At 42.0% G+C, this 72,089-nt stretch overlaps 1 protein-coding gene across 1 annotated transcript; it reads right to left on the bottom strand.

Moving 5' to 3' along the window:
* Nucleotides 1-12,583: 12,583 nt before the first annotated feature.
* LOC138666299 (uncharacterized) lies at nt 12,584-63,987 on the bottom strand. Its single transcript, XM_069754526.1, is given in 78 exon segments — nt 12,584-12,707; nt 12,825-12,959; nt 13,092-13,187; nt 13,269-13,373; nt 13,454-13,624; nt 13,708-13,833; nt 13,921-14,124; nt 14,288-14,596; nt 14,683-14,807; nt 14,929-15,094; nt 15,199-15,382; nt 15,466-15,662; nt 15,847-15,965; nt 16,142-16,268; nt 16,355-16,744; nt 16,829-16,919; nt 17,008-17,153; nt 17,231-17,407; nt 17,494-17,736; nt 17,833-18,088; nt 18,178-18,314; nt 18,404-18,527; nt 18,932-19,049; nt 19,140-19,227; nt 19,311-19,772; nt 19,858-20,028; nt 20,107-20,256; nt 20,345-20,463; nt 20,543-20,681; nt 20,795-20,898; nt 20,980-21,078; nt 21,163-21,226; nt 21,316-21,408; nt 21,516-21,630; nt 22,099-22,126; nt 22,252-22,408; nt 24,485-24,628; nt 24,831-25,046; nt 50,072-50,206; nt 50,681-50,776; nt 50,861-50,965; nt 51,229-51,399; nt 51,482-51,607; nt 51,694-51,897; nt 52,347-52,655; nt 52,737-52,861; nt 52,952-53,117; nt 53,217-53,400; nt 53,483-53,679; nt 53,762-53,880; nt 54,299-54,425; nt 54,517-54,906; nt 54,990-55,080; nt 55,163-55,308; nt 55,401-55,577; nt 56,714-56,956; nt 57,048-57,303; nt 57,391-57,527; nt 57,611-57,734; nt 57,817-57,934; nt 58,017-58,104; nt 58,201-58,274; nt 58,474-58,780; nt 58,868-59,038; nt 59,115-59,264; nt 59,353-59,471; nt 59,551-59,689; nt 59,803-59,906; nt 59,988-60,086; nt 60,171-60,234; nt 60,324-60,416; nt 60,524-60,638; nt 60,712-60,739; nt 60,830-60,986; nt 61,127-61,270; nt 61,355-61,567; nt 63,217-63,255; nt 63,966-63,987. Coding segments are annotated over 76 exon segments (11,712 nt in total). The 5' UTR covers nt 61,556-61,567; nt 63,217-63,255; nt 63,966-63,987; the 3' UTR covers nt 12,584-12,689.
* Between the last annotated feature and the right edge of the window lie 8,102 nt (nt 63,988-72,089).

Genomic DNA, 72,089 nt, shown 5'->3' with positions numbered 1-72,089 from the left:
GTAAAAATAAAAAATCATATTTTTTCACAAAAATTATCTTTTTGCCCCCAATTTTTTATTTTCCCAAGGGTAAGAGAAGAAATTGGACCCCAAAAGTTGTTGTACAATTTGTCCTGAGTACGCTGATAGCCCATATGTGGGGGTAAACCACTGTTTGGGCGGATGGGAGAGCTCGGAAGGGAAGGAGCGCCGTTTGACTTTTCAATGCAAAATTGACAGGAATTGAGATGGGACGTCATGTTGCGTTTGAAGAACCACTGATGTGCCTAAACATTGAAACCCCCCACAAGTGACACCATTTTGGAAAGTAGACCCCCTAAGGAACTTATCTAGAGGTGTGGTGAGCACTTTGACCCACCAAGTGCTTCACAGAAGTTTATAATGTAGAACCGTAAAAATAAAAAATCATATTTTTTCACAAAAATTATCTTTTTGCCCCCAATTTTTTATTTTCCCAAGGGTAAGAGAAGAAATTGGACCCCAAAAGTTGTTGTACAATTTGTCCTGAGTACGCGGATACCCCATATGTGGGGGTAAACCACTGTTTGGGTGGATGGGAGAGCTCGGAAGGGAAGGAGCGCCGTTTGACTTTTCAAAGCAAAATTGACAGGAATTGAGATGGGACGCCATGTTGCGTTTGAAGAGCCACTGATGTGCCTAAACATTGAAACCCCCCACAAATGACACCATTTTGGAAAGTAGACCCCCTAAGGAACTTATCTAGAGGTGTGGTGAGCACTTTGACCCACCAAGTGCTTCACAGAAGTTTATAATGCAGAGCCGTAAAAATAAAACAAAATTTTTTTCCCACAAAAATTATTTTTTTAGCCCCCAGTTTTGTATTTTCCTGAGGGTAACAGGAGAAATTGGACCCCAAAATTTGTTGCCCAATTTGTCCTGAGTGCGATGATACACCATATGTGGGGGGAACCACTGTTTGGGCACATGGGAGGGCTCAGAAGGGAAGGAGTGCCATTTGAATGCAGACTTAGATGGAATGGTCTGCAGGTGTCACATTGCGTTTGCAGAGCCCCTAATGTACCTAAACAGTAGAAACCCCCCACAAGTGACACCATTTTGGAAAGTAGACCCCCTTAGGAACTTATCTAGATGTGTGCTGAGCGCTTTGACCCACCAAGGGCTTCACAGAAGTTTATAATGGAGAGCCGTAAAAATAAAACAAAAATTTTTTCCCACAAAAATTATTTTTTAGCCCCCAGTTTTGTATTTTCCCGAGGGTAAAAGGAGAAATTCGACCCCACAATTTGTTGTCCAATTTGTCCTGAGTGCGCTGATACCCCATATGTGGGGGGGAACCACTGTTTGGGCGCATGGGAGGGCTCGGAAGGGAAGGAGCTCCATTTGGAATGAGGACTTAGATGGAATGGTCTGCAGGTGTCACATTGCATTTGCAGAGCCCCTAATGTACCTAAACAGTAGAAACCTCCCACAAGTGACACCATTTTGGAAACTAGACCCCCTAAGGAACTCATCTAGATGTGTTGTGATAGCTTTGAACCCCCAAGTGTTTCACTACAGTTTGTAACGCAGAGCCGTGAAAATTAAAAAAAAAAATCTTTCCCCCCAAAATTATTTTTTAGCCCCCAGTTTTGTATTTTCCCGAGGGTAAGAGGAGAAATTCGACCCCAAAAGTTGTTGTCCAATTTGTCCTGAGTGCGCTGATACCCCATATGTGGGGGGGAACCACTGTTTGGGCGCATGGGAGGGCTCGGAAGGGAAGGAGCTCCATTTGGAATGAGGACTTAGATGGAATGGTCTGCAGGTGTCACATTGCATTTGCAGAGCCCCTAATGTACCTAAACAGTAGAAACCTCCCACAAGTGACACCATTTTGGAAACTAGACCCCCTAAGGAACTCATCTAGATGTGTTGTGATAGCTTTGAACCCCCAAGTGTTTCACTACAGTTTGTAACGCAGAGCCGTGAAAATTAAAAAAAAAAATCTTTCCCCCCAAAATTATTTTTTAGCCCCCAGTTTTGTATTTTCCCGAGGGTAAGAGGAGAAATTCGACCCCAAAAGTTGTTGTCCAATTTGTCCTGAGTACGCTGATACCCCGTATGTTGGGGGAAACCAACGTTTGAGCGCATGGCAGAGCTCGGAAGGGAAGGAGCGCCATTTGGAATGCAGACTTAGATGGAATGGTCTGCAGACGTCACATTGCGTTTGCAGAACCCCTAATGTACCTAAACAGTAGAAACCCCCCACAAGTGACCCCATATTGGAAACTAGACCCCCCAGGGAACTAATCTAGATGTGTTGTGAGAACTTTGAACCCCCAAGTGTTTCACTACAGTTTATAACGCAGAGCCGTGAAAATAAAAAATCTTTTTTTTTCCCACAAAAAATATGTTTTAGCCCCGAGTTTTGTATTTTCCCAAGGGTAGCAGGAGAAATTGGACCCCAAAAGTTGTTGTCCTATTTGTCCTGAGTACGCTGATACCCCATATGTTGGGGTAAACCCCTGTTTGGGCACACGGGAGAGCTCGGAAGGGAAGAAGCACTGTTTTACTTTTTCAACGCAGAATTGGCTGGAATTGAGATCGGACGCCATGTCGCGTTTGGAGAGCCCCTGATGTGCCTAAACAGTGGAAACCCCCCAATTATAACTGAAACCCTAATCCAAACACATCCCTAACCCTAATCCCAACAGTAACCCTAACCACACCTCTAACCCTGACACACCCCTAACCCTAATCCCAACCCTATTCCCAACCGTAAATGTAATCTAAACCCTAACTGTAACTTTAGCCCCAACCCAAACTGTAGCCCTAGCCCTAACCCTAGCCCTAACCCTAACCCTAGCCCTAACCCTAGCCCTAACCCTAACCCTAGCCCTAACCCTAGCCCTAACCCTAGCCCTAGCCCTAGCCCTAGCCCTAACCCTAGCCCTAACCCTAGCCCTAACCCTAGCCCTAACTCTAACCCTAGCCCTAATGGGAAAATGGAAATAAATACATTTTTTTAATTTTTCCCTAACTAAGGGGGTGATGAAGGGGGGTTTGATTTACTTTTATAGCGGGTTTTTTAGCGGATTTTTATGATTGGCAGCCGTCACACACTGAAAGACGCTTTTTATTGCAAAAAATATTTTTTGCGTTACCACATTTTGAGAGCTATAATTTTTCTATATTCTGGTCCACAGAGTCATGTGAGGTCTTGGTTTTTGCGGGACGAGTTGATGTTTTTATTGGTAACATTTTCGGGCACGTGACATTTTTTGATCGCTTTTTATTCCGATTTTTGTGAGGCAGAATGACCAAAAACCAGCTATTCATGAATTTCTTTTGGGGGAGGCGTTTATACCGTTCCGCGTTTGGTAAAATTGATGAAGCAGTTTTATTCTTCGGGTCAGTACGATTACAGCGACACCTCATTTATATCATTTTTTTATGTTTTGGCGCTTTTATACGATAAAAACTATTTTATAGAAAAAATAATTATTTTTGCATCGCTTTATTCTCAGGACTATAACTTTTTTATTTTTTTGCTGATGATGCTGTATGGCGGCTCGTTTTTTGCGGGACAAGATGACGTTTTCAGCGGTACCATGGTTAGTTATATCTGTCTTTTTGATCGCGTGTTATTCCACTTTTTGTTCGGCGGTATGATAATAAAGCGTTGTTTTTTGCCTCGTTTTTTTTTTTTTTTTTCTTACGGTGTTTACTGAAGGGGTTAACTAGTGGGCCAGTTTTATAGGTCGGGCCGTTACGGACGCGGCGATACTAAATATGTGTACTTTTATTGTTTTTTTTTTTTTATTTAGATAAAGAAATGTATTTATGGGAATAATTTTTTTTTTTTTTTTTCATTATTTTGGAATATTTTTTTTTATTTTTTTTTACACATTTGAAATTTTTTTTTTTACTTTTTTACTTTGTCCCAGGGGGGGACATCACAGATCAGTGATCTGACAGTTTGCACAGCACTCTGTCAGATCACTGATCTGATAGGAGTGCAGGCTGCTTCACAGTGCCTGCTCTGAGCAGGCTCTGTGAAGCCACCTCCCTCCCTGCAGGACCCGGATCCGCGGCCATCTTGGATCCGGGGCTGGAGGGAGCAGGGAGGGAGGTGAGACCCTCGCAGCAACGCGATCACATCGCGTTGCTGCGGGGGGCTCAGGGAAGCCCGCAGGGAGCCCCCTCCCTGCGCGGTGCTTCCCTGTACCGCCGGCACATCGCGATCATCTTTGATCGCGGTGTGCCGGGGGTTAATGTGCCGGGGGCGGTCCGTGACCGCTCCTGGCACATAGTGCCGGATGTCAGCTGCGATAAACAGCTGACACCCGGCCGCGATCGGCGGCGCTCCCCCCGTGAGCGCTGCCGATCGCATATGACGTACTATTGCGTCCTTGGGAAGTAAAGCCCACCCCACATGGACGCAATAGTACGTCTAATGGCAGAAAGGGGTTAATAATCTTTATTTTTATATAGCGCTAACATATTCCGCAGCGCTTTACAGTTTTGCACACATTATCATCGCTGTCCCCGATGGAGCTCACAATCTAGAATCCCTATCAGTATGTCTTTGAAATGTGGGAGGAAACTGGAGTGCCCGGAGGAAACCCACGCAAACACGAAGAGAACATACAAACTCTTTACAGATGTTGACCTGGGTGGGATTAGAACATTATCATCGCTGTCCCCGATGGAGCTCACAATCTAGAATCCCTATCAGTATGTCTTTGAAATGTGGGAGGAAACTGGAGTGCCCGGAGGAAACCCACGCAAACACGAAGAGAACATACAAACTCTTTACAGATGTTGACCTGGGTGGGATTAGAACCCAGGACTCCAGCGCTGCAAGGCTGCTGTGCTATCCACTGCGCCACTGTGCTGCCCAATCCCAAATCACCCCTCGTTACCAAGTACACTTATCTCAAACAGCTAAATATGCAAGTCGAAAAGAAATTGGAGGATTGTATCTAATTTCTGTGCATCAAATTCACTTCAGAGCTCATTCATTTCCTTCACCATCCAAAAACACCAAGTGCACTTTCTGCTCAGCCAGATAAAGGATCACTCATACCGTAACCATGATATGACAGGTCCACGGTCTACAAAAGCATGTGAGTGAAAACACCGTGTGCACAGCTACAATGTGGTGCTTAGACTAGGTTCCCAAACCGTCAAATCAAATACAAAAAAGTCTAGCACTCAACTTAAGCATCGATAGGTTTGATTTATTTGTAGCACTTGAAACGTTTCAGTCTGTAAGGACTTTCATCAGTCACTACAATAACATAACAAAAAATAAATAAAATATTAACTACAGCCAGTACAAAATAAAGAAAGTATATACAGAATGACAAAAAGCAACAAAAAACCGATAGCAAAACTGGGTCATGGAACATGATCAAAGCATAAACAAACTTTTATTCTATCTAAAGGGGCAGCACGGTGGCGCAGTGGTTAGCACAGCAGCCTTGCAGCGCCGGAGTCCTGGGTTCAAACCCCACTAAGGACAACATCTGCAAAGAGTTTGCATGTTCTCTGTGTTTGTGTGGGTTTCCTCCGGGTTCTCTGGTTTCCTCCCACATTCCAAAGACATACTGATAGGGAATTTAGATTGTGAGCCCCATCGAGGACAGCGATGATAATGTGTGCAACCTGTAAAGCGCTGCGGAATATGTTAGCGCTATATAAAATTAAAGATTATTATTATGATTGAAGGAGTGCGTACTCGTTGTTGTGGTGTGCGGTAATTATTGATGTGAACGTTCTGCCATTTTCAAGACAAAGCAAATCAGAAGGCGGGATATTTAATCTGAGTTTTCCTGACATTCATGGTCTGTTGCAAAGAGCATGTAGAGTGAACAGTAGTTACGTTACCAGAACCATGAATGGGTAGTGGGCACATCTGGAATAGTGCGCTGACTACAGAGGGGACATAGCCTCTGTAACTATCCGTGGCGGAGGTGGCTATGCCAACCTGTCAGGAGAGAAGTAGCTGACCCCTGAGGAGACAGAGTAGTGAGTCTAAATCCTGAAGTAGGAGACTAGAGAAAAACCGGCTTAGGCTGGGTTCACATTGCGTTAAGTGCAGTCTGTTCAGCGCATACGTTAAACGGACTGCGTTAACGCAAGTGCCGAAAAAGATCGCGTTTATGCGATCGCGCTAGCGCAGATGCTCTATCTGTGCTAGCGGTGACGGACCCGAAAACGCTGCAGACTGCGTCCGAGGGTCCGTCACAGAATGACGGCACATCGCTAACGCATGCCGATTATGACATGCGTTAGCGATGCGCTACATAATGGCAGTTAATGGGTGCGCTAACGCATCCGTTGCATAGCGTTAGTGCCGCTTTGTAACGGATCCCGTCAGCGCATTGCCATTAACGCAATGTGAACCCAGCCTAAGATAGTTTCAGCACAGGCACTGCAGTGTTAGTGAGGAATAATGAAAGAGTCAAAGGGCGAGCACCACTCTCAGCAGGTTAACCGGCCATACTAGTAGGTCTGGAGGATTGGACAGTTGCTAGAGTGTGTTTGTGTGAGTCCTGCTGTGAAGTAGTCACAATGACAATCTAAAAAGGATTTTGTTGTCCCCATCTTTAGCAACTATTATCTCACTGACCCCGTTAAATGAAACACACGACTGTTGCAACATGGGTTAAATGGCCACAGTAGCCTTTAATTAAAACAATACACACAGGATCTGAGGCAGCTACAACAATGGCGCTGCGGAACATTATAAACAATAACAATGTAAACATTACACATATAAAAACAAAAGATAAGCCTGGTCCAGAAGCAACACCAATGGATATTCCTGGCTGCAACACACCAGCCCAGGGATAAGGTATTAATATCCCATAAATAATATTACTACCCCTTGCCGAACCTACACCCACAAGTTACCATGACCTGTAACAGAAGCCACTATTTCTCACTAGTGACTTCCCACCAAACAGACATTCCTAACAACCAGCCTCTGAACCAGACCTATCCCCTGCTGCTGTGACAATAACATATCCTTTATACATTTATCATTAACTAAAACAAAATATATATATATATATATATACAGTGGGGCAAAAAAGTATTTAGTCAGTCAGCAATAGTGCAAGTTCCACCACTTAAAAAGATGAGAGGCGTCTGTAATTTACATCATAGGTAGACCTCAACTATGGGAGACAAACTGAGAAAAAAAAATCCAGAAAATCACATTGTCTGTTTTTTTATCATTTTTTTTGCATTTTATGGTGGAAAATAAGTATTTGGTCAGAAACAAACAATCAAGATTTCTGGCTCTCACAGACCTGTAACTTCTTCTTTAAGAGTCTCCTCTTTCCTCCACTCATTACCTGTAGTAATGGCACCTGTTTAAACTTGTTATCAGTATAAAAAGACACCTGTGCACACCCTCAAACAGTCTGACTCCAAACTCCACTATGGTGAAGACCAAAGAGCTGTCAAAGGACACCAGAAACAAAATTGTAGCCCTGCACCAGGCTGGGAAGACTGAATCTGCAATAGCCAACCAGCTTGGAGTGAAGAAATCAACAGTGGGAGCAATAATAAAAAATGGAAGACATACAAGACCACTGATAATCTCCCTCGATCTGGGGCTCCACGCAAAATCCCACCCCGTGGGCTCAGAATGATCACAAGAACGGTGAGCAAAAATCCCAGAACCACGCGGGGGGACCTAGTGAATGAACTGCAGAGAGCTGGGACCAATGTAACAAGGCCTACCATAAGTAACACACTACGCCACCATGGACTCAGATCCTGCAGTGCCAGACGTGTCCCACTGCTTAAGCCAGTACATGTCCGGGCCCGTCTGAAGTTTGCTAGAGAGCATTTGGATGATCCAGAGGAGTTTTGGGAGAATGTCCTATGGTCTGATGAAACCAAACTGGAACTGTTTGGTAGAAACACAACTTGTCGTGTTTGGAGGAAAAAGAATACTGAGTTGCATCCATCAAACACCATACCTACTGTAAAGCATGGTGGTGAAAACATCATGTTTTGGGGCTGTTTCTCTGCAAAGGGGCCAGGACGACTGATCCGGGTACATGAAAGAATGAATGGGGCCATGTATCGTGATATTTTGAGTGCAAACCTCCTTCCATCAGCAAGGGCATTGAAGATGAAATGTGGCTGGGTCTTTCAACATGACAATGATCCAAAGCACACCGCCAGGGCAACGAAGGAGTGGCTTCGTAAGAAGCATTTCAAGGTCCTGGAGTGGCCTAGCCAGTCTCCAGATCTCAACCCTATAGAAAACCTTTGGAGGGAGTTGAAAGTCCGTGTTGCCAAGTGAAAAGCCAAAAACATCACTGCTCTAGAGGAGATCTGCATGGAGGAATGGGCCAACATACCAACAACAGTGTGTGGCAACCTTGTGAAGACTTACAGAAAACGTTTGACCTCTGTCATTGCCAACAAAGGATATATTACAAAGTATTGAGATGAAATTTTGTTTCTGACCAAATACTTATTTTCCACCATAATATGCAAATAAAATGTTAAAAAAACAGACAACGTGATTTTCTGGATTTTTTTTTCTCAGTTTGTCTCCCATAGTTGAGGTCTACCTATGATGTAAATTACAGACGCCTCTCATCTTTTTAAGTGGTGGAACTTGCACTATTGCTGACTGCCTAAATACTTTTTTGCCCCACTGTATATGTATGTATATATATATATATATATATATATATATATATATATATATATATATATATATATATATATATATATATATATATATATTTATATATATATATATATATATATATATATATATATATATATATTAGGGCGGGCTGGTGGCAGCTATATTCCAGGAAGTAAGAAGAGGTAAGTGACTACTGCACTTCCAATTATCCCCCCCTCCAGTCACAAACCCCCACATGTATCCCAACTTTCCCATTCAAATTGTTTACTCATTATTCCCTGCCCTCTGTATTGTCATGTGGCCTGTATGGGGCACCCATTAGGGCCGTTGGGTACTCGGGCCGGGTCCGGTGGTCATTAAAGAGGTAGTCACGGTGGCAGTGACCCGGTCCGTGGCCCTGGACATCCAAGTTAAAGGGAAAGTGCTTGTTTTGAAAGAGAATAAAGAATGTTCGTGACGCCACCTGTGGTATTCGGTCAGGGAAGACCGACGCTGCTGAAATGGGTCCTCTGGTGATAATGGTACTGCAGCAGGGATGGTATTGCTTCCCACAGGCGAAGTTTGATCCCCAGGGCTCCCGATGTAGTGGGTAAAGATTACAGGCGGTGTAGTGCCAGAAAGAATTGGAGGACACAAGGTTACAGTCTCTTTACCTTTTACTGGTAGTATACAGCCACAGTCCAGGGTACAGATCACAGGTGATGGTGAGGTCCGGACAGCCTGGAAGCGATTCAGGATCCCCCAAGCCAGGTGGGGTTGGAAGTATTCCCTACTGCGCTGTGGTTTAAGTCCCTTGCTGCCTAAGGCTTCGTACAAGGTCCTCTCTTTCTCTCTGTCCTTTTAGGTGGACACTACCCTCATGGCAGGCAACTCGAGCCGTTTTACAGGTGTCCCTTCTTGTGGTGACTCTGGGCTCTATCTGCTGCTGTGCCTTTGGGTGTAATGTTGGCCAGGAGACCTGAAATCTCCTGTCCTCCAGTTTCTGCTGTGGGGCATACAGTTACCCCCACAACCTCGGAATTCCGGCCTCCGGTTTCTTGCCCTGATTTTGGAGTGAGCCCACTCGCAGTTCCACTCCCAGTATCTTTCCTCTCCTTTGCCTCTTCTCCCCTCACAGTCTCTTACAATCTGACTGACTCTTGTCAGGAGCTGCAGAACCTTGTGTCTGCATGTCTCCAGCTCTCCTCTTGACTGCTCACTAACTCCTCCTCCAGCCAAAATATATAGGGAAATTCCCCTGAATCTGAGTCTAGAGCTCCCCCTTCTGGCCTGGAGACAGAACAGTGTGTGTACCTGTTACCTGTTAGAGGGATCCTTGTCGCTTCCAGGCATGGCATCACCCTCCCCGTAAGGAAGGCAATGCCACTGTGACAACCGGCTTCCTGCGGTGTCACATGTATGCTCTATATGGCTCCCTGGCCTTTCTGAAGAGCCCTATTTGAAAGAGTCTTGTAAGCTCAGGTAGGATTAGACAATGTAATCAAACTGGAAACCAGAGACATTAAGTAGTTTGTTCTGCAATGTTGCAAGTACAGTGCTTTCTTGTGAATGATTCCTAATAAAACATTGGTTGGGGCTCCAACTGTAGTGCTCATTTCTGATCTATGGAAGATGTTTCTTCTCCCGGCGCACCTGGTGTTACTATAAGTCTAGAGAGACGAGAGATATTCTTCAAAACAATGGATAGCACTGGTCCAATTTGTACAGTCGTCTGCATGAGCCCTAAGGGTAAGTTCACACTGGGCGTTTTTGCTGCGTTTTTTTAATGATAATTTTTAGCTGCTTTTTACAGTACCAGCAAAGCCTATGCTGGCACACACATTTTTTTTTTGTGTCATCAGGAATTTGTGCTTTGCTGCTTTTTTCGGACATAGAGCATGTCACTTGTTTCAGCTTTTTTTGCAGTGTTTTTCACCCATTGGCTTGAAAGGGCGTTGAAAAAAACACAGCAAAAATGCAGGTATCATTATTTGCAGCATTTTTTCTGTAGAAAAGTCAATGGACATTAGCATGGACAAAGAGACACAAAAACGCACCAAAACTGCACCAAAAATGCACTTAAACCTGCGTTTTTGCCACAGCTTCTTTCCTGCCAATAAATCAGGTTTTGCTGCAGAAAAAAAAAGCAGCAAAAATGCGCGGTGTGAACTTACCGTAACACTGTCCACAATAATGAAATGTTTGCAGAAAACCTCAGGTTCATGTCTCTGACTCTGGGCTGTGGAGACTTAGGCTATGTGCACACGTTGCGGATTTGCCTCTGGAATTTTTTGTACGGATTTGATACATTTTTTATGCAAATTATGTGCGGATTTCATGCGTTTTTAGCCCTGCGGATTTCTATAATGGAATGGGTACAAAAATGCTGCAGATCCGCACAAATAAATGACATGCTCCTTCTTTTGATTCGCAGTGTTTTCCATGCAGAATTTTCCGCACCATTAGCACAGCATTTTTTTTCCCATTGATTTACATTGTACTGTAAATCACTTGCGGATCTGCAGCGTTTCTGCGCTGAAAAAAACCCGCTGCGGATCCGCAGGAAATCCGCAACGTGTGCACACAGACTTACCCTATTGTCAGTTTATTAACTAGTTTATATAATAGTCCTTAATTTTGCAGATTGTTTACTTTTAATTTATCTGTAATTTAAACACTTTCTATAAATCTATATATGGTAGAAGCCATGCATTTTATATATGAAAATTAAAACACTGAATAATTATAAGTAGAGAATGATGATAGTAATATTAGTGAGATTATATTTGTGATGTAGTATCTTAAAATAAAACCTGTCTGAAAGGTCTATTAGATGGTACTTATGTAACGTGTTGCTGTAGTCGTGGGTGAGTTACTTGTACCTCACACCCCAGCACACTGCATGAAAATGTGGGTTCTGTCTGGGTGTGCGGACTTTGGCTATAGGAGCATGACGTCCTTGCAGACCACATGATCCCAGTGACTTTAGGAGGAATGTGAAGCACTCCACTGCCTTTCAGGCAGCATAGGTCCGAGTTGCCATCATGTATTCTGTGGTTAGGGCTATCTCATCTAACGCAGGAACCACTAGAGACTGCGGGGTCAGGATCTCTAGTGTGTACAGGAATCGGCAGTTTCAGTTGCAGTTTTTAGTGTGTTACCTATTTTTCTCAAGTGAGTTGCTACACTATGATAACACCAGTAAGCGAAAGTCCTATTTTTCAGCCCACAGTTCCATGTCATTTTACCCCTTAGGGGAGCTACTTAAGCCTATATGGCTGTTACACAACTTCTCTGCTTGTCGAGGCCTTGAAACTGCCACACAGGACACTCTCTCTTTGTCCCTCTTTCCTTCTATGTGTCGCTCCATCTTTTGACTGTTAGATAATTTCGGACTGTCCAACTAGGCTTGTCGCCCCAGACCTCGTCTGTGGAGAATCACTCACTCCTTCTAACACTTTCCCTTGTTTCCACTCTGCGTCACGCTGTCCTTGCCTCAGTCTCCGCTCACTTTATGGGCTCCCAGTTCATGTGGCTTTACTAACCAATCAGACCAAAGGTCTGCTCTAGGTACTAACTAGGAACTATCTGCCTTCCTGACAGGAAACTCCCTTTGTCCCTTCACTTTAGTTTCCTACTTTGGGCTAGTCCCAACCATTAACTCTACCTGTCCCTATCAACTATCTGTGGCTGGGAAGAACACAACTCTATAATAACGCACATCACTGAACACGTTGATCATTCAAGTACATTATAACAATGCACATGTCTTCAAGTTTCCTTACACTTGCGCTTTGAATCTTCTGTTTATATTACAGTTTCTTTTTTTTTTTTTACGGTATATCCATTGTGACTGTTACACTTATGAGTCCCAAGCAATTATAGGAAAATAAAATACTTTTATGGTGTTACTTTTATATTAACACACAAGCAATAAGAAGACGGACACCTTTATCAAAAGTTAGAAATTATTTATTTGCAAAGGGAGGGAGATTTGAGTGGGAATTAAAAAAAGAACAAAATTCACATTTTGCAAATTTCATTATTTTTTCTTATGGATGAGTTCTCATTCCTCACTTTCTTTCTGCAAAGACAAAGAAAACACCACAATTTTATAATAAAGAAGATTAGCACTTTAAAAACATTTGCTGTTGATAAGTTTAACAATTTATAATGTGCAAGTGTAAATAATGTCCTATACCTTGCCACTGATGTCACGGCTCTTTGCCCTTAGTTTGTTTACTTGGGACTCCGCTATATCAGCTCTCTCCTCAGCTTCCTCCAACTCGTGTTGGACTTTCCTGAAGCGGGACAGGTGGGTATTAGCTTGTTCCTCCTAGAAAAAGATAAGTCATGTTATTTAACAGAACTATATTATATTAGCAAAGCAATATTCAAAGCAATTGTAGACATTGTAAGGATCCTACATGGTCGATTTATTTGCACAATAATTTTTTTCACAACTTACGGATTCTTCAGCCTGTCTCTTGTATGCTTTGACCTTCAGCTGCAGCTTATCTACCAGATCCTGAAGTCTCAAGACATTCTTCCTGTCCTCTTCAGTCTGCAAAGAAGTAAGCATTCATTTATTAACGGTAATCAAATAATACCTTATGAATCACCTATGGGGTGATGAACTCTTTACCTGGTAAGTAAGTTCCTTCACCCTTCTTTCATATTTGCGGACACCTTTAATTGCTTCGGTACCGCGCTTCTGTTCATTTTCCAGTTCGTTTTCTAATTCACGTACCTGGAAGAATAGTGAATATTTAAAGCTATTGCTATTCAAGTTTGAAATATCTAAGCTGAAGACGCTTATTTGAGATCTACCCTAGCTTCCAGTTTCTGGAGCTGTTTCTTGCCACCCTTCAGTGCCAGCTGTTCTGCTTCATCCAGACGGTGCTGAAGATCCTTCACTGTCTGTTCAAGGTTCTTCTTCATTCTCTCTAAGTGGGAGCTGGTGTCCTGCTCCTTCTTCAGTTCTTCTGCCATTAGTGCAGCCTATAAACATAAAAGGCAGACAATCTGAGCATTTTTATACAGCATATACTGGTGAATATGTTTATAGAGTGTTTGATACTTACATCAGTAATCGCCTTTTTGGCTTTTTCGTCTGCATTTCTGGCTTCTTGGACTGCTTCCTCAACTTCATTCTGTAGTTGACTGGCATCATTCTCTAACTTCTTCTTGGTGTTGATGAGGCTTGTGTTCTATGGGGAGGGCAGCATAGCTATTATTATCCTCTGTCTCCACATTTTGTATATTACCATTAGCAATATTCTTGTAGAAGGTCTCACCTGGGAGTGGAGAAGTTGAAGGCGTTCACTTGCATCCAGAAGTTCTTGCTCCGCAACCTTACGGGACCTCTCTGTCTGTTCCAGAGCAGAACGCATCTCCTCAATTTCAGCCTGTTGCAGGTTATTCCTACGTTCCACAACAGCCACTTGTTCTTTTAGGTCTTCTTGGCTCCTGAGCGCATCATCAAGGTGGAGCTGCACATCCTTAAATGCAAAATGATAGGAAAATATTATGTAGATTAAATGTTAGCTTGGTTCTATGATTGGAGAAAACAGTCTTTGACTAGACAAAGATGCATACACCAGTGATGATGAGAACATCAATTTATAGATGCAAATATAATCTCACTGGCACTTCTGGTTTTACCTTCAGTTGTGCTTGCACATTTCTGAGCTGTTTCTGAGCCTCAGCGGCTTGACGATTGGCATGGCTCAGCTGAATCTCCAGCTCATTCAGGTCTCCTTCCATCTTTTTCTTCAGTCTCAAGGCATCATTCCTGCTCCTGATCTCAGCATCTAATGTAGTCTGCATGGTGTCAATGACTCTCTGGCTGTTTCTTTTCAGTTGTTCAATCTCTTCATCTTTCTCTGCAATTTTCCTGTCTACCTCAGATTTCACTTGATTTAGCTCAAGTTGAATGCGGAGGATCTTTGCTTCTTCATGTTCCAGAGATCCCTATAAGGACATAACAGACTTTTTATAATCCTGCTCACCTATCAAATTTATTTAGGTGTTTTCACTATTACAACATGTTTTCGCACCTCAGCTTCCTCCAAGGCAGCTTGCAGATCACTCTTCTCTTGTTCTACTTGTTTTTTGGATTTCTCCAGCTCATTAATGGACTTGCCTGATTCACCAATCTGTTCAGTCAAATCTGAAATCTCCTCTGAAAAAAAAGGCAAAGGTTAATTCTATGAGAACTGGTCTTGACCATAGTTGTGTATGTGCAATCAGTACCATTAGTGAACTAGCTTTACATTAAAGATAACGCAATGTAGCGTGCTTACGCTGCAAGTTCTTGTTTTCCCGTTTCAAGGTTTCAACTTGTTCTAAAGCTTCCTCATAGGCATTCTTCATCTTGAAGATCTCTGTGCTCAGGCTACGGGTTTCCTTCTGAACTGCCTCCAACTCAGCCTGACTCTCTTCATATTTCTGTTTCCATTCAACAAGGACCTGCACACAGATAGCCATTAAGTCATGATCTTATGTTTCTCATGTTATACCAAAGCGAACAAAGATTATCTTCTTTTGAACATGATTTTGTTTGCAGACCTTACCTTATCAAAGTTCCTCTGCTTCTTATCTAGAGCAGCAGCTGCACTATTTGCCCTCTCAACATCAACCATCAGGTCCTCTACTTCAGCCTGCAGCCTCTGTTTGGTCTTCTCCAGGGAGGCACATTTTGAGTTTACAGCCTCTACTTGTTCCTCAGCATCCTGGAGACGCTGCGCAAGCTTCTTCCTGAAGGTGAATAGTTGGAAGATAAATCACAGTAGATACATATCTATTGTGCCATCCATATAATCTGTTACATAGAATCCTACTTGGCCTCTTCCAGTTCCTCAGTGCGCTGAATGGCATCAGTCTCATATTTGGTTCTCCATTGTGATACTTCACCATTGGCCTTGGACAGAGATCTTTGAAGTTCTGCCTTTGCCTCTTGCTCTTCCTCATATTGCTCACGGAGCAAATCGCAGTCATGGCGAGCTGATTGCAGACCATGAGCAAGTGCATTTTTTGCCTATTGGTATGTAGTAAAAAATATTTTAATTTGTTAATCTGCTTTGCAATTAGAAATACCTGAATGCAAACTATTTACATGCAATATAGGGTTGGTGCTTAAAAACTAAAAAAAAAAGGACTGGAAAATTTTAATATTTGAATAGTAGTCAAACAAATGTACGATAATTGTACATTTTATTTACCTTAGTTTCCTCCTCCAGTTGCCTCTTGAGCTCTTCAACCTGCTGGGTAAATCCTTGTTTTCCTCTGGCCAGCTGAGAAATCAGAGCTTCTTTTTCTTCTAATTGACGGGAGAACTCACCTAATGAAATGAAATAACACAGTAATATAGAGAATAATGTAATCCAAAGTTGAAAGTTTTACCTTAGCACATCATAGCAAATTAAGAAAAATAAAATGCACATAAAGATGAAATCTAAAAAGTAGTCATCAATATTATTAATAGGTCTAGGTTTGAAAAGTCTTGGTCATACTCACCATTTTCTGTCTGTAAACGTGCTCTTTGGGCTGAGACATCATTGATAAGACGCTGGTGCTCATCATGTTTAGACTTAAGTTCGCTGTGCTGATCCTCTAGGACGCGGCTCACTTTTTCAAGGTTGGCCTTTACAGATAAAAAAAAAAGATGTGATCAGTACTGAGTTTATTATATAAAAATAATATTTTGTTTACAGTGGGTAATTTTTGTACCTTGGATTTTGACACATTCTCTAAGTTGCTGGCAAGGTCGTCAATTTCCATTTTCAGCTCACTCTTCTCCTTCTCCAGCTTTTGTTTAACTCTCTGGAGATTATCAATCTGTTCTCCAAGTTCAGCAACACTGTCGGCATGCTTCTTGCGCAGGGCAGCTGAGGTGGCTTCATGCTGGAGCGTGGACTCTTCCAAGTCGCGTCTCAGTTTCTGGAATTCTGCCTCACGCTTCTTGTTCAACTCAATCTGAGCTGATGTTGCACCTCCAGCTTCTTCTAGCCTTTCACTGATCTCTTCAAGTTCTCTAGAGAGGTCAGCCCTCAGTTTTTCAACTTTTGCACGAGCGGTACGTTCAGCTTCGATTTCCTCCTCCAACTCCTCAATACGGGCCTAGTATGAAAGGATGGATTATTTTACTTTCTACCTGTTTATCTAAAGCCATATACATCTGACTGACCCACTATATAATGATACCTGCAGCTCCTTGATCTTTTTCTGCAGTTGAGAACCCAGGGACTGCTCATCTTCAATCTTTCCTTGCAGTTGGCTAATTTCAAAGTCCTTCCTGTATTTGTAAATTCCAGTTTTTTACAAATGACATTTAAAAAAAAAAACATTTCCTAGTAAAGATGAACTAGAACAAACATACTAACTTCTTAAGTTTTTCTTCAGCTTGCTGTTTCTCGTTTTCAAGATCCATAACTGTTTCTTGAGACAACTTCAAATCACCTTCAAGCTTTCTCTTGGCTCTTTCAAGGTCAAGACGAAGCTTCTTCTCTTGTTCCAAAGATCCTTCCAGCTAATAAGATGTAAAATTATTAAGATGTTTTTGAGGTTATTATATTACATTTCATACATTACAACAAGAATACTCACATCGTCAACTTGTTGTTCAAGTTTAGTTTTGGCTTTGGTCAGAGAGCTGACTTTATCCTCCTCAGCCTGCAAGTCATCAAGAGTTTGCTGATGAGCCTCCTGGAGCGCTTTCTTTTCTTTGGTAATCTTTGAGATGTTCTCATCCAATGCAGCCAACTCTTCCGTAAGGTTTTTAACCTAAGGATAAAGGATGAGTTATTTTGTGAAATTGTATTTCTTGCAATTGAATAGCATTGCATGAGAAGACTAGTCAAATCCTTTACCTTGTTTTCAGTGGCATGCTTTTCCTTTTCAACTTTGGCCAAGGTAAGCTCTAAGTCATCAATATCTTTCTTCAATTCTGAGCACTCATCTTCCAGTTTCCTTTTCTTTGCAGTCAGTTCTGCATTGCTTTCCTCCTCATCTTCAAGCCTTTCTGTGATTTCTTTAATCTTGGCTTCCAGTTGGATTTTATTCTTAATGAGGCCTTCACACCTCTCTTCTGCATCAGCCAAGCTTTCTCCTTCCTTAAATGTAAAAATTAAAGGATTTAAGACTTGCGATAAAATGTCATCAAGACATTATTAACTTGTTTAGTGTTTTTTTTTTTTTTTATTTCTTACGGATTGCACTTGCAGCGCTAAGTCATTTTTTTCTTGCAGGAAAACAATCATTTTCTCTTCCAGTTCTTTCCTCCTTGCCTCTGACTTGGCAAGGGCTTCTTTGGTCTTCTCAAACTCTTCCTTCATGTTGGCCATCTCCTTTTCTGTCTCAGCACTCTTCAGAAGAGGTTTGATCTTGAAGTACAGCTTCATCCATGGCCAATGCTTAACATTCATGAATGACCTGACATTGTACTGAATAACAAAGATTGCTTCCCTAAAGAAATAAAAATGCACTTGATAAAATATAAAATCATTGCCAATATTTATTCTTCATACTACTATTTAAGTTTTAATGCTAAATACCTTCTCTCCATCATTTTCTTGAATTCAACTCTCATTAAGAAACCTCTGCACAGAGCCTGAGTACGAGTGATGAGCTGTGCCAGCTTTTCATCTCTCATTTCTTCCAGAGTACCCAGAAGACCAGCTTTGAAGAAAACCTGTCGGAATGTAAAGTTAATAATCTAATCTTCTTTCTTAGAAAAAAATGACCTAGATATGTCTATTATTCCAAAAAGTATTTCTTTACCTTGGTGTGTCCAAACTTGTACTGTGTATGATCTACATCAATAGAGCCAAGGAGTTTCTCAGAGGCCTTCTTGCTGTCAATGAATTGTCCCTCTGGGATTGCGCTAGCATTGAGGACCTTATAACTGAAGATCACAATAGGAAAATAAAACTGTTAGACTACAATAAGAGGCATTACAGAAATTTCAACAAAACTCTAGAAGTTATTTAGACGGGTTGTACCATTATTTATTTTCTTTGGTACCTCCATGGTATGAGCTGGATCAGACACACACTACAAAAAGCATCTTGGCGCTGGTATTTGTAACACAACCCACTATTACATGATTTATGTGTATTTAATTCAGTAGGGTCCAACTAATACTGCATTTCTAGAGGCCAAAGGGAGCATCTCTCAGATGATAACAGATGATTGATGAAAAATAAATAAATAGTAGGTTTGGAGCAGCCTCAATTTAAGGAAGGATTATCCAGTAAGAACAAACCTTTGATTGTATTGGGATATTACAGAATATGATCAAGAATTTACCGCTGCTTGAAGTCAGCATAGAGGATTCTGCTGGGAAATCCTTTTCTGCAGATTCTGATACCCTCCAGCACACCGTTACATCTCAGCTGGTGGATGATCAGATGATTCTCCATAATACCTGGATGTATACAGAATATTCCATTAAAAAATTATAATCTTAAACTTATATATATATATTTTTTGTAATAGATATTGGAGGTGATTTTACCTGGTGTCTTGGTCTCATTGGGAATCAGACAACGCACAAAGTGAGGATGGGTACTTCTCAGGTTAGTCATAAGCTTGTTCAGATTTTCCTATGGAATAAGAAAATTGACTTGTTACAGAACTCCACGTTTCCTCATGTTAGGAAAACATCTCAAGTTGTGGAAGAGCTTACTCTGAAGAGAGCAGAGACAGTCTGGAAAGATGAGCCCTTCTTCTTCTTTCCACCTTTTCCTCCAGCATCAGGAGCTATAAAATAATTTTAAAAATAAAAAAAATGTAGGAAATATAACCACTTTAAAGAACTGCTTCTTTCTGTTGTTAACTTACCATCAGTTCCAGAATAGCTGGAATACAGGAAAGATAAGAGTTTTATTGAAGATTTTTGGTAGAGGCCAACAACAGTCTCATTCAGCGGGTCCTTGTTCTTATCCAGCCAGCCAGAGATGTTATAATCTACAGTACCAGCATAATGCACCAAAGAGAAGTGGGCTTCTGCCTTTCCTTTACCAGGCTTGGGCTTCTCAAAGTTCTTGCACTTTCCAAGATGCTGGTCATAGAGCTTGTTCTTGAAGGATGTGTCAGTAGCTTTGGGGAACATGCACTCTTCCTCCAGGATTGAGAAGATACCCATGGGCTATAAGAAAAAATGATAGTCATTAAGTTTGGATTTCTTATGTTGTTTTTTTTTTAAGCAATGAATAAGTAGAGTTGGTACCAACCTTCTCAATGAGCTCAATGCAAGCAGCCAGATCCATACCGAAGTCAATGAATTCCCAATCAATTCCTTCCTTCTTGTACTCTTCTTGTTCCAGGACAAACATGTGATGGTTGAAGAACTGCTGCAGTTTCTCATTGGTGAAGTTAATGCAGAGCTGCTCAAGACTGTTGAACTGGAAGAGTCAATGAGTAGGGAAATTTAGCAAAAGAAAAGACCAACAGTTTGTTTATATAATCACACCTTTACTCACATCAAAGATCTCAAATCCAGCAATATCCAGCACACCGATGAAGTACTGTCTTGGCAGTTTAGTGTCCAGCTGCTGGTTTATACGTGCGACCATCCAGAAGAAAAGTTTCTCATAAACTGACTTGGTGAGGGCACCAATGGAATTGTAAACCTAAGGGGAAAAAAACATCAAATTCTCTATATAGCTGTGTCCTTATATTTCTCCCAGAAAGTAGTACAGATCTAATATTAATTTTTACCTGTTGAACGGTTTGTCCCTTGGTGACAAACTCATTTCCAACTTTGACCCTCGGGTAGCACAAAGCCTTCAGAAGATCAGCTGAGTTCAGACCCATCAGGTAGCCAATTTTATCAGCAACTAATATGAAACAGGAACAATCATTTATATTCACTGAATCTAACATTCTACAGAAGCCTCATATGATTATTTACTATACCTTCTGTGCCATCGGGTTCAGCCTGCTCCTCTCTTTGCTTTTGCTTGAATTTCATGTTACCGTGGTGCATGACTGCGCCAGTCATCTTGTAGATGCCATTCTTCTCATCGGGTGTGAAGCCCAGGATATCGATGGCGCTCTGTGGTGTGTGTATATACATTATATATGCATTTAATATGTGTAACTATATACTCAAACTTTAAGAAAACTAAAGATTACAACACTAAGTAGGTTCCTAGGAAAATATCTTACGTCTGTGGCCATAAACTCCTCTACATCATCAATGCTCTTCACAGAAATTTCCCCTTGGCTGATGGAGGGGTAGTCGTATGGGTTTGTGGTAATGAGAAGCATTTCTAGGAAGAAGTGGTGTTTGATATAAATCCACAACTCACTGTCAACCTCCAATTTGAACAAATGAATCTAAAATAACTCACCAACAACTTCCGGCCTCTTGTTGGTCTGGATCTGGTAGAAGATGTGGTAGCTCCTTTCTGCTGAAAGCTGGAACGTTACTCTGGACTTTTCCAGCAGGTCTATAGATGAGTGATATCACAGGTCAGTGATGGTAAGAAGACACATACTAGATGACTAAAATAAGTCTTTAATCTAAGACTTACAAGCCTCAATATCAGCGGAAGCCAGTTTTCCTGTTGTTCCAAAATGGATTCTGATGAATTTACCCTAAGGGTTTTATATATATGGAGCATCAGTAAAGGACTTATTTTCCTATAAAACAAGTATATGTATTCTAAAACAGATCTGCTACTCACAAAACGAGAGGAGTTGTCATTTCTCACAGTTTTGGCATTGCCAAAGGCTTCCAGCAGGGGGTTGGCCTGGATGATTTGATCTTCCAGTGTTCCCTAAGATACACAATATATGATGTATTCCCACATCAGGATGTGATGTAATGCAGTATACAGGTATCTGTATTGTTAGGTATTGATGTTAGCCATTATTCACACTTTACCTGCAGCTTGTTGCTTGACTCCTTCTTCTTTTGTGGATCACCAACAGCTGCAATTGTTGCAAAGTATTGGATGACACGCTTGGTGTTTACAGTCTTTCCAGCACCAGATTCTCCGCTAGTGCGGAAAATAGAGATCATTGGTTAGGACAGTGATTTCCTCAGTAAGAGTTTTGAAGCTAGAAAATAAGCATGATCAATACTCTAGTTGGGATGAATTCTTGCTGCCTTTGCCATACACATCGGAGGTAAACAGCACAACAATTTCCACTATATAGGATCCCAGGATAAAAGAATATGTATGCACCTATAGAATGGCAGATTTAAGTATGCTATTCTGTATCACAAAAATAAAGATACACTTGCTTGGTGACAGTCAAAAGGACACCCTTGGTGAGTGGGGGCCTGCAGATAACTAGAGATACATGCCAAGAGGTTTCCCAGAATATACAGTACAACAATGATCCCCTGAAAATGCAGTCTGATTCCCCCCTGTCACTATTCCTTCACTGTGTTTTGGGAGCTGGGCTTTTCGTAATGTAGTCATAGTATTACCTTACGGTAAGTTGTACACTGTACTACTTACGTAATCAGGATTGACTGGTTTTCACGATCTGAAAATCAAAAATACATTTATTCAATCTTTTACCATTTAACGTTTTTATACTTTTTCTTCAACTGACCATTTATTGTGAGAAAGACAATGCGATCACCATTGCAACAACTTGTATGTAATTACCTGTTAACATGAACTGATAGGCATTATCAGAGATGGAGAAGATGTGCGGTGGGGCTTCCATACGCTTCTTTCCTCTGTAGCCAGCAACAACTTCAGGGTTGTACACTGGCAACCACTTGTAGGGGTTGACAGTGACACAGAAGAGGCCGGAGTAGGTCTGCAATTACAGGGTAATGATAATAGTTCCAAATATGTTTTATACCAGAAATGATATACGGTAATCATAAACTCAAGTTAACCAGAAAAATATATCTTGCTATGTTGAGGGACAGCAGTGTAGAAATCTTTTTTTTTTTTTTTTTAAGGTTTTGTATTTCTACTGTTATGGTAAATATTTATTCTTTGCTTTTATTATTATTTAGACAGTTAAATATACCATATATACTCGAGTATAAGCGGACCCGAGTATAAGCCGACCCCCCTAATTTTGCCACAAAAAACTGGGAAAACCTATTGACTCGAGTATAAGCCGAGGGTGGAAATGCAGCAGCTACCGGTGAATTTCAAAAATAAAAATAGATCATTATTTCCCCATATCTGTGCCATATAGTGCTCTGCGCCATTCATATCTCCCCATAGCTGTGCCCCATATAGTGCTCTGCACTGTTCACATTCCCCCTTGGCTGTGCCATATAGTGCTCTGCAGCGTTCATATCTCCCCATAGCTGTGCCCCATACAGTGCTCTGCAGCGTTCATATCTCCCCATAGCTGTGCCCCATATAGTGCTCTGCAGCGTTCATATCTCCCCATAGCTGTGCCCCATATAGTGCTCTGCACTGTTCATATTCCCCCTTGGCTGTGCCATATAGTGCTCTGCAGCGTTCATATCTCCCCATAGCTGTGCCCTATACAGTGCTCTGCAGCGTTCATATCTCCCCATAGCTGTGCCCCATACAGTGCTCTGCAGCGTTCATATCTTCCCATAGCTGTGCCCCATACAGTGCTCTGCAGCGTTCATATCTTCCCATAGCTGTGCCCCATACAGTGCTCTGCAGCGTTCATATCTCCCCATAGCTGTGCCCCATACAGTGCTCTGCAGCGTTCATATCTCCCCATAGCTGTGCCCCATACAGTGCTCTGCAGCGTTCATATCTCCCCATAGATGCTCCACATAAATCTGTGCCATGGCCGCTGCTGCTGCAATAAAAAAAAAAAAAAAAAAGCCATACTCACCTCTCTTGATTGCAGCTCCCAGCGTCCGGTCCCGGCGTCTCTGCACTGACTGATCAGGCAGAGGGCGCCGCGCACACTATATGCGTCATCGCGCCCTCTGACCTGCACAGTCAGAGCAGAGACGCTGGGAAGATAGAGCGGTGCCCGGCGGCTGGAACGCGGACAGGTGAATATGACATACTTACCTAGTCCCAGCGATCCTGGCGCTCCCCGCCTGTCACAGCTGTCTTCGGTGCCGCAGCTTCTTTCTCTATCAGCGGTCACCGTTACCGCTGATTAGAGAAATGAATAGGCGGCTCCACCCCTATGGGAGGTGGAGCCGCCTATTCATTTCTCTAATGAGCGGTCCCACGTGACCGCTGAAGAGGGGAAGAAGCTGCAGCACAGAAGACCGTGTGACGGCAGGGACAGCGCGAGGATCGCTGGGACTAGGTAAGTATGCCTCAGCGCCCTCACCCCCTCACCCGCCGACCCCACCGCTACCATGACTCGAGTATAAGCCGAGAGGGGCAGTTTCAGCCCAAAAATTTGGGCTGAAAATCTCGGCTTATACTCGAGTATATACGGTACTTATATATGATAATTTTGTATTTTAGTATTAGCTTTATAAGTGTTACTTATTAAAGCAATAGTAAAGGGCGTTGTATCTTATATAGATGTGTCCATGTGTTTAACATTCCTTTGTTTCTGATATTATTATAAGCTGGCTAGAACTAGTTTGAAAGGAATTTGACAGAATCCATAATTTACAATTTTGTTATTCCCAACTTAAATATCTTCTGTCTTAGGTAATGTAATGTAAAAACCATTCCCACTTCTCCTTATCTTTGTGATTGTAATACAAACTTGTGACTGGGCATCTGAGGGTCAGACAAGCAAGTACACTGACAGATACTGGTTGCATGCTCTTGTCTCCGATCGATCGACTTTCTGATTTTATCAAAACTGGCAAACTTGTGAAACCTTTTGAGTTTCTCCTAAAACTTTCCATATAGGTTTTCACATCACTATCTTTCAGTGTTGTGATATTTACAAATAGCAAAAAGATAGAAGACTTACATAGATCATCCAGGCTGCGTAACGCTCTTTGAGGTTGTACAGCACAGACGCCTCATTCAGGTGAGTCATCATTGCCATGTCTTCAATTTTATCAAACTTGGGAGGATTCTGGGGGTAAACCTGGCTGTCTTTAACGGTTACATCCTGGAAAGAACAAGATGCTTGGTTTAGTTGAACATTTCAGCGATTTACTTATTGGATGCTATAGATACTTGTAATTTACCACCGACCAAATAGTTAATGTTAGGTCGATTGAAAGTATCCTCTACCCAAAGTCAACTATTTATTTTATGTTAATGATGATAAACTTTCTCTTATGCAATCAACAAACGATTGTAATGTTCACCTTCCCATCATCGGTCTTCACTGTGACTTTGCCACTGTCGCGAGCGGTGATGAGACCTTTCACATATAGCTCTTTGGGATCATCCACAAAGCAATTGTTCTTGGCATCAAATGGTTTGTTCTGAGCCTCCAATCTTTCTTTTTCTGATTTCCGCAGGAAGGGTGCGGCTGGCCCAAAAACTGCCATTTCACCATCTCCCGACATGGTTGAAGCAGTCTGTATGAAATATAAAAATACATACTCTTATTGTCAGCCTGATAAAGATGGTGTTATGTTTGATATGGAAATTCAATGCAAAGCCTCAAGGTTTTTTTTCAACACAAACTGTTTATCGCCTGTTTTTGTGACCCAAGTGCATAATGGCAGGACATTTATTAGTTTATAGCAATAATGCAAAGTGTCACCCATTGATAAGCTGATCTCAGAGTCCCTGCAGCTGTGACTCTCCACAATCGGGTGTAATCTGTGGAAGATTTTGGCAGCAAGGGTTCATTTTCTCTGTAGCACCCGCAACAGGTGACATCAAGCATTACACAGCTTATATTAATCTTTGTAGTGACTAGCTGGGCCTTCTTTGTGTATGTCTTATCTATTAAAGCATTAGGGTCCAGAAGGAAAAAATCCCACTCAATTTACTAGGACAGCAATAAGGGGAGAATTAGCTTCTTAAAAAACAAACTTTTTGAACTTTTTAATATATATCATGATGAAATTTACCTGTGTGTGTGTGTGGAGTATTGCTATTGATTTACACATGCGTACAGAGAAGTGTACATGAAAGTGATGCACACAGAGGTCAGAGAGTATATTGTAAAAATATCTGCTGCTACATTGACAAATGCGTTATTAATCAGAATGTGTCAAATACATTAACTTCATAGGTAGAAGGAAGGAGCTCTTATGTCCACATACTGTCCTGCAGCCAAAGTCTCAGGGACTTCAATACTCAAGGACTGTATGGCAATATGTTGTCAGGTGTGTATGGATTCCTACATACATCCTGCATTCCTAGATGGGCACATAATACTAGTAAATATATTACTTTAGAAAATTACATTTAACAATGTGATAGTCGCCTGGAACTACTTAAAGGTTCCAATCACACAAAGATTTTGGTGCAGGTTTTTTTTTAAAGAATACCAGAAATGTATTCAGACGTGATGGGTAAAATAAAAGACTGCTTTGTATTTCTCATTCCTGCTGGATCCACTTCTGGCATTGGCTCCAAAAAAAAAAAATATTCTGAAAAACTGCATGTGTTCTTCTAGCCTTAGTCATGGATGTAAATGAGATTAATGTTTTGTGTTTGATTAATAGGCAAGTGTGAAATTGGTTTGCTTTGTTAATACAGAGACTTACCTGTTATTACTGCTCTTGATGAAATGATCTTCTTTACCCCTTGAAAGAAATGAAAATAAAATAAAGTTATAGAAGTGAATGAACTGCAGCTTGTATCCCAGTCTTATGTCAGTGAAGCCAGAACTTACCAAGAGGTTACTAAGAGTAAGGAGCCAACTGGAGGGTTTATATACTGAACTTTCTGCTCCCTCAGCACAACTGCACTCCTGGTAAGGAATGACTCCATCCCCATAGCTGTCCAGAGAAACCCAACACTTTCTGTACTTCACAAGTAAAAATAACTGAACATTTCTCCGTCATCTGTCTGTCCTTTTGTGTTATCTACACACTTGGCTGTCACCAAATTGTAAAACTAGGTGCTCAGAGATGGAGCCTGTAAGTTTAATGCAAATAATACAGCTATATGTTTCAGTCATATCTACAGTATCTATCTATCTATCTATCTATCTATCTATCTATCTATCTATCTATCTATCTATCTATCTATCTATCTATCTATCTATCTATCTATCTATCTCATCTATCTATCTATCTCATCTATCTATCATCTATCTGTCATATATTTCTATCTCATATTTATTTAGTATCAATCCATTTATGTATCTAATATATTTCCCATGTTATCTGCCTGGAGGCAGTACTATAGATATGCAAAGAAGTGAGGGTATTTTATTAACAGCTTTTGCCTATTTTGTTTTTGCTAGATATCTATCCTGTGCATAATCTATGGGTGTATATTTATCTAACATCTACCCATCTCATATTTATCTGTATAACTGTGCTGGTCTATATACTGACTGACAACAAGGACATCTTACACTTCACCAATTTTAAAGCAATATGCGTCTCTCTCTTGTGTTTAGAGCGCAAGGGACACCTGTAACTCCAAACTTGGACAAACTTCAGCAGAAAGTGTTGGCCGGTACGTTAGCATTATATACAGCACATCTCTATTAAGTATAATTTTATCATAGTCTGTTGCACAGGACAATTTGGTACTGCTTGTTATGCTAGTTCGTAACAGATTTGCAGACAAGAATAGAAATAATACAAAATAGGCTCCTATTCATCATTGCCTTTGCGCCTGTCTATTTGTCTAGTTTTGTCTGTTTTTTGTTGTTGTACCCAATTGATTATTCTATTTGTGCCTTTTTAAAGTTTATTTTATATGTGCTCGCCTGTTTTCTGCTTTGTATTTGACGATTTGAGATGTCTTCGCCTAATTCATCAATTGTGCCTTTTTACATCGAGCAACTTCACTCCAGGCCCACATGATGTATATTTCAGTTTTCCAGTATTTTGGGATAATTTTTGCACCATTTTACGAAACTTGTGACTTTTGGAGCCAAGAAGTCGCAAAAATAGTTCAAGGCAGGAAAGAAAAGACCATTTTTTTACAAATTCATGAATCGCATGTTCCATTTGAATGAATTTGGCTCTAAAAACATCAATTAATATCTCAGAACAAAAAAGAAAAGTGACTTAAAAGAAAATGATGAATTAGGGACCAAGGTTACAAAATGGCAGTAAGAGTGAGCCGTTCAGCCGAGATGAGTATCTTCTATGTTAGACTGTGCTGCTGACTCTAAATAACACCAGCATCTTCTGGACTCAATAGATCATTATTAAATTCTGCAGTTTAATGAGCTCTGATATTATGGCGTTTAATATTTATTGGACATCAGGATATCTAGATATTATCTAGTTTCTGTGGAATGCACCTTGCTGTCAAAGGCAGGCGTGATTTGACGTCAGTTCTCAAATAAATACAAAATGAGAAAGCCAATCGAGATTGCCAATGGGGTTTTTCAAACTGTAGTAATCACTGAAACTAATCTAATGGGTCATATAAAAAAATTACATTGATAAATACATAAAACAAAGTGTATTCTAAGATATTGTGCACTTAGAGTGACCGCAGACTTCTGTTTTCTGCCTGGACAACCCTTTTAAAAAGGTAAATTCTAGTTTTTAAAGTTCCATGGTCTTCTAAACAACAGGATAGAATTTACCCAAAACTGCCCTCTCTCCACCAGAAGAAGTCAAAGTTCCATTAAGTTTTTAAAAGGCTTTTAAATTTAAATAAATTTGGCTCAATCACTCCAACTTGGTTACTTTGTCCTCTTGCACTGATGTAAAGTATGCCAGTCTTATTAAAGTGAACCTGTCAGCAGAATTTTGCTCAGTAAACTACAGACACTGTCATGTTGCTGCTGTTAAACTGATTAAAATGATACCTGGGGTGAAGAAATCTGTCTTGTGGTTCTGGTAACATAGAAAAATAGGCCTGAAAAAAGACATTTGTCCATCCAGTTCAGCCTATATTCCGTCAGAATAAATCCCCATATCTACGTCTTTCTAAAGAACCTTATAACTGTAAAATACAATATTGTTACGCTCCAGGAAGACATCCAGGCCTCTTTTGAACCCCTCGACTGAGTTTACCATCACCACCTCCTCAGGCAAGGAGTTCCAGATTCTCACTGCCCTAATAGTAAAGAATCCTCTTCTATGTTGGTGGAAAAACCTTCTCTCCTCCAGATGCAGAGAATTACCCCTTGTGACCGTCACATTCCTTGGTATAAAAAGATCCTCGGAGAGATATTTGTATTGTCCCCTTATATACTTATACATGGTTATTAGATCGCCCCTCAGTGGTCTTTTTCTAGACTAAATAATCCTAATTTTGCTAATCTTTCTGGGTATTGTAGTTCCCCCATCCCCTTTATTAATTTTGTTGCCCTCCTTTGTACTTGCTCTAGTTTTATTATATACTTCCTGAGCATCGGTGCCCAAAACTGTACACAGTACTCCATGTGCGGCCTAACCAGGGATTTGTACAGAGGCAGTATAATGCTCTCATCATGTGTATCCAGACCTCTTTTAATGCACCCCATGCAGGTCTGTATTTGCTACTAGGCACTTGAGGGCACATGGCTAGAGTGCCATGATGCAGGGGGGGTGCGGCACATGAGCAAGGTTTTTTCTTGTTTTTTTTTTAGCCTGGGGATGGCCTGCCCACCCAACTCAGGCTTCCGGCTGCTGCAGGCAGGGGCGCACCTATGAGGCCAGTTGAGCACTTTGCTTCAGGCGGCAGTGAGTCCTTGAACACAGGGGGTGGCATCGTGGAGCTGCCCCCTGCAGTCAAATAACTTGATGCCCTGCTCCTGCAATCAGTGGCGGCTGGGCCAGGGATTAATTTTCCTCCTGGGCCGGTCCCCGGGTGGCTGTTCAGGGCCGCCGGAGGAGCGGCACTTTACTTTTGATTGCATCCGCCAAAACTCCACTTGCGGCCGTGCTGGCAGACTCCTTCCTGATCATTCATGATATCCGGCACAGAGCAGAGTATCACGGTTGTTCCCACGCTGCGGCCTAGTGTACAGCAGATGTGATAAGATCATCATGCTGCGACCTCGTCACACTTCCACTGCTGGCGACATAGAGCGGGGCAGCGCTCCGATGAGGAGCAGGAGCTGAGCCGCTGAAGATTAGAGATGTATCATTTTCTGTGCATAGGGTATGGGGCATGAATCCATGGTGTTAGTAGTCCAGGAGGACAGCTGCACAGCATTACAAGTGTGTGTGTGTGTAAATGTGTATGAGTGTGACGAAAACCAAATCTCCGAGCACGCTAAAACACTCGGAGGCCACCCGAGCATGCTCGGGAAAACCCGAGCAATGAGTATACTCGCTGATCACTAATACTCACCAATGGGGGAGGCAGCACTAAAGGTGCCTAGGGCAGCATAAACTCTAAATACGGCCCTGACATGATCCTGTTTGCCTTGGCAGCCACTGCTTGGCATTGGCTGCTCCAGGTAAGTTTATCATTAACTAAGATCCCCAAGTCCTCCTCCATGTCAGATTTACCCAGTGGTTTCCCGTTCAGTGTGTAATGGTGATAGATTCCTTCTTTCCATGTGTATAACCTTACATTTTTCATTGTTAAATCGCATCTGCCACCTCTCAGCCCAAGTTTCCAACTTATCCAGATCCATCTGTAGCAGAATACATTCTTCTCTTGTATTGTCTGCTTTACATAATTTTTTTATCATCTGCAAATATCAATATTTTACTGTGTAAACCTTCTACCAGATCAGTAATAAATATGTTGTAGAGAATAGGTCCCAATACCAACCCCTGCGGTACCCCACTGGTCACAGTGTCCCAGTTAGAGAATTTATAACTACCCTCTGCTTTCTATCACTTGTGTAATCAGTGTTAGAAGTCTTCAGTTGATGATATGCCTGTGCTCCAGGGTGGGACTGTAGGCAGAGTCCTATCTTCCTGCTCTAAGCCAGAGAAATCAAGAGAAAGACCTGCCCACAGGTCGACCCAAATTACAAGCAGTCTGTCTATATGGTGAGGAACATGTTTGTGTTGTGGGGTGGCCTGTGGGCAGGTCTTTCCTTGTTTTCTCTGGCTTAGAGCAGGAAGATAAGACTCTGCCTACAGTCCTATCCCACAGCAGGAGCACATCATTAACTGAAAACTTCTAACACTGATTACACAAGAACCACAAGAAGGATTTCTTCACCCCAAGTATCATTTTAAGCAGTTTAACACTGCCAACCAGACAATGCCTGTAGTTTACTTAGCAAAATCCTGCTAATAGGTTCCCTTTAAATGCTGGCCAATGTCTCTTGGCCTCTGATGATGGCCCTTCTCTCAGCATTCTGGAGCCCTTTCATTATAGCAAAAGGTGGGAGCTTCAGCTTCTGTGGGTTCTTCAGCTTCAGAACCTCTATAATAACATATTCTTACATGTCTGAGTGACCATCACAAGATGGTGAATGACCGCACATTTATTTATGTTTGCCAATAACACTGATGAGCCATAACATTAAAGGGGATGTCCACTTTTCTCAATCACTCTATTCCCCTCTTATAAAATAACAGCTATATTGTCCTCTGGTGCTGTTGTTGGCACTGGCACTCCCAGAGCTATGGCAGCTCTCTTACTTCCTTTGTCCAAAGGCAGGGAGAATGTAGCAGTACCGTATATACTCGAGTATAAGCCAAGAATTTCAGCCCATTTTTTTTAGGCTGAAAGTTCCCCCCTAGGCTTATACTTGAGTCATTCCCAAAGGATGGCGGGGGAGGGGGAGCGGCGGCTGTCACATCATACTCACCTGCTCCCGGCGCGTTCCCTGGCAGCTTCTCCGATGCGATTGTCTCCGTGCGCCGGCAGCTCTTCCTGTGTTCAGCGGTCACGTGGTACCGCTCACTAAAGTAATGAATATGAACGCAACTCCACTCCCATAGGGGTGGAGCACATGTTCATTACTTTAATGAGCGGTACCAGTGATCGCTGAACACAGGAACAAGCTGCTGGCCTGGGATGAGGGAGAAGCAGGGACCGTGCCAAGAGGGTGAGTATAATGGGGGAGGGTGAGCATTGCAATAGTCACCTGTCCCCGTTCCACCGCCAGGCTCCATCTTCTGCGTCCACTGGCTGTGACGTTCAGGTCAGAGGGTGCGATGATTTGGTTAGTGCGTGCCTTCTGCCTGAACAGTCAGAGCCGGAAGACACAGCGGCGCACGGCGGTGGAATGGGGACAGGTGAATATCGCAAGTGCCGGGGGCCTGAGCGACGAGAGGTGAGTATGTCATTTTTCTTTTTCATCGCAACAGCAGCAGCATATGGGGCATAATCTATGGAGCATCTTATGGGGCCATCACCCTTTGTGCAGAATTATATGGGGCATAATATTCTATGGAGCATCTTAAGGGGCCATCATTAACCTTTTGTGCAGCATTATACAGTTAGGGCCAGAAATATTTGGACAGTGACACAAGTTTTGTTATTTTAGCTGTTTACAAAAACATGTTCAGAAATACAATTATATATATAATATGGGCTGAAAGTGCACACTCCCAGCTGCAATATGATAGTTTCCACATCCAAATCGGAGAAAGGGTTTAGGAATCATAGCTCTGTAATGCATAGCGTCCTCTTTTTCAAGGGACCAAAAGTAATTGGACAATGGACTCTAAGGGCTACAATTAACTCTGAAGGCGTCTCCCTCATTAACCTGTAATCAATGAAGTAGTTAAAAGGTCAGGGGTGGATTCCAGGTGTGTGGTTTTGCATTTGGAAGCTGTTGCTGTGAGCAGACAACATGCGGTCAAAGGAACTCTCAATTGAGGTGAGGCAGAACATCCTGAGGCTGAAAAAGAAAAAATCCATCAGAGAGATAGCAGACATGCTTGGAGTAGCAAAATCAACAGTTGGGTACATTCTGAGAAAAAAGGAATTGACTGGTGAACTTGGGAACTCAAAAAGGCCTGGGCGTCCACGGATGACAACAGTGGTGGATGATCGCCGCATACTTAATTTGGTGAAGAAGAACCCGTTCACAACATCAACTGAAGTCCAGAACACTCTCAGTGAAGTAGGTGTATCTGTCTCTAAGTCAACAGTAAAGAGAAGACTCCATGACAGTAAATACAAAGGGTTCACATCTAGATGCAAACCATTCATCAATACCAAAAATAGACAGGCCAGAGTTAAATTTGCAGAAAAACACCTAAAGAAGCCAGCTCAGTTCTGGAAAAGTATTCTATGGACAGATGAGACAAAGATCAACCTGTACCAGAATGATGGGAAGAAAAAAGTTTGGAGAAGAAAGGGAACGGCACATGATCCAAGGCACACCACATCCTCTGTAAAACATGGTGGAGGCAACGTGATGGCATGGGCATGCATGGCTTTCAATGGCACTGGGTCACTTGTGTTTATTGATGACATAAGAGCAGACAAGAGTAGCCGGATGAATTCTGAAGTGTACCGGGATATACTTTCAGCCCAGATTCAGCCAAATGCTGCAAAGTTGATTGGACGGCGCTTCATAGTACAGATGGACAATGACCCCAAGCATACATCCAAAGCTACCCAGGAGTTCATGAGTGCCAAAAAGTGGAACATTCTGCAATGGCCAAGTCAATCTCCAGATCTAAACCCAATTGAGCATGCATTTCACTTGCTCAAATCCAGACTTAAGACGGAAAGACCCACAAACAAGCAAGACCTGAAGGCTGTGGCTGTAAAGGCCTGGCAAAGCATTAAGAAGGAGGAAACCCAGCGTTTGGTGATGTCCATGGGTTCCAGACTTAAGGCAGTGATTGCCTCCAAAGGATTTGCAACAAAATATTGAAAATAAAAATATTTTGTTTGGGTTATGTTTATTTGTCCAATTACTTTTGACCTCCTAAAATGTGGAGTGTTTGTAAAGAAATGTGTACAATTCCTACATTTTCTATCAGATATTTTTGTTCAACCCTTCAAATTAAACGTTACAATCTGCACTTGAATTCTGTTGTAGAGGTTTCATTTCAAATCCAATGTGGTGGCATGCAGAGCCCAACTCGCGAAAATTGTGTCACTGTCCAAATATTTCTGGCCCTAACTGTATATGGGGCATATTTTTATATGGAGCATCTTATGGGGCCCACCATGAACTGTATGGAGCATTATATGGTACTCCTGATTAAAATGGATATTCAAAAACACTTAACCTACTGATGTCTCAACCAATTTTACTTTTATTGGTATCTATTTTTATTTTTTAAATTTACCAATAGCTGCTGCATTTCCCACCCTAGGCTTCTACTCAAGTCAATAATTTTTCCGTTTTTTGTGCCAAAATTAGGGGTCTCCGCTTATACTTGGGTCGGCTTATACTCAAGTAGATACGGTAATTACCTGGTCACAAGGATCGCGTGAAATCACAATGCCACATGAGCCCCGGGGGAGCACGTGCCAACATGGCTGGAACGGCGCTGGCTTCGGAGGTGAGTATAGCTGTTATTATTTTATAACTAAGGAATATAGTGATTGAGAAGGGTTGTCTGAGAAGTTAACAACCCCTTTAAAATCCAAGTGAAGTGAATAGCACCTGCCTAGGGGTGGGATATATCTGGCAACAGGAGAACTGTCTTGGGAAATTGTAATGATTTCAGGGACTTTGATATAGACTAACATTTTATGCTTCAATGACGGTGTCAGAACATCACAAAAATGGCAGGTCTTGTGGGGAGTGCAGAATAATGCAGTTGTTAGTGTATACCAAATGTGATTCAAGGGAGGATCGCAAAAGCACAAAGCATTGTAGCTATGTTAAAAGGTGTCAGAACACTCAGAGCATCACAGCTATGATAGAAAGGCGTCCAATGACTCAGAGCAGTGCTCCCCAACTCCGGTCCTCAAGAGCCACCAACAGGTCACGTATTCAGGATTTCCTTAGTATTGCACAGGAGATGGAATTCTTGCTTTTACAGGTAATGAAATTATCACCTGGGCAATACTAAGGAAATCCTGAAAACATGACCTGTTGGTGGCTCTTGAGGACCGGAGTTGGAGAACACTGACTCAGAGCATCACAGCTATGATAGAAAGGTGTCCGATGACTCAGAGCATCACAGCTATGATAGAAAGGCATCAGGACAGGCAGAGCATTGTAGCTATGATATAAAGGTGACAGAACATACACAGTAACAGTATCAGAGATATCATTGAATAGTCTCAGGACACGCAGTTGGTGTATGGAGCTGTGTACTCTCTTTGACCAGTTACAGTACCCATGTTGATCCTTGACCACCTCCAGAAGCTCTTCCGATGAAAATGTGAGGATCAGGACCAGATCGTGGAGCAATGAAAGAAGGCATAAGATCTGAAGCATGAGTCACATTTTACATAATGAGGAAGGCCGGGCATGTAACGTACTTAGAGAAGAGTTTTTACCAGGATTCATGTTAGGTAGAAGGCAAGCAGTCAGTAGCCATGTGATGCCCTGGGTACTGTTCTGCTGAAAAACTTTGGTAATGCTGTTAATAAGAATGTAGAAATGAAAACGGAGATATCACTCATAATTTGCCATCAGCAGCCCATGAGTGATATCTTCGTTTTCATCCATGGTCGTTTCCTTGACCGGTATCTGTGCAGCAGTTGTTATATGCCCGTTAGGTTGCTGAATGGCAACACATAACAAGGTGAGTGTATCTCCTCTTTTCCTGACACTCCATTGTCACTGGATAAGACCCTATTGTGTTTTTTCTTTCCCAGTTTCTCCCTTCCATTATTAATACGAATGTGACATGTGCAACCTATGTAAACACTGTACATATTAAGTCCCCCTGATCATGGCAGCAGTATTTCCTAATAGATCAGGAATGGTCTGAAGCACATAACACATTTAGGATGGTGATTTTTCTCCAGATTCACAGATCTCAATCTGATCGATCTTCAGATGTTAGGCAAAATAAGTCCAACCCATAGAGCCTGCGTTTAGCAACTTCCTGGGATTTAATGATCTTCTACTGTTTGTTGCAGATACCACAGAGCACTTTGAGGTCTTGTACAACCATGCACTTACAGATCAGAGAGGGGTTCCTACACAATATAAGGCAGGTGGTTCTAGTGTTATGTACTTTGCACATAAGAGTTGAGCAAATGATTCCCAGGCCTCTGGTCCAGCGGCCACTTTGGTAGACCATTGAACTAGGGCCCTGCAAACCTACTCCTGCCTGCCTGTATCCCCAGCACCTCTTCTGATTAGTAAATCTGGTGCAAATGGTCACGTTGCACAATGCAAGTTAATCAGAAAAGTCACCGGAGATGCTGGTAGGTGGCAGGAGGTTCCCAGGGCTGCTGACAACTTACGTAGCCACAGGATCTGGGTCAAGTAGATATTTTTTCTCAACTCTACTGGACACTTTCAGAGGTATTGCCGAGTTTGGGGCTTCATGGGTCAGAAAAAGGGTCTTACACAATATTAGGCAGGTGGCATTAGTGTCATGGCTGATAAGTATACATCTCTATCCATGAAACTATTAAGCATAATCATTGGTATCTTGTTACAATAATGACCTTTCGGAGTGTCCAACGATGGCAAACTCATCAGCGCTTGTCATTTGGATGTCGCCATTTTATATGGAAACCATTCCATTTCCAACACATGCCGAGTGTAATGTTGTCCTTTCTAGTCCTGGATTATTTTATTAATGAATTCCCTAAAGTAACACAGCTGAAGACGTTGACTGAGAGCGGCCACACTTTCCTAAAACGCTGCATTAGACAGGCATTAAGACATGTGGGGGAAACCTGAGCCTATGTCCATGGAAACATAAAGCAATAGATGATGAGTTCAGCAAGATTTTAATCTCTTGTGTAGCATGAACAGAACCTTCCCATTGAGGATCCTTGAAAAGGGACCTTGGGTATTCTGTCCTGAGGATTGTGAAACCTTATCCTAAAAAAGTTCACAGCCTGCACATTCCTAAGACCTTGTTTGGAGCTTCAGTAAACTCAATTCTTCTCCCTCTTGTTCATCATAATATATAGTATGAATTCAGACCCTGCAGACCCAGGTGGGAATATGTGAGTATTAAACTGCATTATTCCTGTATTCTCATGGTGGGTATCAATCATTGGTGATGTACTGTGTATTCGAGCCTCCAGCAGCAGTAGTGTTAGTCAGTCATTACGCTCTGTTGACACCATTGTTAACCGTGAAGGTTTTATATTCAAAAGAAGTAGTCTAGGAACTCATCCATCACTTCTAGTCATTTTGTCATTGGTTTTATTAATCCAACAGAAAGTCGTATTTGTTTTTATGTGCAGTTTGCGCCATACATTTTTTTTTTGTATAAACTCTCTAATTCTTTTTGAAATTTATTAAAAAAAAGTTCCTGCAATCACCAGTTGTGCATATTCTTCAAATTTTTGTGTTTTCTGTTTTTGATATCAAGCTTTTTATTGTGATTTTTTTTTCTGTATTTAGCACCCAATATGTAAAATTACATTATTGTATGATTGATATTTCCTTTTCATGGCAGATGCGTCACATCATAACTTATAGTTAGTATGGATTTTGTCTCCGTGGTTCACTGTAATGGTCAGGTCTGTGTGGTCCTCGACATGAACTGATTTTTGAGGAGGTTTTTGCTGGGGGCCTACAGGTAACCTAGTTTATTCTTGTTTTATCTGCAGCATCAGTATGTGTGAAATTATCATTGCAAATAATACTTAATGTTTGCTCAGTTATTCACTGTAACTCAAAATCCAGATAGTAAAAATATTAGTACTACACCCATGTAATGCTATTGTATTCCATGTTGAAAATTAAGCAACATATTGATTCTTGAGGCTTTTTTGCTTGAAATACTGTTCCAAATCTGACACTAAATAAATAGGAACAGAAAAAGAACACCCCATTGACAAGAACCAAGTTAATAAAAAAAATACATCAAAAACGTTTTTGTTTTAAAGTATCTTTTAATGTGGATTTTTTTAGCCAGAAAAATCTGCCTAATTCTGTGTGTACATCCCCTTAGGCTAAGTTCAGACAGTTGCTAACCAGCTCAGTGTGCTCATCCGCATAGTGGATGGATGCAGGAGAGATCTACGATTTACGGACATGTTGAGATTCACGTGGATCTGAAAACAGTGCATGTGTTCTGTACATTTGGTACACTTGGTTATATAAATGTATTGTCAGTTCTTTTGTACAATGGATCTCACATGACACAGAAAAACATTTAAAAGTGCATGAATCAGTACATTCTAGAGTTCATCACCTTTTTAATGAGTTAAAAAGGGTTTTTTTTAAAGTAGAAATCACATCAGGAAAAGCTCATTTTTGGAGATTTTTTATTTCCTGAAGAGATTTTGGAAGTTTTTTTTTAATGAGGTGCTATTTTGCAGCTTTTTGATCTGACCGTGTCTAGTTTAAGGCTGTGTGCACACGTTGCGGATTTCCTGCGGATCCGCAGCGTTTTTTACCGTGCAGAAATGCTGCAGATCCACAAGTGATTTACAGTACAATGTAAATCAATGGAAAAAAAATGCTTTGCTAATGGTGCGGAAAATTCCGTGCGGAAACGTGGCGGATTAAAAGAAGGAGCATGTCACTTCTTTTGTGCGGATCTGCAGCGTTTTTGTACCCATTCCATTATAGAAATCCACAGGGGTAAAAACGCAAGAAATCCGCACAAAATCTGCAGCAAATCCACACAAAATCCGCATAAAAAACGCATCAAATCTGCACCTGCGTTTTCTGCCAAGAGATGCAGAATCTGCACAAAAAAATTCCAGAGGCAAATCCGCAACGTGGGCACATAGCCTAAAGCAGACTCCATCTATCATGGCTTCAAAGAAGTGACATGACCATTTTTTTTTCCACCACTTGTTTAAGAATCCCCTCATATGAACAGTGCAGTGGATTTCACATAAAAATGAATAGCTGGAGTTTTCCAAGCATTTTTTTTAAAATGATTTTGGAGTCCATCAGCTCTAAAAAAAAAAAAAAAAAAAAATTTCCATGTGAACACAGCCATAGAGGCAGCAAGCAGCTCTTAAACTCATAAGCAGGTGCCGAGAGTCTTCTACACAAGCTTCTCAGCTGTTAGTTCAGGATCCGACTCCTTTTGCTGCCCTTATCATCTGTGAAAACGTGAAGTATTTTTAACAGTGGTCTTTGGCTACAGTGGGATAGTTCTCCTGACTTTCAGGAATTCTAGTATTCTTGTATGGGACTAGTTGTCATGGTGCTAATTTTTCAGTCATTTTTTATTCTTTCTTATAAAACACAAACATATTGAAAACAATCATAGTGAAAAGAAATAAAAGATCACATCTATTTTGTGATCCTGTTTTTCATTATTTTAAATGTTGGTTAATACGCTATGACAACGATATGAATATGTTGCTCTAAAAAAAAAACAACAAAACTCTAAGGCCATGTTCACACAGTGCGTTTTTAACTGTGGAACCGCCGCGATTTTGCCACTGCGGGTCCGCAGATGTTTTCCATGCAGGGTACAGTACAATGTACCCTATGGAAAACAGGAACCACTGTGCACATGATGCGGAAATTAACTAAAAAAGCCGCGCTGAATAGCTGCAGTAAAAAAGAAGGACCATGTCACTTCTTTGTGCGGAACTGCAGCGGTTCTGCACCCATTGACCTCCATTGTGAGGTCAAACCCGCAGTAAAACCCGCAGATGAAAAAAATATCTGCAGGTTTTCTGCGGTTTGTGGTGCAGAACCGCTGCAGCAGGAAGTGCGTGGGCGGAGTGTGGCTGCCCCCCCGTACCCCAATCCCACCCCCCCATGCTCCGATGCCACCCCCCGTGCTCCGACGCCCCCCCCCCCCCGTGCCCTCATCTCCCCCCCCCTTATACTTACCGGGCCTCCCGGTGTCCGTCCGTCCGTCTTCTCCCTGGGCGCCGCCATCTTCCAAAATGGCGGGCGCATGCGCAGTGCGCCCGCCGAATCTGCCGGCCGGCAGATTCGTTCCAGGCACATTTTGATCACTGTGGTAACCTCACAGTGATCAAAATAAAAAAAAAGTAAATGACCCCCCCCTTTACCACCCCCATAGGTAGTAACAATAATAAAATAGAGAATTCCCCCCCCCCCCCCACTACAGTTAGAACTAGGGTTAGGGTTAGGGTATTTTCAGCCATTTTAACCCTAAAAAAACTTCCTAGAAAACACACAGACTCTGCAGAGAAAACTGCATAAAAAACCGCACTAAAAACCGCATCAAAAAGCGCACCAAAAACGCACCAAAAAACGCACCTGCGTTTTCTGCCAAGAGCTGCGGTTTTTAGTGCAGAAAAAACAGCAGGGAAATCAGGAACATGTGAACATGGCCTTAGAAGGCTATGTACACACGTCAGGAATTCCTTGCAGAAATTTCCTCACAAAAACCAGACATTTCTGCCAGAAATCCACATGCGTTTTTTTTTTGCGTTTTTTATGCGTTTTTTGCGCATTTTTTTTCTTTGTTTTTTCCAAATGCATAGAATAGCGGGAAAAACACGAAAAATCCGCAAAATTAATGAACATGCTGCTTTTTTTTACCGCAATGCGTTTTTTTTGCGGGAAAAAAAGGCATCATGTGCACAAAAATTGCAGAATGCATTCTAAATGATAGGATGCATATGTCTGCGGTTTGTAATGCGTTTTATAGCGTTTTTATTGCGAAAAAACCTGAACGTTTGCACATACCCTTAATTGTAGTTTTCCAGACTGTGGCTGTAAGAATACTGAGCGTGTGACCACCAGTGGCGGATGTTCTCAGAAAGAGGCAAACGCTCCAAGTTATGCCTTAACCCTTAATGACCAGGGGTATTTCAGTTTTTGAATTTGTTTTTTGCTCCCTTTCTTCCCAGAGCCATAACTTTTTTTATTTTTTTGGTCAATATGGCCATGTGAGGGCTTGTTTTTTTGCTGAACAAGTTGTACATTTGAATGTCACCATTGGTTTTAACATATTGTGTAACGGAAAATGGGAAAAAAAAGTCCAATTCCACCGTTGTTTTTTCCTTTTTCCTTTACCATGGTAACTAAATGCTAAAACTGTCCTGCCATTATGATTCTCCAGGTCATTACGAGTTCACAGACACCAAATATGTATATTTTTTTTATTTAAGTGGTGATAAAAAATTAAAAGATTTGTTAGAAAAAAAACATGGCGCCATTTTCCGAGACGTGTAGCGTCTCTACTTTTTTGTGATCTGTGGCTAGGTGAAGGCTTATTTTTTTGCGCTCCAAACTGATATTTTTATTGATACCATTCTGATGTAGATACGATCTTTTGATCTCCCATTATTGCATTTAATTGCAATGTAGTGGCAACCAAAAAAACTTAACTCTGGTGTTTTTAATTTTTTTCTCATTAGGCTGTTTAGCAATTGAGTTAATTATTTTTTTATATTGATCGATTCTGAACGTGGTAATTACAAATATGTGTATGTTTCATTTTTTTATTGTTTTATTTTGAATGGGGGTAATTTGAACTTTTATATTTTTTTATATTTTTAAAAACATTTTTTTACTTTTTGCATGCTTCATTAGTCTCCATGGGAGACCAGAAGTTACAATACTTTGCCGCCTCTGCTACACACAGGCGGCGCTCATAGCAATCTAGCAATGACAACCATAGAGGTCTGCTGAAGACCTCTGGTTGTCATGCTGACCCATTGGTGACCCGTGACGGGGTCACAGATGGGCAGGATTAGCAACGCGTGCTTCCAGTAAGCACGAGTTAAATACTGCTGTCAGAGATTGACAGCGTCATTCAACTAGTTAACAGCCACAGGTGGATCCCAATTCCACCCGTGGCTGTTTCGGGCACATGTCAGCTGTATAGATCAGCTGTCACGTGCCCGGAAAGGTGCAGGCTCAATGCCGGATCCTGCACCAAACAGGGGGAATCTGACGTGGGCGTCCTATTACACCCAATGTCAGAAAGGAGTTAAAGGGGTTTTTGCATAAACAAAAGTTAATTTTAATCAATAGATCTTATAATAATAAGTTACACAATTAGATGTGTTTAAATAAAATGTCCCTGTGCTGAGACAATCTTTTATAAATGTGCCCCTGCTGTTGTTTAAAAACAGGCAGGAAAATGTTTTACCCCACAGAAAGAATCAGCTGTGCTCCCATGTTACAATCTCTGTATCCCTTCTCTCCCCCCCCCCCCCCCCCCCTCCTTCCAGGAGACATGGTATGATCAGACCATGTTCCTGTACGGTCAGACACAGCCAGTACACAGCTTGTAAGGTTCATTTTGAGTTTTGTAATTGTAAGGCTCATTTTGAATTTGCCAAAACACACGCGGTGGGAGACTTCCCAAATGTTTGGAGGATGGTGCTGTGGTCAGATCAGAATAACATTGAACATTTTGTCCACCAAGATAAACGCTATGTCTGGCGCCAAACCAACACAGCTCATCACCCCAAGAACACCGTCCACACAGTGAAACATGGTTGTGGCAGCATCATGCTGTGGGGATATTTTTGGCAGCAGACACAGGAAAAATGGTCAGAGTTGAGGGGAAGATGGATGGTGAGAAGCTCAGGGATGTTCTTGAGCAAAACCTGTTTGTCTGTCTGTGCTTTGAGGTGGGGAGAGAGATTCGCCTTCCAACAAGACAATGACTCAAAGCATACTGCTAGAGCAACACTCGAGTGGTTTAATGGGAAACGTGTAAATGTTTTAGAGTGGCCTAGTCAAAGCCCAGACCTTAATCCAACTGAGAATCTGTGATCAGACAGGAAGATTGATGTTCACCAGAGGAAACCATCTAACTTGAAGAAGCTGCAAAAAATCCAGTGACAAGATGTGGAAAGCTCATAGAGACTTATCCAAAGCGACTTGCAGCTGTAATTGTGGCAAAAAAAGGCCCTATAAAGCAGGGGCGGACACAGACAGCTTGGGGCTCCTGTGCAGAAAATGTGTCTTTGCCCCACTCCTTTTAGGCCGGCGTCACACACAGCGTAAAACAATACGGTCCATATATTACGGCCGTAATACGCTGAAAAGTCCCCAAAATAGTGGTCCATAGCTCCTCCGTAGGCAGGGTGTGTCAGCGTATTTTGCGCATGGCATCCTCCGTATGTAATCCGTATGGCATCCGTACTGCGTGGTTTCCTCGCAGGCTTGCAAATCCGACATACGGCAATACAAGGGATCCATGTGTTAAAAAAATATATATATATATATCTATATACTGTGTCTATCTATATATATATATATATATATATATATATATATATATATATAATGTCATTAGACACATATATGTATATATATTTTAACTTCAAACAGCGCTAGATAGGTTTAAAGCCGGTAATTCAATTACCGGCTTTTGCTCTCTCCTTCCTAAACCCGACATGATATGACACATGGTTACATACAGTAAACCATCTCATATCTCCATTTTTTTGCATATTCCACACTACTAATGTTAGTAGTGTGTATATGCAAAATTTGGCCGTTCTATCTACTAAATTAAAGGGTTAAATGGCGGAAAAAATTGGCGTGGGCTCCTGCGCAATTTTCTCCGCCAGAGTAGTAAAGCCAGTGACTGAGGGCAGATATTAATAGTCTGGAGAGGGTCCATGGTTATTGGTCCCCCCCCCCCCCTGGCTAAAAACACCTGCCCCCAACCACCCCAGAAAAGGCACATCTGGAAGATGCGCCTATTCTGGCACTTGGCCACTCTCTTCCCATTCCCGTGTCGCGGTGGGATATGGGGTAATGAAGGGTTAATGCCACCTTGCTATTGTAAGGTGACATTAAGCCAAATTAATAATGGAGAGGCGTCAATTATGACACCTATCCATTATTAATCCAATACTAGTAAAGGGTTAAAAAATACACAAACACATTATTAAAAATTATTTTAATGAAATAAAAACAAAGGTTGTTGTAATATTTTATTGAACGCCCATTCCAATCACTGAAGACCCTCGTTCTGTAACAAAAAAAAACAAAAAAAACAACAATATCCTTACCTTCCGCAGATCTTTAAAGTCCAACGATGTAAATCCATCTGAAGGGGTTAAAATATTTTGCAGCCACGAGCTGTGCTAATGCATTGATGCTCGTGGCTGCAAAACCCCGGGGAATGAAGGTAAAGTAGGTCAATGACCTATATTTACCTTCATTTGCGGTGAGGCGCCCTCTGCTGGTTGTTCCTAGATCGTGGGAACTTTCCTAGAAAGCTCCCAGGCTCGAGTTCATAAGAGGCGCCCTCTGCTGGTTGTCCTCATATGAACTCGAGCCTGGGAGCTTTCTAGGAAAGTTCCCACGATCTAGGAACAACACTCACCGCAAATGAAGGTAAATATAGATCATTGACCTACTTTACCTTCATTCCCCGGGGTTTTGCAGCCACGAGCATCAATGCATTAGCACAGCTCGTGGCTGCAAAATATTTTAACCCCTTCAGATGGATTTACATCGTTGGACTTCACAGATCTGCGGAAGGAAAGGATATTGTTGTTTTTTTTTACAGAACGAGGGTCTTCAGTGATTGGAATGGGCGTTCAATAAAATATTACAACAACCTTTGTTTTTATTTCATTAAAATAATTTTTAATAATGTGTGTTTGTGTTTTTTTTTAACCCTTTACTAGTATTGGATTAATAATGGATAGGTGTCATACTTGACGCCTCTCCATGATTAATTTGGCTTAATGTCACCTTACAATAGCAAGGTGGCATTAACCCTTCATTACCCCATATCCCACCGCTACACGGGAATGGGAAGAGAGTGGCCAAGTGCCAGAATAGGCGCATCTTCCAGATGTGCCTTTTCTGGGGTGGCTGGGGGCAGGTGTTTTTAGCCAGGGGGGGGAATAACCATGGACCCTCTCCAGGCTATTAATATCTGCCCTCAGTCACTGGCTTTACTACTCTGGCGGAGAAAATTGCGCGGGAGCCCATGCCAATTTTTTCCGCCATTTAACCCTTTAATTTAGTAGATAGAACGGCCAAATTTTGCATATACACACTACTAACATTAGTAGTGTGGAATATGCAAAAAAAATGGAGATATGAGATGGTTTACTGTATGTAACCATGTCTCATATCATGTCGGGTTTAGGAAGGAGAGAGCAAAAGCCGGTAATTGAATTACCCGCTTTAAAGCTGTCTAGCGCTATGTGTACACATTTATTCTACCTATTCTACTGGAAGCTGTCAGTGTGATTTTACTGTACACCGCAATGAATTACCGGCTTTTCTCGCTAACACCGCTGCGTATTTCTCGCAAGTCACACTGCTGGTCCGTGTGTGATCCGTATTTTTCAGGCTTCCATAGACTTTCATTGGCGTATTTCTTGCGCAGTACGGTGACAAACGCAGCATGCTGCGATTTTCTACGGCCGTAGAAAGCCGTATAATACGGATCCGTAAAATACGGCAGATAGGAGCAGGGGCATAGAGAATAATTGTGCCATATGTTTTGCGAGTTTTACGGACGTAGTTTCTGCGCTCTTACGTCCGTAAAACTCGCAAGTGTGACGCCGGCCTTAAAGTGACAAAGATTGTGTATATATATACAAACACACATACACTAAGGGACTGTGCTATACATAAGTGAGTACACTTTATACTAAGGGACTGGGTTAGGCATATTAATCGACAATAGCGTCTTCATCCACCTTCCCCTGTTCCTAAATCCATTATAAATCCCCCCCACCCCTCATTGTCCTCCTCCCCCTCGCATCCCATTATTACCCTCTCCCCCACCCCCCTTATTGCTTTCTCCTCACCACCCCATTATTGCCCATTCCACCGCCTCCATCATTGCCTTCTCCCCATCACCCCATCATTGTCCTTTCCACTACCACCATCATTGCCTTCTCCCCCACCACGCCATCATTACCCATTCCACCACCCCCATCATTTCCTCCTCCCCCACCACTCCCATTATTGCCCATTCACAACCTCCATCATTTCCTCCTCCCTCACCAACCCTATCATTGCCCTCTCTGTCAACCCAATCACTGCTTTCTGCCCCATCACCCCCATCATTGCCCTCTCCTCCACCTACACACAGACACACACACCACCATTCACCTCTCTGCGCACACACACACACACACACACAGCACCAGTCACCTCTCTGCATACACACACCTCACCACACGGTATTCCAAATCGCACCATCGCCGGCAGCTTCCTGTCTCACACAGCCGCGGTGCTGAATGATGATGTCATTCAGCCGCTGCTGTGCGAGTCATAACAGCTCCAGATCCAACCTGGTGGGCATGCTTTGACTTCTGCTCCCTCGGGTATATGGCGCCAGCTTGTGCTCTGTCCCCCAGTTATACAGCAGACGTCTCGTCCTCGTTGCTTCATATCCGTACACCCTTCACCTTGGGGACGGACGCTGCTCCTCACCTGCACCGGACTGCGCGGCTGGCCCCTGGGGGCCCCAGTTGTGCTTGTGGTTGCCATAGTGTCGGGAGCAGCCACGCAAACGGACCTCTGAATTTCCTGGGATCTTGTGGTCCCGCCCCCCACAATGTGCAGAGAATTGTGGGAGGATCGTTCAGTCAGCATTCGCACTGCAGCAAGAAAGGCAGGAAGTGAGAGTGAAATGGATCAATTCCCTGCAGCTCTGCTCCCATTTTCTGTTGCACGCAGCGGAGTGCAGGGATTGCTCCCTAGCCGCTGCACATGAGAGCAATTTGGCCAGGGGCCCCTCGGGGCCGGATAAACTGGCCAGACTGCCCTCATTATTAGCCACCCTGCAGGGGCCCCTTGGAGCCTCTGGGCCCCGATGCAGCTGCATCGGTTGAACCGGTGGTATGTCCGCCCATGCTATAAAGTACTGGCTTTAAGGGGAGTGAATAGCTATGGAAACTTTGAATAGCTATGGAAAGTTTTCAGTTATTTTGTCTTTTTTGTTGTTTGCTTCAAAATAAAAAGAAAACCAAATGTTCACAGTTGTAGGCATGTTCTTTACATGAACTGAGGCAAACCTTAAAAAAAAAAACAGTAAAATTCCAGGTTATGAGGTAGCAAAACACGAAAAATGCCAAGGGTGGGTGAATACTTTCACAAGTCACTGTACCTTTTTAGGCAAGGTATGGTATTTGTTAGTCATCCCCGATTATCTTACTTTATGGCATACACCTGTGAAAAGTCTTGGTGTATACATGTCTACAAATGGAGATGAAGCTAAAATACAGAAATTGGGGAAATTGTAATCAGATATAATTTATAACTCCGCATTTAATAGAATTTCTAGTTGGTGTAACAAATGCTGTGCTGATACATGCCCCCTCTTCCCTTTTCCTTCCTAAACTCAACTGTATGAAAAAAAAATGTCTGCATTTGTACAGTGGAATTTTACCCAAAAATATATATGGAGCTTATATTGAATAGTACAGCGGCCTAGGCCACTCTTCACAACAACCACAGGCTAACCTGTCAAAGAGATGTGAAAGGATGCTATTCCTGAAAGGTTTGGCAACCGTGATGTTTGAGCACTTATCTCCTCATTACTGTATCGTTCTGATGCAGCCAATAAATGTGGTGTGAAAGGAGCCAGTCTCAAGAAGTCACATTCGTTAAGTGTCGCCGTGATGAAAGCGTATAAATAGCTGTTTTCTGTGAGTGGGATGTGCAGGAAAGCAGGGTCCCGTCTCTGCACAGGCACATTATTAATCTGTGCAGACAGCTGCGGATTGCTACTTCGGCTGGTGCAACAAGAGATCCTGACAAACCTCAATATGGCATGTGTGTGTACAGTGGGTGTCAAAATAATTTCCTTCTTGAATAGCTGCAAAGGTGCCGCAAAGAGCCCAGCGTCTGTCAGTCACTGTAAAATATTTTTTTGTGGATTATGCAGGTGTTTGTATAGGGAGATTATGATAAACGCATTGAAGGTGTTAGGAATATGATTCTTATAGCTCTTTAGTCTGGAGCAACTCCTTCCAGGTCTGGATCCAAGGTTGTATATAGTAAGTTTAAAGCTAGGTGGTTGCAATAAGGTAAAATAGGAAAATCTATGGTGTCAATTTTACTAATAATGTCAATTTGTAAAAGTTGTTCTTTAAAGGGTTGGCCGTCGTTACAACCTTACAATCAGCAGGTAATGTACTGGACACATGCACGCATCTCTAATCATCGCTGCCAATGTGAAAGTGAGCACCGCCGGATGACTCCTTCACATGTGAGCCCCCATAATGTGGCAAGTTAACCATCAATGCTAAAAAGCCATTCCATATAAACCAGCTTGTAATAGTTGCCATGTTGTTTTCTAGGCTGAAAACCTATAGCATCCCCCAAGCTAAATAATTATACTTTATTCCTATTTATTTCTATAAGTACACTTAGCAGAACACTAACCCCTTCAAGACGGCGCCCTTTTTAGTTTTAGTTTTTGCCTGTCTGTTTTCCGCTCCCCTCCTTCCCAGAGCTATAACCTTTTTATTTTTCCATCAATATGGCCATGCTTGTTTTTTGCAGGACAATTTGCAATTGTGCGGTGAAATTGCAAAAAAAAGTGCAATTCCACAAAGTTGTTTTGGATTTTTTCTTTACCATGTTCCCCAAATGCTAAAACTGACCTGGCATTATGATTCTCCAGGTCATTACGAGTTCATAGACACCAAACATGTTTAGGTTCTTTTTATTTAAGTGGTGAAAAAAAAAATCCAAAGTTTGTTTAAAAAAAAAAAATTGTGTCATTTTCCGAGACCTGTAGCGTCTCCATTGTTCGTGATCTCGGGTTGGGTGAGGGCTTATTTTTTGCGAGCTGAGCTGACTTTTTATTGATACCATTTTGGTGCAGATATAATCTTTTGATCACCTGTTTTTCTTTTTAATGCAGTGTTGCCGCGAGCAAAAAAACGTAATTCTGGCATTTTGACTTTTTTTTTATTACGCCGTTTAGTGATTGGGCCAATTCTTTTTTTATATTAATAGATCGGGCGATTCTGAATACCAAATATGTGTAAGTTTGAGGTTTTTTTATTATTTTATTTTGAATGGGGCGAAAGGGGGGTGATTTGAACTTTTTTTTTCTATATTTTTAAAAAACATTTTTTTTTAACTTTTGGCATGGGAGACTAGAAGCTGCCATAACCCGATCGGCTCTGCTACATACAGGCGATGATCAGATCACCTCTATGTAGCAGAATTGCTGACTTGTTATGAGCGCCGACCACCGGGTGGCGCTCATAGCAAGCCGGCAATCACAACCATAGAGGTCTGTAGGAGACCTATGTTTGTCATGCCAACCCATCGGTGACCCGAGGTCATGTGACGGGGTCACCGATGGGCGGATTTTCGGCCTGATGGCCAGAAGCGCGAGTTAAATGTCGCTGTCAGTATGACAGCGGCATTTAATGGGTTAGTAGCTGCGGATGGATCGCGATTCCTCCCGCGGCTGTTCAATACAGCTGAGATGTGTCAGGAAAGTTGTGGGCTCAGCACCAGAGCCCACATCAAAGGTGGAGACATGACATGCGCCATACATGTACAGCGCATGTCGTGAGGGGGTTAAAATACCATTTACAAATCATATGATATATACTGTTCTTGCGGGCGGCATGGTGGCGCAGTGGTTAGCACTGCAGCCTTGCAGCGCTGGAGTCCTGGGTTCAAACCCCACCAAGGACAACATCTGCAAAGAGTTTGTATGTTCTCTCCATGTTTGCGTGGGTTTCCTCCGGGCACTCCGGTTTCCTCCCACATTCCAAAGACATACTGATAGGGAATTTAGATTGTGAGCCCCAACGGGGACAGTGATGATAATGTGTGCAAACTGTAAAGCGCTGCGGAATATGTTAGCGCTATATATATAAAAATAAAGATTATTATTATTAATAGCAGGGGGACAAAGTATGGTGAGTATACGCCCTGCCACTCGAGGCTCAATTTAAGAGCAATTAGCAACCAAAGGAAATCATAAAAGGGTTATTCCGAAAACAAAAAATTGTCCCCTAACCATACAATAGGTAATATTTGCTGATCACTGGGGGTCTGACTCCTGGACTTCTATTGATGCCGGAAGTGGGCTCTTCAGAGCCCAGTTTAGATTGGGCTAAAGGTGCATATGCTCGGCCTCTGCTTCAAAATTATCAGCAGTCCCAAATCTAATGAATGGAGTGGAGGCTGAGCACGGGCACATCTGCTCCAATCACGACGGGGATCGGAAGGGCCAGTTCTTGGGATCAGCAAGTCATTCTGTATCCTATGGCTAGATGATAAAGTTATTTTGGGAATAACATTTTAATCATTGCCTTAGGTTTCTCAGGGCTCGTAAAGGGTGATGAGTAATGTAATTCACGAATGAATCATAGAGACAGCGTTTCAACACTTGCATTTTATTTATACATTACAGAATTGACATTTTACATGCGCAATTAGGAAGAAAAACTGCATTCTGCTTTTTTTTTTCCTCCTGTGACTTCGGACTCAAAATGGGATCACTCGCTTTCTCCCTTCTGTAGGGGAAACAATAAGATAGTGTTTTTTTTTGTAGCTATACAAACATACAACATTGTTACACAACAGTTATCGAAATCAATCGTATACTACAGAAATATGAGCAAAATTGTCCTGTACCTTGCCACTAATGTCGCGGCTCTTTGCTCGGAGTTTGTTCACTTGAGACTCGGCAATATCCGCTCTTTCCTCAGCTTCCTCCAACTCATGCTGGACTTTTCTGAAGCGGGACAGGTGGGTATTCGCCTGTTCCTCCTTTAGGCCAAAAGAAAAGAAAATTGATTGATATTAGAATAGTTTAACGCTTAGTTTTTGTATTAACTACAGTGATTCTCATTGTCTTTAAACCTAGTACACTCTACTGTAAATGGCAGCAAATACTGTCAATGAACTGATCCTACAGTGTACAGTATTTAATAAAAGTACAGCATGACGACAACGTGAGTACCCCGTAGAAATACAGTATACTCCCAGGGATCCACTCTATAATGGATGTTTGTGATTTAGTGCTAGATCTGCAAGGTTCATACGGAGTCTCTAAAATGTTATAATCTACATTTTACTATGTGACTAGACTGTATTCATCCTAAGAAAGCTACTCTAAATTAAGATCCTTAGCTCATAAAAACTATGGAAAAGTTTAGGGGGAAATGTGAGGTGCGTGTCCAAGGATATATATATTGGAATGTAGACAATGTGCAAATAATAGCCTTCATCTGATCGACTTACAGATTCCTCAGCCTGCCGCTTGTATGCCTTGACCTTCAGCTGCAGCTTGTCCACCAGATCCTGAAGTCTCAAGACATTCTTCCTGTCCTCTTCACTCTGATGACAAAATTAGATGCATTTTATTTTACTGAAAGAGATGCGGTCACCTCTTGGTTATTCCTTTGAGCTCAATGCCTGTACCTGGTAGGTTATCTCCTTTACACGTCTCTCGTATTTACGAATGCCCTTGATTGATTCAGTAGAGCGTTTCTGTTCCGCATCAAGCTCATTTTCTAGCTCACGCACCTAGAACAGACGATACCACCTTCTCATAAGATCTATACACTGTGAAAGCACAAGTCTATACAGAGTCCATAGAACCTATCCTCTTCAGTGTATCGGGTTTGTTCTGTCACAGGATACAACTATCAATATTTTTCAGGTGTACATATATGAAGAAAGCAAAGTATGTAGAAAAATGAGTGTCAGGGAAATTACTATAAAAATAAGCATATCTGTATAAATAATAGATATTTGTTTGCATAAGAAGTAATGACATATTGGCTGACCCTGGTTTCCAGTTTCTGGAGCTGTTTCTTGCCACCCTTCAGTGCCAGCTGTTCTGCTTCATCCAGACGGTGCTGAAGATCCTTTACTGTCTGATCAAGGTTCTTCTTCATCCTCTCTAAGTGGGCGCTGGTGTCCTGCTCCTTCTTCAGTTCTTCTGCCATCATAGCAGCCTACAATATCATACATTTATAAACATACAGCATTCCTATTACTTTAACAATATGTTGTGATAAATAAGAGCATAGTACATACATCAGTGATCGCCTTTTTGGCTTTTTCTTCTGCATTTCTGGCTTCTTGGACTGCTTCCTCAACTTCATTCTGTAGTTGACTGGCATCATTCTCTAACTTCTTCTTGGTGTTGATGAGGCTTGTGTTCTAAGCAAAATAAGCATGCATCTTATGTGCCTCGGTCTCACATTTGATATTTCTTCCAAAAATATCATCCTTGTAAAAGATCATACCTGGGAGTGCAGAAGTTGAAGGCGTTCACTTGCATCTAGAAGTTCTTGCTCCGCAACCTTACGGGACCTCTCTGTCTGTTCCAGAGCAGAACGCATCTCCTCAATTTCAGCCTGTTGCAGGTTATTCCTACGTTCTACAACTATCACTTGTTCTTTTAGGTCTTCCTGGCTCCTGAGTGCATCATCAAGCTGGAGCTGGGCATCCTTTAGAGTAAAAAACAAAGATTATATGTAGATGAAGAATATTTGGGTTTACAAAACAAATCTCCAATCACTAGTGACATGTAATTAAATAAAAATGTTATTCCAAAAAAAAAAAACTATCCCCCATTCATATCAGGCTGTACTGAGATTCGGGCACTGCAGCCACATCCTGCTTGGACTAAGGGGCGCACTCTCAACCTTGGCTTCAGTCATTGTCAATGAGGCTGCTGGAAAAGGCTGAGTACAGCACTTGTCTTTCTCCATTCCTCCAAAAGACAATGAAGAGAGTGGAGGATGAGTACGTGCACCTCCACTCCATTCAAGAAGAGGCTGCAGAGCCCTGATCTCAGGATTGCGGGGGATCCTCAGCAATCATCAAATTATTACCTATCCCTTTGATAAAGGGTTTTTCCCAAAATAAAAAGTTTTCCTCCAACTCCAGTAGTTACCTTCAGTTGTGCTTGAACATTTCTGAGCTGTTTCTGGGCTTCAGCAGCTTGACGATTGGCATGGCTCAGCTGAATCTCCAGCTCATTCAGGTCTCCCTCCATTTTCTTCTTCAGTCTCAGGGCATCATTCCTGCTCCTGATCTCAGCGTCTAATGTGGTCTGCATGGTGTCAATGACTCTTTGACTGTTCCTCTTCAGTTGTTCAATCTCCTCATCTTTCTCTGCAATTTTCCTGTCTACCTCAGATTTAATCTGGTTCAGCTCTAGCTGGATGCGGAGAATCTTTGATTCCTCATGTTCCAGAGATCCCTATGGAATACAGACATCAGGAATAAGAGAAGGAAAAAGTATATGATGGTTGTCCAATTGCTTAATAAAATATTACTATACCTCAGCCTCTTCCAGGGCAGCCTGCAGATCGCTCTTCTCTTGTTCCACTATTTTTTTGGCTTTTTCCAGTTCATGCACAGTTTTTCCTGTCTCTCCAATCTGTTCAGTTAGATCTGAGATTTCCTCTGCAGAACAATAAATAATGCGGATAATACATTTTAATTTGGCTTTAAAAAGGGCAACATAGGGAACATGTGATTGCTTTTGAATCTCACGTTGTAAGTTCTTGTTTTCCCGTTTCAAAGTTTCCAGATGATCCAAAGACTCCTCATATGCATTCTTCATCTTGAAGATCTCGGTGCTTAATGAACGAGCATCTTTTTGAGTTGCCTCCAATTCAGCCTGACCCTCTTCAAACTTCTGTTTCCATTCTGACAGAATCTGGAGAGGTACAACATAGGTTAACACAATTTTTCAAAATTGAAACAGAAAATTTAGCAAACTTATAGATTTATAGATTTTTGTAATAGTTTGTGACACCTTATCAAAGTTCCTCTGCTTCTTATCTAGAGCAGCAGCTGCACTATTTGCCCTCTCAACATCAACCATCAGGTCTTCTACTTCACCCTGCAGTCTCTGTTTGGTCTTCTCCAGAGAGGAACATTTGGAGTTTACAGCCTCTACTTGCTCCTCCGCTTCCTGAAGACGCTGCGCTAGCTTTTTCCTGTAGATGAATAGTGGGAAGGTGAATTAACCCTTATTTATACTCCATTTTTGTCTACATTAGACATATTCTGGTATCATACTTGGCCTCTTCCAGTTCCTCTGTGCGCTGAATGGCGTCTGTTTCATATTTGGTTCTCCACTGGGCAACTTCACCATTGGCCTTGGACAAAGCTCTCTGAAGCTCAGCCTTTGCCTCTTGCTCCTCTTCATATTGCTCACGGAGTAAATCACAGTCATGGCGGGAAGATTGCAGACCATGGGCAAGAGCATTTTTGGCCTGAAAAAAAAAATTCATAAGTCACAATTTTAAGGCTTTGGTTAAATACAACAATGGTTTATTTGTATCCTAATTCTTTTACCTTGGTTTCTTCCTCTAATTGCCTCCTCAGTTCTTCAGTCTGCTGAGTGAAAGCTTGTTTCCCTCTGGTCAGCTGAGAAATCAGAGCATCACGTTCCTCCAGTTGACGGGACAATTCACCTGGTGAAGATAATATTTATTGCAACTTTTAGTCCACTATTATTTAAGGTTTAATTTCCTTTATAATAACTCTTAGACAGCGTCCAGTCTTATGGTACTTATATTTCTTAAACTGCCCATACATACTAGATTAATGTGGAATGAACTTAATATTTTCAGCTAGACCACTCAACCCTCTAGTGACTATAGAGGACCTCCTGATTCTTCCCTCCCGCTCCCAACATCATTTGGATTAAGAAGTTGAATTTCAGTAGGCGGTACTTTTGTTCCAAAGAGCGATAAGTGTCCTCCATAGATGTCTCACTGTTCCTTGTAGGGTGCATGTGTTTTCAGATGCGATAGATCAGGACAGATTACAGTTGGCAAGCTTTAGTACTCAACATTAAATTGGTAAACTCCGTTTTCTGGATACACTCACCATTTTCTGTCTGGAGACGAGCTCTTTGGGCTGAAAGGTCATTGATTATACGCTGGTGCTCATCATCTTTAGTCTTAATTTCACTGAGCTGATCCTCCAGAACACGGCTCACCTTTTCAAGGTTAGCCTAAATAGTACAGCAATATACCAGTTTACTTTTTAATTCACTTCTATTTTTACAGACCAATATTTAATTTTTCACATGGCACTTCTCAAACCTTTGATTTTGAGATATTCTCCAAGTTGCTGGCAAGGTCGTCAATTTCCATCTTTAGCTCACTCTTTTCTTTCTCCAGCTTCTGTTTAACTCGCTGGAGATTATCAAGCTGTTCTCCAAGTTCAGCAACACTGTCGGCATGTTTTTTGCGGAGGGCAGCTGAGGTGGCTTCATGCTGGAGCGTGGACTCTTCCAAGTCGCGTCTCAGTTTCTGGAACTCTGCCTCACGTTTCTTGTTCAACTCAACCTGAGCTGATGTTGCACCTCCGGCTTCTTCAAGCCTTTCACTGATCTCCTCAAGTTCACGAGAGAGATCAGACCTCTGCTTTTCAACCTTTGCGCGAGCAGCACGTTCTGCTTCAATCTCCTCTTCCAGTTCTTCAATACGAGCCTAGCATGAAAGGATGAATTATTTTACATTCTACCTGTTTACCTGGAGCTATATGATATTGGTGACTCATTATATCACTATACCTGCAGCTCCTTGATCTTTTTCTGCAGCTGAGACCCCAGCGACTGCTCATCTTCAATTTTTCCTTGTAGTTGGCTCAATTCAAAGTCCTTCCTGTATTTAAAAGCAGCACAATTACACTTACTCATTGTACAGATGGGACGGCTTCCTTATACTTATGCAGAAGTACACTAACTTCTTTATTTTTTCCTCAGCTTGTTGTTTCTCATTTTCTAGATCCATTATGGATTCTTGGGCCAATTTCAAATCGCCTTCAAGCTTCCTCTTGGCTCTCTCAAGATCAAGACGAAGTTTCTTCTCTTGCTCCAGTGAGCCTTCAAGCTATTTTAAATAAATTACATTAAAGTAAAAATGACGGCAGTGTAAATGTTAAGTTACGTATTATTTTCTGAGATCCCACAACATAGACTCACATCATCCACTTGCTGTTCCAGCTTGATTTTAGCCTTAGTCAGAGAACTGACTTTATCTTCCTCAGCCTGCAGGTCATCGAGAGTTTGCTGGTGAGCCTCCTGGAGAGCTTTCTTCTCTTTGGACATTTTGGCAACGATCTCATCCAATGCAGCCATTTCTTCAGTAAGGTTTTTGACCTAAACAGATGAGATTTGGAAAAGGTGAAGTTTTTAATAAACACCTTCGGCCTGGGACAACTCATAGAATCTCATGGCTTTCATTATCACCTCTATGCTGATGACACACAGATCTACCTCTCTGGACCAGTTATCACCTCCCTACTAACCAAAATTCATCCTTCTTCTCTGCTAGATTTCTAAAACTTGACATGGACAAAACAGAATTAATCATCTTTCCCCCATCTCACTCGACTCCCCCAACAGACCTATCCATTAAAGTAAATGGCTGCTCACTCTCCTCAGTCCCACAAGCTCGCTGCCTCGGGGTAATCCTTGACTCTGATCTCTCCTTCAAACCACATATCCAAGCCCTTTCCACTTCCTGCTGACTTCAACTCCAAAATATTTCCCGGATCCATACATTCCTCAACTTAGAATCTGCAAAAACTCTAGTGCATGCCCTCATCATCTCCCTCCTTGACTACTGCAACCTCCTACTTTGTGGCCTCCAATCTAACACTCTCACACCCATCCAATCTGTCCTAAACTCTGCTGCCCAACTAATTCACCTGTCCCTTGCTATTACCCGACCTCTCCCCTCTGTCAATCCCTTCACTGGCTCCCCTTTACCTAGAGACTCCAGTTCAAAACCCTAACCATGGGATACAAAGCCATCCACAACCTGTCTCCTCCATACATCTGTGACCTTGTCTCCCAGTACTTACCTGCACGCAACCTCTGATCCTCACAAGATCTCCTTCTCTACTCCCCTCTTATCTCCTCTTCCCACATTCGCATACAAGATTTCTCCCGCGCATCCCCCCTACTCTAGAATTCTCTTCTACCCCAATATATCAGACTATCACCTACCGTGGAAACTTTCAAAAGGAACCTGAAGACTCTCCTCTTCCGACAAGCCTACAACCTGCAGTAACCACCGATCGACCAAACCACTGCACAACCAGCTCTACCCTCACCTACTGTATTCTCACCCATCCCTTGTAGATTGTGAGCCCTCACAGGCAGGGTCCTCTCACCTCCTGTTCCAGTCATGACTTGTATTGTTTAAGATTACTGTACTTGTTTTTTATTATGTATACTCCTTTTCGCATGTAAAGCGCCATGGAATAAATGGCCCTATAATAATTAATAACCTTGTTTTCAGTGGCATGCTTTTCCTTCTCCACTTTGGCCAAGGTAAGCTCTAAGTCATCAATGTCTTTCTTTAGTTCTGAGCATTCATCTTCCAGTTTCCTTTTCTTGGCAGTGAGTTCTGCATTGCTTTCCTCCTCATCTTCAAGCCTTTCTGTGATTTCTTTTATTTTGGCTTCTAAATGAATTTTGTTCTTAATGAGACCTTCACACCTCTCTTCTGCATCAGTCAAATTTTCTCCTTCCTATTGAAATAATAAAAAAAAAAAAACCTGATTATTAAAGTTTAAACAGTGATTTTCTGTAAAAGTAAAGGACAAAAAAAATCTCTCGTACGGATTGCACTTGCAGCAATAAGTCATTCTTTTCTTGCAGCAGAACAACCATTTTTTCCTCCAGCTCTTTCCTTCTTGATTCGGCTTTAGAGAGGGCAGTCTTGGTCTTCTCAAACTCTTCCTTCATGTTGGCCATCTCCTTTTCTGTCTCGGCACTCTTCAGAAGAGGTTTGATCTTGAAGTACAGCTTCATCCATGGCCAATGCTTAACATTCATGAATGACCTGACATTGTACTGGATAACAAAGATTGCATCCCTAAGGAAATAAATAAAGCAAAATGTTCAGTTTACCATCACAAAGCATGCAGTGATATTCATCCGTAGTATACATTGTTGTTAATACCTTCTTTCTACCATCTTCTTGAACTCAACTCTCATCAAGAAACCTCTACAACGTGCCTGGGTGCGAGTGATGAGCTGTGCCAATTTATCATCTCTCATCTCTTCCAGAACACCCAAAAGACCAGCTTTGAAGAAAACCTGTGAATTGCCAAAATTCTCATGGTGATGTCATGTATGCTATTTTTTTATTGGACACTTCTACAATGGATGTAAACACCTACCTTAGTGTGTCCAAATCTGTACTGTGTGTGATCAATATCAATGGAACCCAGGAGCTTCTCTGATGCTTTTTTGCTATCAATAAACTCCCCACCTGGAATTGCGCTGGCATTTAGTATCTTGTAGCTGGAATTACCGAGGGTAAATCATGTTACGATCATGTTTGTGCTATATCACATATACTAATCTACTATAAACCTTGCTTTACCGCTGCTTGAAGTCACCATAGAGGATTCTGCTGGGGAATCCCTTTCTGCAGATTCTGATACCCTCCAGCACACCATTACATCTCAGCTGGTGGATGATCAGATGATTCTCCATGGTACCTGGATGAAAACAGTATAATCTACTGAAAAATACTAACCTTAATCTTATTTTTTCTGATAGATATTGGAAGTGATTTTTTACCTGGAGTCTTGGTCTCATTGGGAATCAGACAACGCACAAAGTGAGGATGGGTACTCCTCAGGTTAGTCATAAGCTTGTTCAGATTTTCCTATGGAATATGTGTCATTTATAAAAATGTAGTATATACTTCAAATTCAGAAGAAAACAAATTTATTGTAAAACTTAAAGAAAACCGCTTTCTTACTCTAAACAGGGCAGAGACAGTCTGAAAAGAAGAACCCTTCTTTTTCTTTCCACCTTTTCCACCTGCATCAGTGGCTAAAAAAAAAATGTGCAAGCCATTAACACCGCATTTCTAAAATCCCTAAAAATGGGATTCAGATGAAATGCCAACAGGGCCATATACTGCACTGACACCAATAGGAATCTAACAAACTCTACTTGTTGTTCCCATTTGTTCAGATAAATACAGAAATTTAGCAGAAAAATAATTGTTACACTTTCTGCAAACACTTACAATCCGCTCCGGAGTAGCTGGAATATAGGAAAGCCAGGAGTTTCACTGAAGACTTCTGGTAGAGGCCAACAACAGTCTCGTTCAGCGGGTCCTTGTTCTTATCCAGCCAGCCGTTGATGTTGTAATCCACAGTACCAGCATAATGCACCAAGGAGAAGTGGGCTTCTGCCTTTCCTTTAGTGGGCTTGGGCTTCTCAAAGTTCTTGCACTTGCCAAGATGCTGGTCATAGAGCTTGTTCTTGAAGGATGTGTCAGTAGCTTTGGGGAACATGCACTCTTCCTCCAGGATTGAGAAGATACCCATGGGCTTTAAGAAAAAGCGATAGCCAATAAGCTTGGATTTCTTATGTTGTTTTGTTTTTTTAAGCAATGAATAAGTAGAGTTGGTACCAACCTTCTCAATGAGCTCAATGCAAGCAGCCAGATCCATACCGAAGTCAATGAATTCCCAATCAATTCCTTCCTTCTTGTACTCTTCTTGTTCCAGGACAAACATGTGATGGTTGAAGAACTGCTGCAGTTTCTCATTGGTGAAGTTAATGCAGAGCTGCTCTAGACTGTTGAACTGAAAAAGTCAATGAGTATGGAAATTTAGTAAAAGAAAAGACCAACAGTTCCTATATAATCACACTTTTACTCACATCAAAGATCTCAAATCCAGCAATATCCAGCACACCGATGAAGTACTGTCTTGGCAGTTTAGTGTCCAGCTGCTGGTTGATACGTGCGACCATCCAGAAGAAAAGTTTCTCATAAACTGACTTGGTGAGGGCACCAATGGCATTATAAACCTAAGGGGAAAAAAACATTAAATTCTCTGTTTAGATTTGTCCTCATATTTCTCCCAGAAAGTAGTACAGATCTATTATTCATTATTACCTGTTGAACAGTTTGTCCCTTGGTGACAAACTCATTTCCAACTTTGACCCTCGGGTAGCACAAAGCTTTCTGAAGATCAGCAGAGTTCAGACCCATCAAGTAGCCAATTTTATCAGCAACTAAGGAAGCAGAAATTATCATTTATATTCACTGAATCTAACAATCTACAGAAGCCTCAAATATGATTATTTACTATACCTTCTGTGCCATCGGGTTCAGCCTGCTCCTCTCTTTGCTTTTGCTTGAATTTCATGTTACCGTGGTGCATGACTGCGCCAGTCATCTTGTAGATGCCATTCTTTTCATCGGGTGTGAAGCCCAGGATATCAATGGCGCTCTGTGGTGTGTGTATATACATTATATATGTATTTAATATGTGTAACTATATACTCAAACTTTAAGAAAACTAAAGATTACAACACTAAGTAGGTTCCTAGGAAAATATCTTACATCTGTGGCCATAAACTCCTCTACATCATCAATGCTCTTCACAGAAATTTCCCCTTGGCTGATGGAGGGGTAGTCGTATGGGTTTGTGGTAATGAGAAGCATTTCTAGGAAGAAGTGGTGTTTGGTATAAATCCACAACTCACTGTCAACCTCCAATTTGAACAAATGAATCTAAAATAACTCACCAACAACTTCCGGCCTCTTGTTGGTCTGGATCTGGTAGAAGATGTGGTAGCTCCTTTCTGCTGAAAGCTGGAACGTTACTCTGGACTTTTCCAGCAGGTCTGTAGATGAGAGATATCACAGGTCAGTGATGGTAAGAAGACACATACTAGATGACTAAAATAAGTCTGTAATCTAAGACTTACAAGCCTCAATATCAGCGGAAGCCAGTTTTCCTGTTGTTCCAAAATGGATTCTGATGAATTTACCCTAAGGGTTTTGTATATATGGAGCATCAGTAAAGGACTTATTTTCCTATAAAACAAGTATATATATTCTAAAACAGATCTGCTACTTACAAAACGAGAGGAGTTGTCATTTCTCACAGTTTTGGCATTGCCAAAGGCTTCCAGCAGGGGATTGGCCTGGATGATTTGATCTTCCAGAGTTCCCTAAGATACACAATATATGATGTATTATCCCATCAGGATGTGATGTAATGCAGTATACAGGTATCTGTATTGTTAGGTATTGATGTTAGCCATTATTCACAGTTTACCTGCAGCTTGTTGCTTGACTCCTTCTTCTTTTGTGGATCACCAGCAGCTGCAATTGTTGCAAAGTATTGGATGACACGCTTGGTGTTTACAGTCTTTCCAGCACCAGATTCTCCGCTGGAAACAGCAAAGATATGTCAGTAAAACATTGGAACAAATATAAGAACATGTATTCTGGAATTTTACTTACGTAATCAGGATTGACTGGTTTTCCCGATCTAGAATTCGAAATGAAAGGAAAATCTAAGTGATCAGTTCACATAAAACTCTGGAAAATCGAATAACGTAATGTAAAAATCAAAAATGACCTGTTAACATGAACTGATAGGCGTTGTCAGAGATGGAGAAGATGTGCGGTGGGGCTTCTTGACGCTTCTTTCCTCTGTAGCCACCAACCACTTCAGGGTTGTACACTGGCAGCCACTTGTAGGGGTTGACAGTGACACAGAAAAGGCCGGAGTAGGTCTGCAATTACATGATAAAGGCAAAATTTATTTTTTATTTTATACCAAAAAATCATTGTTTATAATGTTATATTGTGCTTTCTAGTTATTTTTTTTACTGCTCAGGTCTGTTATATTTGCTAATCAGAGAAAATAACGTACGTAGATCATCCAGGCTGCGTAACGCTCTTTGAGGTTGTACAGCACAGACGCCTCGTTCAGGTGGGTCAGCATAGCCATATCCTCAATTTTATCGAACTTGGGAGGATTCTGGGGATTAACTAGGTCTTCCTTAACTGTAACAGTCTGCAAGAAGAATAGCCATTATTCAGCAGGCCAGTATTAGCATATTGCTGGTAAACAGACTAGTAATAATTTTCTATCACTTACTCTTCCATCATCTGTGTTCACTGTGACTTTACCACCATCACGTGAAGTCACTATCCCCTTCACGTATAGTTCTTTGTCATCATGCACAAAGCATGAATTCTTGGCATCAAATGGCTTATTCTGAGCCTCTAATCTTTCTTTCTCAGATTTCCGCAGAAAGGAAGCGGCAACCCCAAAAACCGCCATTTCCGCGTCACCCATGGTTGCAATTTACTGGAAAACAAAGGGAATAGATGAGATCTCTGTGCAATGCAAAATATATCATACATCCCTAATGTTCGTCTACGTGTTTGTGAAAGCAACACAGAATACAATGGACCAATGGTACTGCCATCAGCCTTCAGGTAATGCAGAGAAAACTTCTTGAAGTCTTCATATACGAGATTCTACTATTATACTGTGCTATTGCGGCCTCTGTTTACGTGCACCTGTACATTCACGTGATACTTTAGGAATTTTGCTTTTCTGTATTGTAAATTGGGTAATGTGACTCCTTTCATGATTTGTGGACTCTATCCACCCATAAATCCAAGGCTTTTAAAGGGAGTCTGAAAGCACAGGATGACTGTTCAAAGCCCATTCAAGTTTTCGGTGCACCCTTGGTGTGGCCAAACATTTACGTGCTCATTCTCACCTACTTGTTCTCCATATTTCTCCACTAGGGATGAGCGAATAGCTTCAGATAAGTCCTTATCCGAATAGCTATAGTGTTTACTGAATAGCTGTATAAGTAACCAGGATACCTGGAGTGCTCCCGATAATCAGCTGTTTGGTGCCGCAGCTGTTGGATAGCCCAACAAACAGGCTCTCCATGCATGTTTTGTGACCGTCACACAGCCGCGACACATGCAGCTGATTATCGTGAGCGCTAGAGGTATCCGGGTTCCCGGTGCAGTTATTCGGTAAGCGCTATAGCTATTCGGATAAGGATTTATCTGAATCTATTTGATCATCCCTAATCTCCACCTTTTTATAGCTCTGTAAAACCAGAGTCATCAATCAAAGAAGAAGGGATGGAGATAGACGGAAGGTGCACTTTGCCACGCCATGGTGCCCTGATCGCCTGTACTTGGTTGGAACAGTCATTCTGTGCTGACAGATCCCTTCTAACTAGAACATAGTATAACTACATCTCGCTTTCCAAGAGTTCATTGATTTTGCCCTCATACCTGGGAGATGTTGGCTGTGATACATAGCCAGAATCTTCCTGGAACAGCAGTTATCGGAGCTTTCTTCGATTGCTGCTGTCTAACCAGTTAAATGATGCTGTCAATCACTGACAGCAGCATATAATAGTGCAAATGCCAACATGGGCATACACCAGCTCCCACTGACTCCTTCCAATGCAACCGCTGGGTCCTGAAGGGTTCCTATTGGGGGTTGGGAGACTACTTAAGGCCCCCATGGCTGCAGCTGGACTTCATAGGAGAACAGCATTATAACTACTTATTGCAGTATATAGAAGAATAAATTAAACAATTGCTGGTTTAAGAGGACTAAAAAATAAAGTAAAAAAAATAATAGTTTATAAAATTCTAATCACCCCCCATTTTCCCTTTTAATTAAAAAAATCAATTAAATAAGCATGCTTGGTATTGCCAAATCGGAACTATCAAACTCTAAAATGAATGATGGTGCTTACCAAACTAGTTAAAGAGAAAAAAAAATGAAAAGCCAGAATTGCCTGTTTCATGAAGGGGTTAATGAAAATATTGCTACACAATCAATTAAAATGTGAGGTTATTAGTGCACAGTGTCATTAATGATTTTTATATTCAATGCTTGCAGAGTGTTGTAGCATTGAAGAAGAGAAAACGAATGAATGAGGAGCATAAAGAGATGAGCACAAACTATTCTCCAACCTCTGTGGCGATCTCCAGATGATGAAATTCAAAGCCAGCCTGAAAAAAAGAGAAGATAGAGGTAAGAAAAACATGAGGGGTATTCTGGAAACTGTCTGAACAAAAGAACTGTGTGACAACAGGAGGGCAAATCTGTCCATAGATATACCCAATGGATAGGTGTGGCGCTCTTTCTGAAAGTAAGCAGCTATGTTTTTCTTATGCTGGATATCACCTGAAATAATGCTATGCAACTGAAAGACCCAGGATAATAAAGGGTTTGTCTTGTCTTTTTTTTTCTTTAAGGGCGCACCATTAGTCTACCTCACCTGGTACCTTCCCAAGGGGCGATGTACTCCTAAACAGCGACTAGCAGCATGAAAGGGAAATTTTTATCCCCAAAGGGTGAACGTTTACCCCCATTAAAAAAATGGAGCAGTAGGTTGGATGCTCGATCATTCTTTCTTTATGGAGCTTCTGGAACAAGGCCTATGTATCCTCATAGGGAATGAATGGAGTGGTGGTCACAGATGCGCACTGCCACTCCATTCTGATGGGCCCTATTCTGCCAATTGTTGTGAATTCCTGCAGATAGGTGATAACTATATCCAAGACACCAGATTTTCATTGGCTGAAAAATTGGTAAAGCATAGGATTATTGGTATGCAGTTTTTTTTTACCCACCACTTACGAGAAGTAAAAAAAAAAATACAATAAAACAAAAATTCTGATTAATAGTGAACAGAGGTACCCAAGGTAGGAGAACTTACCCAGAGGAAGACCACCTTGCGCAGTTTGGAGCTAGGCAGTCCTCTTTTATATACACTTGTGTGTGAACACTAAGCAGTTGTTCTCCTATGTATGGTATGTGCCAGCTGAAGGCGGTGCATTATGATGTGAATGGAATGTTATTTTACTTTTGTTTTATTGCTATATATAACTTGACTTTCTAAGACGGTGTGATGACTTAAAAAAACATTTGGGATAACTCAGTCACGTTCTTAGAGGAGTGTGTCTGTGGGATATGGGTAAAGCATTCCACAGGACATCTCAAGGAGATACAGATATATCAAAATTACAAGTACTGTTTGTTGTCTAGGTGAAAAAGGTGATCTAAAAAGCCAACATACAAAACCTGTAGTGTCCGAGACGCAGGTAAATAGGAGCTTTTATCAGATAACGTGAAATTGGCTTCTTTCACACACTTCTGTGGCATTTTTTGTGAAAAATTCCTCAGCTGGAGCAAGTTGCATTTTGGAAAATAAATAAATAAATATGTTTTAAAAGAAAAAGGGACAAAATGTGGTCTGATGTATTGACTGGCCCAAGCTGCACCCGGTTATAGTTATGTCCAGAATACATTGTAACAGAGCGCAGAGCGATATTTAATATGACGTACAGCAAGCATCAAAGGAACAAAATAAACTGTTTACGACCAATACAAATCTGCAGTTTCTCGGACATGCTAACTTGCAGAAATTTTTTCATGTCACTTCTTCTCACTGATTTCTGCTATGATTTCTTCTGAAAAACATTTCCACCACAGTAACGAACGGTCACCCTCCCTGGGGACACATGTTATGCAGCGATTCGATAGGACCTGAATCAGAGAATACACAGTACAGACCAAAGTAGCCACCTTTTGCTTTGATTACTGCTTTGCACACTCTTGGCATTCTCTTGCTGAGCTTAAAGAGGTAGTCACCAGAAATAGTCTTCCAACAATCTTGAAGGAGTTCCAAGAGATGCTTAGCACTTGTTTGCCCTTTTTCCTTCACTCTGTGGTCCAGCTCACCCCAAATCATCTCAATTGGGTTCAGGTCTGGTGACTGCACCCCATCACTCTTCTTCTTGGTCAAATAGCCCATACACGGATGGAATAGCATGCTGCTGCAAGATGCTGTGGTAGCCATGCTGGTTCAGCATACCTCCAATTTTGAATACATCCCCAAGAGTGTCACCAGCAAACCACCCCCACACCATCACACCTCCTCCTTCATGCTTCACGGTGGGAACCAGGCATGTAGGGTCCATCCGTTCACCTTTTCTGCGTCGCACAAAGACACGGTCGTTGGAACTAAAGATCTCAAATTTGGACTCATCAGACCAAAGCACAGATTTCCACTGGTCTAATGTCTATTCCTTGTGTTCTTTAGCCCAAACAAGTCTCTTCTGCTTGTTGCCTGTCCTTAGCAGTGGTTTCCTAGCAGCTATTTTACCATGAAGGCCTGCTGCACAAAGTCTCCTCTTACCAGCTGTTGTAGAGATGTGTCTGCTGCTAGAACTCTGTGTGGCATTGACCTGATCTCTAATCTGAGCTGCTGTTAACCTGCGATTTCTGAGGCTAGTGACTCGGATAAACTTATCCTCAGAAGCAGAGGTGACTCTTGGTCTTCCTTTCCTGGGACAGTCCTCATGTGAGCCAGTTTCTTTGTAGCGCTTGATGGTTTTTGCCACTGCACTTGGGGACACTTTCAAAGTTTTCTTAATTTTTCAGACTGACTGACCTTAATTTCTTAAAGTAATGATGGCCACTCGTTTTTCTTTACTTAGCTGCTTTTTCCTTGCTATAATACAAATTCTAACAGTCTATTCAGTAGGACTATCAGCTGTGTATCCACCAGACTTCTGCACAACACAACTGATGGTCCCAACCCCATTTCTAAGGCAAGAAATACCACTTATTAAACCTGACAGGGCACACCTGTGAAGCAAAAACCATTTCCGGTGACTACCTCTTGAAGCTCATCAAGAGAATGCCAAGAGTGTGCAACACATTAATCAAAGCAAAAGGTGGCTACTTTGAAGAACCTAGAATATAAGACATATTTTCAGTTGTTTCACACTTTTTTGATAAGTATGGTATATAATTTCACATGTGTTAATTCATAGTTTTGATGCCTTCAGTGTGAATTAACAATTTTCATAGTCATTAAAATACAGAAAAATCTTTAAGTGAGAAGGTGTGTTTAAACTTTTGGTCTGTACTGTATATGTAAGGGAATCTCCAGCATTTACACAAATCCCAGGCCCGAGAATAATCAGACACAGTAATCCCTGCAGATTATCCCATGTGGATGTGCTAATAAGTATGAGCTTTACATATTTACATAATCATATAAACTGGGATTAGTAGGAAGGTAATACACTGTTGCTTTCTTATTTCTGAGCCTGAAAGATAAAGGGTTAAAGATTGTAGCAAAATAAAAAAAAAATGCTCGAAAAAAAAAAAATAATAGACAAAATAAGTTGCCAAGCTCAGTGATTGGCTGCCGCGGTGATATGCATTAATGGCGTAACGTCACCGCTGCAGCCAAACCACAGACACGGGAGATGGAGCGGGGGAAGGATGATTCTTTACTACTAGTATCAGATCATTTGGGGTCCACTTTTTCTAAAAGTGGAAAACCTTTAGCATAGTTTCCTGGTTTTAGTAAATAAAAATTATTAATTGTATTGGTTAGTAATTATATTGGAAACCTTATGCACATTTCTAATATGCATTAACTTGTTCAGGCCCAGGGTGTTTTGGGTCTTAAGAGCCAGCCACATTTTAGACATTTGTAGATTGTGCTAGTTTACTGACTAGAACGTTAAGAAATCATTATGATTGTTACTGCATCTTCTTTTGTGACCAATGCAGGTGTCTCAAAACATTTTTTTTTATTATTTCTGGGGGGGGTTTCCAAGCTATCAGACCATTTTACATTTTAGATAATATTTCTAGCAAGTATAGTGCCATCCAAACCTATATTATTTGCAGTCGCTAGTCTTGGATTTATTACATGCAAGGTTCTCATTATGATAGTTGGGCATATTTATCAAGACAGTGTAGTGTTCAGACATTGAAAATGTAAGGTGCAATTAAATGTGCGTTCAGTCACAGAGGCCTGCCCGGAGCAACTACAGTCACTGTGCACATCACTGTGTGCATGTTTCGGCAAATTGATTGACAACGTATGTGCATCAATCAAAGTCCTAGGGAGTATTTACAGCACTCTCCTTGTATGACAGCACCTTGCACCGCCCGGATGATTATAAGAGGAATACAACTACATTTTCTCCCTGTAGTCGAGATTCTAGTTAATCTACCAGACAGGATTTAAATGTTATTTACATGCAGATTACCGCTATATACAGTGGGGCAAAAAAGTATTTAGTCAGTCAGCAATAGTGCAAGTTCCACCACTTAAAAAGATGAGAGGCGTCTGTAATTTACATCATAGGTAGACCTCAACTATGGGAGACAAACTGAGAAAAAAAAATCCAGAAAATCACATTGTCTGTTTTTTTTAACATTTTATTTGCATATTATGGTGGAAAATAAGTATTTGGTCAGAAACAAAATTTCATCTCAATACTTTGTAATATATCCTTTGTTGGCAATGACAGAGGTCAAACGTTTTCTGTAAGTCTTAACAAGGTTGCCACACACTGTTGTTGGTATGTTGGCCCATTCCTCCATGCAGATCTCCTCTAGAGCAGTGATGTTTTTGGCTTTTCGCTTGGCAACACGGACTTTCAACTCCCTCCAAAGGTTTTCTATAGGGTTGAGATCTGGAGACTGGCTAGGCCACTCCAGGACCTTGAAATGCTTCTTACGAAGCCACTCCTTCGTTGCCCTAGCGGTGTGCTTTGGATCATTGTCATGTTGAAAGACCCAGCCACGTTTCATCTTCAATGCCCTTGCTGATGGAAGGAGGTTTGCACTCAAAATCTCACGATACATGGCTCCATTCATTCTTTCATGTACCCGGATCAGCCGTCCTGGCCCCTTTGCAGAGAAACAGCCCCAAAGCATGATGTTTCCACCACCATGCTTTACAGTAGGTATGGTGTTTGATGGATGCAACTCAGTATTCTTTTTCCTCCAAACACGACAAGTTGTGTTTCTACCAAACAGTTCCAGTTTGGTTTCATCAGACCATAGGACATTCTCCGAAAACTCCTCTGGATCATCCAAATGCTCTCTAGCAAACTTCAGACGGGCCCGAACATGTACTGGCTTAAGCAGTGGGACACGTCTGGCACTGCAGGATCTGAGTCCATGGTGGCGTAGTGTGTTACTTATGGTAGGCCTTGTTACATTGGTCCCAGCTCTCTGCAGTTCATTCACTAGGTCCCCCCGCGTGGTTCTGGGATTTTTGCTCATTTTTTTGCTCGTTCTTGTGATCATTCTGACCCCACGGGGTGGGATTTTGCGTGGAGCCCCAGATCGAGGGAGATTATCAGTGGTCTTGTATGTCTTCCATTTTCTAATTATTGCTCCCACTGTTGATTTCTTCACTCCAAGCTGGTTGGCTATTGCAGATTCAGTCTTCCCAGCCTGGTGCAGGGCTACAATTTTGTTTCTGGTGTCCTTTGACAGCTCTTTGGTCTTCACCATAGTGGAGTTTGGAGTCAGACTGTTTGAAGGTGTGCACAGGTGTCTTTTTATACTGATAACAAGTTTAAGTAAGTGAGGTGCCATTACTACAGGTAATGAGTGGAGGAAAGAGGAGACTCTTAAAGAAGAAGTTACAGGTCTGTGAGAGCCAGAAATCTTGATTGTTTGTTTCTGACCAAATACTTATTTTCCACCATAATATGCAAATAAAATGATAAAAAAACAGACAATGTGATTTTCTGGATTTTTTTTTTCTCAGTTTGTCTCCCATAGTTGAGGTCTACCTATGATGTAAATTACAGACGCCTCTCATCTTTTTAAGTGGTGGAACTTGCACTATTGCTGACTGACTAAATACTTTTTTGCCCCACTGTATCTGTGGGTGAACAGCATTTTTTGTACATGAAAGGTTTCCTTCCAAATAAATTTTTTTTTATCAATGTGGGTTATGCTGTTTTATTAAATATAGTGCATCTTTAGACTGTGTAACCCAAGTTTACTGCACCTACTAGTTGGTTTACTTTCTGCCAGAAACTTGCACAAAACTTTTGATGCATATTTTTGGCGCATGGTGTTGCATTTAGGCACTGTCAGATGAGGAACACAATGAGACTAAAACATATACTCGTGGAGCAAGACAATACAAGAAATAACTTTTTCCTATCACTCATGACAGCACCAACGAGAGAGAGGGGATCGGACCTTCAAGGATAGGGAATCTTTAAGATAAAAAGGGCGGCTCCTCTCTCCGTATCAGTGGTTTCCTGTCCTTGATGAGCGGAGCCTTTACCTGTATGGTGGCATCACAGAAGAAGAAAGAAGAGTTCCCAGGCCTGGACCGGTCGGCGGCAGCAGGGCACCATCTCTGCTTCGGTCGGCCAGCCTCACCAGCATGGGAGTTCCAGCGGGGCATGCAGGTCCAAGGATTCCAGGACATGTCGGCGCAGCTCTTCCAGGATGAAAGATTCCACGGTCTAAGGGAGACCTTTCAAACGACATCCTGCCTCCTGTTACAGTACCCTTTAATTCCTCGGAGTGGTGAGTAAGCTACGAGAATGCCATTTTTATAATGCAAATCTCTCTCCCTTTCTCCTTTTCTATCTGGCTTTCTGGTAGGAGCCCCCTAAAAAGAGTACGGGTAGTCAAAGCACAAAGTATGTGCTCTATGTGGGCAGGATCTGGATAGCGCATGGCCCAAAATATTATGCCAGCCATGTCTTAATGATACGGTGGCTAACGAGACCCTTGACTTTTCTTCCACCCTGAAAACTCTCATCAGAGACGAGGTGGAGAACTCCCGGTCCCGTTCAGGGGAAACATCAAGAAGCAATAGGACCGAAGTATCTCCTTCACCATCTATATCATCTGACGAGGGAGTTCTGCGGGATAATTCGGAATCCTACTTGTCAGAAAGTGACTCAGGCTCGGGTTACTGCTTCCCCCTGGAGGAGGTGGACAATTTAGTTAAAGCAGTAAGGTCCACAATGGGACTTGTGGACCAGCGGCCTAAAAGATCTATCAAAGATGTCATGTTTGGCACTTTGGACAAGAAAAAGCAAAGCTTATCCTATGAATGAGAAGCTCATCACTAGAGAGTGTGAGAAGCTGGATGGGAAAGGCCCCCCTACACACCTCCTTCGAAAGGAAATACCCCTTTGAGGATGATGCTTCCTCGTCCTGGAGTAAAGTTCTCAAATTAGATGTTGCCATATCCAAGGCCTCAAAAAAACTCATCCATCCCTTTCAAGGTCTCAGGATTATTAAATGACCCTCTAGATAGGAAGGTTGATACCTTTCTTAAGGCAACATGGGAGTCATCGGCAGGGGCATTGAGACCAGCCATTGCTGCGACCTGCCCAGCGAGGTCCCTCATGGTCTGGTTGAGCACGTTGGATCAGCTGGGTGATGGTTCATCCAGTAACACCATTAAAACCATGCTTCTGATGATCAGCGGAGCAGCAGCCTTCTTGGCAGATGGCCGCAAGATCGACAGCACTATGTAACACAGGCCGGAGATTGGTCTGGTTGAAAAGCTGCCCAGGGGATGTTCAGGCAAAAGGGAAGCTATGTTCTATCCCCTGTGAAGGACAATATTTATTCGGCTCGGCTCTCGATGACATCTTGGAGAAAGCGGCCGATAAGAAAAAGGGGTTCCCAAAGCCTCCCTTCTCCTTCAGACAGTTCTTTCGGGGGAAAAGGTACAACAGAAGGAAAACATCCATGGAACAGAGGAGATGGGACGACGGACTGAAAAAGTCCAAGGGATTTCTGTTCGGTACCTCTTCCCCAAGTGGTCCGGAGGTCCTCCAAGTGACTCTCTTCCCCATGTGGGAGGAAGGCTCTCCCTCTTCCTTCCAGCCTGGGAGAAGATATTATCCAGTCCTTGGATTCTCAACCTGGTGGAGGCAGGGTTGAGACTAGAGTTTGGGACATATCCCCCAAACAGGTTCATCATTACGGCCCCACGAGCGTCCGTGTCAGAGCAGTTAGCACGGGAGTTAGTGCTTCTGTGCCTCGTGAGGAAAAACGTTCTGCAAGATGTACCAGCGGGGAAAGAAGGGAAAGGGTTCTACTCTCCCCTGTTTCTAATAAAGAAGCCAGATGGCTCATACAGGACGATCTTCAATTTAAAAGGCTTGACCAAGTTCTTCTTCAATTCATCTACTCTTTCCAGATTGCTATATGGCCGACCTGGACCTGAAGGACCACATGCCAGTACACGCAGCATTCATGAAATATCTCAGGGTGGTGGTACCAGTGTGGGGCACCGTAAGACACCTCCAGTACAAGGCACTCCCCTTTAGCCTGGCAGTGGCCCCTTGATTTTTCACGAAGCTGGTAGCGCAGCATATGGCCCACCTCAGAGAAAGGAACAGACTAGTCATCCCATACCTGGACGATTTCCTAATATTAGGCCATTCCTTCACTCATTTCCACGATCAGGTGGGGGACATAGCCACCATCGTAAAAAGCTTAAGGTGGTGTTTGAACCTGGAAAAGTCAAGGTTGCAGCTGCAAAAGACACAGATCTTTTTAGGACTGTTGCTCGATTCTTGCCGACAGGAATGTCGTCTGTCAGAGCAAAAGAAAGAAAAACTGTTCAATCTCCTCTCCAGGTCAATACAAAATCCAGTGATGACCCTCAGAAGTGTTATGTCCCTCCTGGGCTCCCTGACCTCATGTATCCCAGCAGTGCTTTGGGGCCAGATTCACTCAAGAGAGTTGCAGGGGTTTGCACTAAAAAGCCAACATTCATTGCAGGGGTATCTGGAAGGTACACTTACGCTACCACGGGAGGTTATACATTCTCTCCGCTGGTGGTTGGACATAAAATCCCTTCGGGAGGGGATCCCGTGGTTTCCTCACATCACCAGGGTAGTTACCACAAACGCCAGTCCCAAGGGGTGGGGAGCACATCTCGACAACTATCTAATTCAGGGGACATGGTCATCAATAGAAAAGGAAGCCTCCTCAAATATGTTGGAGCTTCGCACGGTAGCAAATGCGT

Source organism: Ranitomeya imitator, chromosome 2 (assembly GCF_032444005.1).
Source record: "Ranitomeya imitator isolate aRanImi1 chromosome 2, aRanImi1.pri, whole genome shotgun sequence".
In the NCBI taxonomy this organism is placed as follows: Eukaryota; Metazoa; Chordata; class Amphibia; order Anura; family Dendrobatidae; genus Ranitomeya; species Ranitomeya imitator.
The sequence above is the reverse complement of the archived record's forward strand: the minus strand, read 5'-3'. Positions and strand labels throughout refer to the sequence as shown.